Source organism: Gossypium arboreum, chromosome 1 (genome assembly GCF_025698485.1).
Source record: "Gossypium arboreum isolate Shixiya-1 chromosome 1, ASM2569848v2, whole genome shotgun sequence".
Taxonomy (NCBI): Eukaryota; Viridiplantae; Streptophyta; class Magnoliopsida; order Malvales; family Malvaceae; genus Gossypium; species Gossypium arboreum.
In genome coordinates, this window is record NC_069070.1 from 46119599 (window position 1) to 46191687 (window position 72089).

A 72089-nucleotide genomic window follows, 5' to 3' on the forward strand; every position below is an offset into this window, starting at 1 on the left:
TAGAATCAAAGCACGACTCACACGGGCGTGTCACACGGGTGTGTCACACGGGCGTGTCCCTGCCAAGCCCAAGTTCAGTCCAATTCGAAAAAGGCTAATTTTAAGGGTTCCTAGGCATTCCAAAGCCTATAAATACACCCTAGAGGAAGAGGAAGGGAGCCACAGAGAGGGAGGAAGGAATTACTCGAAGAAAGCGATTGTTGCATCTCAAAAGCCGGATTCATCATCAAGACTGAAGATCTCCCCTCAATTTCCCTTTAGGAGTTTTGGGTTTTCTTTATGTTTTGTATTTGTTATTCTTCTGAGATGTTTTTCTTTTTAGTTATGAACTAAATCCCCTAAATACCTAAAGGGAATGAAACTTAAGACGAATCTTGTTATTATTTTCTGAATTGTATGATAAATATTTAACTTGTTCTTAATTCTTGTTTTTATATCCCAGGATACTGATTCAAGATAAGCTCTTATTCAGAGGAGGAATAGACCCTGTCTAAGAGTACATTTGTCATAATTAAGCGGAGTTGATTGCGCGCCTAGAGATAGGGCGACAAGATTTTGCTGGATTAGGGTGAAACCTAATAAGGGGATCCATAAATCGAGTTAATGCAACCCTAGGGTGTTAATTAGAGAAAAGTCTCAATTATCAATCTAGGGATTAGAAGTTATTAGTTTTGAATAGGGATAATAACATAACTTAGGGATCTCTATGGAACAAGTTAAATGAATAAATCGTCCGATTTGGAGTCAGAATAACAAGTAAAATCTAAGTGGATTTTTCCTTAGGTATTGTCTTAATTCAATCGTTTTCCAAAAGTAATCCTCCAATTCTACTTTCTGTGAATTATTAGTTTAGATAATTAGTTAGTTAAAACAAAACCTCCCTATTTTTAGGCTAGATAATAAAAAGACAGTCATTACTAGTACTTTTAGTTCCTTAGGGTTCGACAATCTGGTCTTGCTAAAACTATACTACTGTTCGATAGGTACACTTGCCTACATCGTGATAATAGTTAGTTTCAAGAACGATTCATTATAGATATTTAAAACCTGTCACACGAAAATCACAATCAGTTAACTACAAGTGTATATCAAATACGTGCTCACTTCATTTAATTTTAATCCAACCAATCCAACCCTTTTGGAATTAGAATCAGTTTATAAGTATGCAAATAGTCTTCTATGTCTAGAGATCGTTTGCATTTTAATTAAGAAATAAGAATAATCAAATGAAATAGTAAAGTAAATTAGAGATATATTGTATCCAAAAACATAGATTAAGGTTTCATCAAAAGTAATCCTAACCCTATGAGATTTAGCTCATGGGCTGGGAAATAAAATTCCAAACCAAAATATTATTCGACATTCTATTACTTCAATTCAATCTTTCAAATGAACACTAATGGAAATAATGGAAGAACTTCAGGAAACAACTTTCGCTTACCCAATCCATACTTCGGTAGCAAAACGACCTATGATGGCTAAGAAGACCTACCTTCGACTTCCTTTCCTTTCTCCAGCCAAACCCTTATTCACGCCTAAGGATCTCTCCCACTTTTTTTGTTCACCATTTGTGAGGTCCCCTTCATCGGCTTTTATAGATAAATTAGGATAGGGTCGACTAATAGCTCATGATTATCTTCTCCTTTTTTAGGGGATTTATCTAGTACAAGTTTTAATTTGAGTTGGGACTGCTGCGCAAAAAAATGTTGACTTGGTCTTCCTGGCAATACCATGGCATCTGTGCTGGCAAACTATTTGCACTTTGCCTTGACAAAACTTCACTTCTTTATTTTCTCATTCCAAAACTTGTTCCTGCCATACTAGCAGACAAAAAACTCCACCGTAAGTGATTAAAAGCACCTAATTCCAACACAGTCCAAATCCTAATGCAATATTAAAAATTCTAACTAAAATGTCATAAAATGCAACAAAATGTACTTATGTACAAGCAATTAGTTAGGTCTAAAGGCATGAAATATAACTCTTTTCAAGAGTTATCACCTATATGTTCTGCAATGGTCAATGGTAATTGGTGTGGCTGCAATTACCAAAAAAGAGTCAAAAACATTGCCACGTTGTGACAAGAACCAACCCTACGTCACAATGGCTCAACATGATTCTTTCTCTATAGATTCTAAATCAACCAAACTCCCGTACATGCAAGTCAGTCATATAAGCGAGAAATGTATAATAACATTGTGTAAACAAGGTCTTTTTGGAGACACTGAAATTGGTAAGTTAGGTTTCTACGAACACTGCACTTACGGGAAGCACATGCGTGTAAGTTTTGATCTAGTAGTGCACAAAACAAAAGGGGCTCTTGACTACATCCATTCCAATTTATGGGGTCTGACTCTTGACATCTCAAAATTTTCTAACTTTTATTGATACCTATTCTAGAAAAGTTTGGGTTTATATCCTAACATAGAAAAAAAGAAGTTTTCTAAATCTTCAAGTAGTGGAAACACTATTAGAGAAAAATATCGAGAAGCCCGTGAAGCAGTTGAGAACGGACAATTAACTTGAGTTCTGTTCATCTGAGTTTAATGACTACTACAAATGGTAAGGGATAGAAAGACATTGCACCATTATAGGTACTCCACAACAGAATGGAGATGCAGAAAGAATGAACAAAACCTTATTCAAAAAGGTCCAATGCATGCTTTCAAATGTAGGTTTAGGGAAGAAGTTTTTGGCTGAAGTCATAAATTTGACGAGCTATTTGGTAAATCAATCTCCACATCGAGCATTGAACGATAAAGTTCCAAAGGATATATGGTCAGGTAATCCTCTCAATTATTCTAATATTAGAATTTTTTATTGTCCTACTTATGCTAAAGTTAACCAAAGAAAGTTCAATTCAAGGGTCGTGAAGTGCATTTATTTGGGTTACTCTGTCGGTACGAAAGGTTTCAAACTATGATGTCCAATAACCAACAAAATTTTTGTTAGCAAAGATGTTAAGTTCGACGAATCATTTTGAAAAAGGATAACTTATTTTTAAAAACAATAAATCAGAATGTCTTAAGCAAGGTAAAGTTAAAAGTTGAAACAATAAGTAATGTCATGATGAACAAGGTCCTCATCATGATGTGAAAGCAAGTGGTGTCTTGGCAAAGTAACAAAATCTTGGTTCTTGCGAAGCTGAAGCTATTTCAAATTAGTTTGGGATTTCATCTGACTCTCAAGTACCCTCACCATCTCAATTAACTAACTATAAGTTGGTTTGTGACATGAAAAGGCAAGAAATTAGACCACCATAGAAATACTATGAAGGAAACTTAGTGACATACGCTTTAAGTGTTGCAGAGAGCATTGAATCAATCGACACTTCGTGTTATTCTGAGGTAGTTGAGGCCTTCAATTAGCAAATGGCTTTTTGCTATGGAAGAAGAGATGGAATCACTTTAGAAAAACGAAACTTGGAAGCTAGTTAAACCCTTCATAGGTAAGAAAATAGTTGGTTGCAAATGGGTGTTAAAGAAAAAGGAAAGTTTGAGTTTGAACGATACTAGATACAAGGTAAGATTGGTTGCAAATGGATACAATCAAGTAGAGGGAGTTGGTTTTTATGATGTTTTCCCCCCGTTGTGAAACATATGTCCATTCGGGTACTTTTGACTATTGTTTCATCAAACAATCTATAGTTAGAATAGTTAGATGTGAACACTGCTTTCCTTCATAATGACCTTGAGGAGGACATCTACATGCAGCAATTGGAAGGCTTTAGAACTAAAGGTAAGGAAGATCATGTTTTCCTTCTTAAAAAATCATTGTACGGTCTAAAGTAGTCTCCTCAATAGTGGTGCAAAATATAACACCCTAAACTCGATCAAGTAGGTTCGACCTGAATTTGGCAACCGACATTAGCCACCGAAGTGACTCTCTATTATCTCCCAACCTAACCTCCAACACACTACTTACTTGTGACATATAAAATGCTAAATTATAAAACAACATCAGATAAATTCATACATGGATTATAGAACATGCCGGTTTAAAATAAACAGAAATAAGGTTCGTATGTCAACTAAATAGTAAAACTTAACGGTTCACATGAAATAAATAAACAGGGTATTTAGGGTACACACTTTTACAAGTACATAAAAGTCATTACTAAGGTTCACACCACAACTTAGGTTTGCATACATCATACAACATAGGTTCACCTAACAGAATAACATCCGAGTTCGTAGTACATCATAAAGTATGAGTTCGCATAGGATATTAATACATACTTTGGAAATTTTGGAACAAAACAACATGGTATGCATGCATGGAGAAATAAAGAAACATCAACTTTATTCATGCTAAGAAGAAGTTAAAAATAAAGGTTTTACTTCAAGGTTCACGGAATAATAAACTAAAACTTTAAGGAAAATTACTTCAATAATAGAATTATAATAAGTCTAAACCCACATTAATAAAACCCCATCGCCTATCTCCCATGTTTTCCAATATCTACTCAAAGATAAGCCTTGCCAAGTTATCTACCTCACCACTTGTAACACCCCTTACCCGTATCCAATACTGGATTAAGGTTCGAGGCGTTACCAGATTTAAACATACACAATCAATAAAAACCGGGCCATAAAATTTTCATTTAAACAAAATTCATCCATACATGTGCAAACCGTCCCTTATATGGGCTTACAAGGCCCAAAACATACATTGGGAGTAGTTCGAGACTAAACTGAGAACTTTGAGGATATTTGGAAGACTTAGATAATTTTCTTGTTTTGGAGAGTCACACACCCGTGTGGGTAGGCCGTGTGGTCACACACGCCCGTGTTCTCAGCCTATGTAACTCTCTAACTATGACGTCATTAGCAAAATAGGGTCACACGGCCAAGTCACACACCTGTGTGCTAGGCCGTGTGGTGAATTAAATTCCAAAATTAGGTGCAGACTTCACACGGCCTGGGTACACACCCATGTCCTAAGGCCGTGTCCTTTACACGGCTGAGACACATGGCTGTGTCTCTACCTGTATGTTTACTACTGGGCATTCTGTTTCGTATTAATTAGAGTGCAAGAGACACACAGCTGGACCAAACGCCCATGGGGTAAACCATGTGTCACACACGGCCTAGACACACGCCCGTGTGTCTACCTGTGTGGACAACTTTAAGGCTATTTGCCAACCTTATCTGTTCAAACACATATATGGTTTCAATGATGCTTAAACACTCATAAATGTAGCTTATGTATGACAATTTCTCCTCACATCCTATTTGTTTAAGACTCTCTATTATGACTAATCAAATCTTACCACCGCACATATATAAATAAGCAATATTTCTTAGACTTGCATGCATGCATTTTCATACCATCTATACACACACATGACATTCACCAACATTCAATCATCAATAACCATAGGCCACATCATAATGGAATTGGCACATACATACATATATGAATAGATTTACAACCCAATATTCATGATGAGCCATATCTTATCGCCATACACAAAATGAATCAACTATCATTATAAGCTAACACATTTGGCTAGACCAATATGACTATAACAAAAAGACCAAGTCCCTATACATGTCATACTCAAAATGTTGAGACTAACTATACCTAAAGTGTGAACGTGCCTCCGACGTACTTTGATCCTCGAGCTAGCTTGGCGATACTATAAAAAAATGGAAAAAAGAGAGAGTAAGCATAAAGCTTAATAAGCTTGCATGTAATTAATAAGCAATAAGAGTATGCACTTTCATACACATACATAACATGACTTAAATTATCTCATTCTCAATTATCATTGTAGCCATATCATATCTTATTCAATTTACATAATGTTCAATAGAGCTTAAGATCATAATTCCTTCATTTTCATCTTACCGAAGTCTTATAATTTCGTAATCTCAATAACTACAAGCTTAGCGTACATACCTCTACCCTTTCAATATGATTATACCACGTCATTTCCTTGACAAATCCTTAGACTACCCGTTGAACCACTTGGAATACTAAGGATACTCGGGATTATTATTGTGACAGCCCTAAATTGACCCTAGTCGGAAAGTGGTTTCGAGGCCACGAAATCGAGTCTTATAAATAATTAAAGGTTATATTCTGTGTTTATGATGTGCGTAAATGCTTGTGTGATAGTTCCATACTTTAATTTGGTCAGTGTATGTGAAATTTATTAGTAGGGACTTATGTGAGACAATTTAGAAATATGCTAGGCAAGTGTTCAAGTGGCCTATTAATATATGTGAGAAAGTGCTTGTCCTTGCATGTCAAATTAGCCAAATTAAAGCATAGTGGCCGGCCATGCTATGGGTGGAAACATGTCACAAACATGTTATGTTAGTGATGTATGTTAGGAAAAATAAAATAAGGAGCATGGTAATTAAATAATGAAAGGGAGGAGTGATGAAAAAAAAATAGTCTCATCCATGCCCCCCCTTTGCCGTGAATGGAAGAAAGAAAACAAAGAAAAGAAAAAAATGTGTTCATCCTTGAACATCTTTGGCCGAATAGAAGAAAGAAAGGAAGGGAATGAGCTTGGAGAAAAATCGGCTATGAAGGCTCACTAGATTAAGGTATGTTTAATGTTGCTTTGAAAGTTCATACATCCCTTGGATGATTAGTCTAAATTCTAACTATCTCATGGATGGATTTGGGATTATTAGAGAGTTAGTATTCGACTAAGAGGCTTCAAAAGTTTTAGTTGAAGCCTTGAGACTATTAGCATGTTAGCTATATGGATGTGTTATGAGGCTTGAGGTATCTTGAGCATCCGGCCATGGTAGGAAGTAGAAGGGAAAATATGGTTGTTGTTAGATGGAGTAGAGTCTAACAAATGAGCACATATGTGCATTAGTTGCTAGATGGAGAAGAATCGGCTAGCAAGTTGTGTGCTAAGGCCGAATATAATTTTGTATATTAATGAGTAATGCATGTGTTGAATTGATGGAAAGGGAGAGGATGCTTTACTAGTGTATATATGTGTATTGGCCAAGTTTTGAACTTGAAACAAAATGGTGTTTAGTCCATACAAGTGACCATACTTGTAGAATGTATTAAGTGTTGCAATCGGCCTCAACATAGACATGTATGTTCGGTCACATGAATGAGTACATAAGTTGATGTGTATGTTCGGCCAAAGGTAAGCATATTGATGGCTTTATCTTGACTTAGAAAATTCGGCTAAGGGGAATATTAGCTAATATGTTGAATTCGATTCGTGATTTCGTACATATGTGACTCTAATGTCTAATGTATATATGGACTAAGTACCTTGAGGTCCTCTTTTGATGTTCAAATGAATTGTGTTAAATTGCTTAATGTGATTAAAAATGCATGACCATTGTGTATTTGAGCTAAAAGGTGGCCATATGACCTATTAAACTCCTTGTCATATTCGCCATAAGCTAGCATAATGAGACTTTAATAAGTTAAATTTGTTTGAATTAGCTCAAGAGCTTAGAGGACCACAGTTGGATAAGGGGAAGGAAAAAGTTATCGAATAGCCGCCGAAATCGTTCGACCACATCCGAGGTAAGTTTTCGAGTAATGGAACTTAGATTATAATTTGATTAGATCATGTTTTAAGCAAATCAAAATCATGCTCTTTGTATGTGGCTATTGAGCCAAAATTGCAAGTGTGATAAGTGTCTTGTGTTTGAGCTTTGGTAATGAAAATGAAATACGGATGTGTCATGATTTATTGATAAATGTGCATGGTTATTCGAATGATGTCCGAGCTAAGTCCCGAAGGCTTTGTGCTAAGTGACTATATCCGGACTAAGATCTGAAGGCATTTGTGTGAGTTACTAATTTCGGGCTAAGCCCGAAGGCATTGGTGCGAGTTACTAAATCCGAGTTAAGTCCCGAAGGCATTTGTGCAAGTCACTAAATCCGGGTTAAGTCCCGAAGGCATTTGTGCGAGTTACTATAACCGGGCTATGTCCCGAAGGCATTTGAACGAGTAGCTATATCCGGTTAAATTCCGAAGGTACGTGATTCGGGAATGAGCGATCTTGCTGTAAAAATTTCAGTTAATACGCTTGTAAAATCCCAACAATGAGGTATGTTTCGTATGTGCATTGGAATAGTTGATTCCCTTCGAACAATATTCGCTCAGTCGAGTAATGAGCTTCAGGTATTTGGCTAAGATGATCCCTTATGTATGAATATAGGGGTTGGAATGTGAAGTAGGAATGATTTGAGAATATGTATATATGGAATTATCCGTTTAGTTATATGAATGCTATACTTCAGATGTGCTTAAATTCTTTGCTCAAAACTTACTAAGCATTTAATGCTTACTCCGTTTATTTAATTCCCTGTTTTATAGATTTTGGTTCTTCAGCTATCGGACTCGGGATTTTGAAGTCGAAGTCGCCCACAATATCAAAGCTCCTTTTGGTATACTTTTGGTTGAACTTTGAAATGGCATGTATAGGACTACCCTCTTGATGTTGGTCATGAACCCTTCGGTTTTGTGTAAATTTGGATAGCCATGCGAAAATGGCTTAAATATACTTTGATCATAGCATTATAATCGTTTTGTATGTTGTCCGTCGAGAGGTATGGAAATGTTGGTAACGGTTAGCCATGGGAATGGTTATTCATGATCACTTTTGGTATATGTATGACAAACTCTACTTGATCCATGGAGGATCATGAAATAGGTAAAGTTTACCTTAAAAAAATATATGTTGGTAGCAGCAGTGATGTGGATGTGAAAAATCACTAAAAATAGTAGGAATGGAATTAAATAGTGAATAAATTATGTAATCGAACCTTGATGAATCTATTTTCATAGCAAAGTAACGAAACGTTCATATGAACAGTATATTATGAGATGTTAAAGTTTTCGTGAGACAGGGCCAGAACGGTTTCTAGATCCCCTGATCTGACTTTGGAAATTCATTATAAATTAACCAGAGACATTTAGAAGTCATGCCATATATGTATAGATTCATTTTTGAGTCTAGTTTCTATAGAAACAAATGGCATCAGTATTGAAGCCCTGTACAGGGAGATATCCAAGGCGTAATGCATGAAGGTCAGTGTAGTCGCACCCTGTAACAGGGGAGACTTTAACTAATAAACTGTACTAATTGGCTTGACCAAAAATTCTAGAAAAAAATTTGTAGATGAACATATGAGTCTAGTTTCAGGAAAAATTTACGAAACTAGTTTTCGAGTTTTGAAACTCAAGATATGATTTTTAAGGCGACAGTGATGCAGTAACTAGCTTGTCTGGAAAATTTTCAAATGGACTGTGAAAATAAGTGGATTAAGCCCGTTAACCCCTCGTGTCCGACTCCGGCAACGGTCTCGGGTACGGGGTGTTACAATTATACACATATTAAGATGTCAATGCCATGTCTCAGACGTGGTTTTACATGGGATCTCACATTGATGCTATATCCCAAATATGGTCTTATACGAAATCTCATTTCGATGCCATGTCCTAGACGTAGTCTTACACGAAATCTCATATCAACGCCATATCCCACATATGGTCTTACATGATAACACCTAACAATGCCGATGCCATATCCTAGATATGGTCTTATACGAGATCTCATTAACCTAAATGTCATGATATTTGTACCTTAAGTATTCCTAAGGTTCAACTAGCTTTCATCACCTCAATTATTTGTCGGACAACATCAATTGTAACAGCCCGATTTTGGGCCTAGTCAGAATAGTGGTTCTGAAACCACTATTTTGGGGCTGGATAAATCATTTTTAATATTATTTTATGTGTTATAGCATGATTATATAAGTGTATGAAAATTTTGGTGAATTAATTTTAGCGTTTGTAAGCTTAATTTTGAAAAAGGACTAAATTGCATAAAGGGAAAAAGTTGTGATTTTCTAGCTAAATATGTTAAATTGATAGAGAACCATAATTAGGGGTGTTTAAATTGCAAATAGACCCCTTTCACAAGCTTGGCCGGCCATAGAGACAAATAGGAGTTGAAAAGTCAAAGTTAGGTGACTTTTTTTGGTAATAAATAAAACAAAAAGAAAAAAGTTGTAATCCTTTCATCTTTTTTTTCTTCTTCCACCAAAAATGGTAGCAAGGAGGGGGCTTGGAAAGCTCAAAATATTAGCCACTTATATTCTTTGCAAGTAAGTGATTTAGATGCCTATTTTTGATAATTTTTGTACTTTTGAAACCCTTATAGCATGAACTAGCTAATGGGAGGACTATTTTGTGAAATGGTTGATAGTCTAGGGATTTTTCATGAAAGGATTTATGTTTTTTGCTGAACTTTTATGGAAGAAAATGAGTATTGGGTGTCTTATAAACAACATTTGTGAAAGGTGTTAGCATGAAAACACCTAAAAAGACTATATTGCATAAGTTGTAAAATAGATGTTAAGTATGTGAAATAGTGGGAAATTGGAGTTGATATAAGAGTAAAAAGGGTTTGGCTAAGCTTAATATGTGAAGAAATTCGATAAAAATCGATTTTCGAACCTAGGGTAAAATGGTTATTTTGCAAAAGTCTAGGGGCAAAATGGTTATTTTGCCTAAATATAGGTTATTGAATACCTAAATCAATAAAGTGATTAAATTTGTGAAATTTTGTCATTTTAGATCAAGAAAATCAAGATTTGGGCTTAAATCGAGAAAGTGCGTGGTTAAAGACAAAAAGAGAATAATTAGCCGAAATTGCATTTGAGGTAAGTCCGTGTGATTAAATGACCATGATATTTATGCCATTGTTATTATACTTGAAAATCTATCTTGCCATGATTGTATTAAAGTTTAGGTTGATGATATTGTATATGAGAAAGTGATGTCAAATGTAAATAACATTTATGTGTTGATTGAATGCTGGGAGATTTGATGGAATATGATATTCCATTGAAATGAGTAAGTTGTATGTAAATAATACAACTACATTGTTATTATATGTGTTTAAATTGATATAGCATGAATTGCTTGGTTGTGGAAATGATTATGTTTGATGAATATTGAGATAGTAGAATTCCCGTTTGAACCTTAAGAAACAATTCGGATATTCATGCCATGACATTCGAGTTATTTGTGACCAGCGTAAGACCATGCCTGAGCATGGCATCGGCATTGAGACGAGAACTAGTATAAGACATGTCTAGGACATGCATCAGCCTCAATGTAAACCAGTGTAAGACATGCCTGGGACATGCATCTGCTACGAGATGTGTCAGTGTAAGACCATGTCTGGAACATGGCATCAGCACGGATATGTGAGAGCTAGTGTAAGACCATGTCTGGGACATGGCGTCGGCCTCTATTTCGATAGTCAATGTAAGACCATGTCTGGGACATGGCATTGAATTGATGGATGAGCCAGTGTAAGACCATGTCTGGGACATGACATCGGCATTATACCCTATGGTTAAAGCTTAGTGAATATCTGATAGCTTTTCGAATAGTTCAACAGTGAGAGTTATGGTTTAAGCTAAATGAGAAAGGTTATGACCATATTGTGAGTGGTACAGGTACTTACATAAAATTGATGAGATGTGCATTCAATTCATGTTATATGATTAGTAAGAAATGAAAATGAGCATGTTAAGTAACACAAGTATGTATGCCAAACTCATGAGAAATGATTTCAGTTTATGATGCACCTTTAGTGAAGATGTAAATAGGTAATTCATGCTTATGAGAATGATTTTATGATGACCTTGTGATTATAGGTCTATACTTATGATGTATGAATATGTAACCTTACCAATGTGGTGAAAGTGAATTAATATGGTGTGATAAACTTAGTATCATTAATTTACACTAAAACAGTTTTGGACAGCAGCCATAGTCCGAATTTTAAAATCCACCAAACATTGTGGAAATTGAGTTAGAGACTGAATAAAATATGAAATTAAAGCCTAATGAGTCTAATTTCACATAGAAGAAATGGTGTAAGAAAAAGCGTTTCATATTATGAAATATTTAAATTGTTGTGAGACAGAGTCAGAATGACTTCGAAATTCGCTGTTCTGATTTGAGAAAATCATTGAAAATTGTAAAAAAAAATATTTATGAGTTATAATTTATATGCTTAGAATTTTTAATGAGTCTATTTTCAAGAGAAACAGACAGGAACATCATTCGAGTCCCGTATTATGAGATAATTAATTTTTAGTGAAGAGGGGTCAGAACTGTCAGACAGTAAAAAAGGGTAACTTTAAGGAATAAACTGTACTAATTGGCTGAACCAAAAATCCTGAAAATTTTATGGTAAGAATATGTGAGTCTAGTTTCATAGAAAATTAGCAAAACTTAATTTGGAGTTTCGTAGCTCCAGATATAAATAATTTAGTGACTCTGACTCAAGAAAACAGCTTGACTGGAACATGAGTAAAAATGCAAATAGGGTTGTATTACCATGAGAAGCAAGTTGATAAATTGCTTATTATTTTCATACGGTCTTACTAAGCTATAAAGCTTACTCCCTTCCTTTCCTTTCCTTTAGTGTTTTCAGGTTAGCTCGGAGTTGGATACCGTCGAAGGCAGCATCACACTATCAAGTCGCTACCTTTGGAATAATGAAGTATATATTAGAAATTTCAAGTGAGTGGCATGTATAGAGATCTAGTTGATTGACATGTATTATTTTGCTTTGGCCAAATGTATTGGCTTAAATTGAGTTATATGTATATGGCCATGAGATGTGGCTCATATTGATTATGGCTTGTAAGCCTAGCTATTCATGTCATGTCTAATGTTTATAATGTGATTATGTTTGTTTGCCATGCCTGGTTAGTAATATGACATGTGTGTTGGATGTATGCTCTATGACCAATTGAGGTGGTCATAGCAATGTAGTAATTGCATGTTATATACACAACGTGATAATGATTGAACATGAGTGCTTGATGGATAAGTTGGTAACCATAGTATAATGGTAAAAGTGGTCATCAAAATGACAAGTCTTATGAATGTGAAATTAGGAATCTAGACTTGGTATTGCGTGAGTAGATGCATTACTTGTAAGAGGACATGTTAATGTTAAGGATATATCTTAATAAAGAGTGTTTAATCACTAAAATGATGTCATAATTTGCGATTTTGATGTGCATAAGGTTGTAAGAGATTATGGGTAACATGAAGGCTTGGAAAAGAGCCTAAGTGTTGGCCACACGGGTTGAGACACGGCCGTGTGTCTTAACCGTGTGAGGGACACGGCCTGGAGACACGGGCGTGTGGCCTGACCGTGTGGTTCTATGTACATGCTGATGTCATAAATAGAGAGTTACACGGTCTGAGGACATGGGCGTGCCAAAGGCACACGGGCATGTCTCTATGTCCACACGAGCATGTGACCCTGTTTCATGGGAAAATTTCCTATGTTTTTCTAAAACTTTTCAAAGTTCTCGGTTTAGTCCTGAATCAATTCCGATGAATGTTTTGGGCTTCATAGACCCAAATAAGGGACGACATGCATGTGTTTGAAAGGTTTTGAATTAAAAGAGATTTTATAGCCCGGTTTTTGCATGAATGTGTATGTTTAAGTCTGGTAATGTCTCGTACCCTGTTCTGACGTATGTTTAAGTCCGGTAATGTCTTGTACTCTGTTCCAGTGTCGGACATGGGTAAGGGGTGTTACATCAATAATATTCACGAAGACAATTATACAATTCATGCAACATTAAATGCTAAATACATAATAAAGCGTTGTATCAATTCCACACAAACTTACCCCGGTACAAAAATATGGACAATCAATTCAATTTAGTCCAAGATTTTGCTCTTTCCCCGGTCTAGGCCCAAACTCCGTTTTTCTTGATCTATAATAGAAAATTTCACTTATTTAGTTACCACATTATTCAAAACAGCCCATAAATCATATTTTGGCAAAATTACATTTTGCCCTTAAACTTTCACATAATTGTAATTTAGCCCTTAGGGTCGTAAAATGAAATGTGTCCATTTTCTTATTACCCAAGCCTAGCCGATTCACATTCCCTTTTATAGCTGCCCACATTTTTCATCAAATCACATTTTTAACACCTATTTTTACACGTTTTACAAACAAGCCCTTTTTGGTATTTTCATAAAAAATCACTTAGAAAAAGATGTTCATCTAACACCAAACTTCCATATTCCTCCATTAATCATCAAAATACATGTATGACACATATGGGTAAATTTTTGAACATAAACCCTAGCTCAACATAATGGTAAAAATATCTATATCATGCTTCAAAGATCTCAAAAACATAAAAAACTGATACCAAAATGACTTACATGTAGGGGGTTTCTCTTTGTCAAAATTTCAAGCTCCCAAATGGCTATTCTTGCTGTAATTTTTGGTGCATGAGAGAGTGAAGAAGATGACCATTTTATTTTTATTTTATTTAATCTATCTTAAGTCATCAAAATACCAAACCCTACCAATTTTGACTTTTCATTTATTACACTCCATGTGCATCCACTCACCCATATAGTGGTCTAATTACTTAATAATGACCTCAACTTTTAAGTTCTATAGCTATTTATCACATTTAGCTAATAGAACACAACTTTAGCACTTTATGTGATTTAGTCCTTTTTCACAAATTAAGCATTCAAACGATAAAGTTTCTTAACAAAATTTTTACACAATCCTATTATCATGTTGTAGACCTCAAAAGAATATTAAAATAAATTTTATGAACTCGGATTTGTGGTCCTGAAACCACTGTTCCGACTAGGCCCAAAATCGAGATGTTACACCACACCATCTGCGACCTATTTACCTACGAAGTAAAAGAGGGGTGGGTGAATAATTAGGAATTGTCAGAGTATGCTTGAAAATATAGAGTTTAAAACAAGAATAAGACTTAGTTTAAAAAATTGTATCGTGCGTTGGGTTCACGGTAGAGGTGCAAGAGATCCTGCTTGTTAGAAAACATATGTTTGTAAAAATAGTTTTGCAGGTTCTTTCTAAAAATCATACTTAAAAACTTAGCTTGTTCTTGTTTGAAAACAAATCTTGTATAGTATGAATCATGCTCACATACTTGTCTTATCGGAAAGGCTAAGGAACATAAAAATGTCATCGCACTTATCTTAACACACTTTTCTTATCTTGTCTTATCTATTGGATATGTGAATCTCTTTATAATGCCTCAGAATGACTCAAAAAGTCCTTAACATGTCCCATAAGTGTAGTATAAGCTTAACACTCTCCTGTATGCCAACATGTCCTATTGAATGGAGCATAGCTCAACATTCTCTTATCTCTTCACATGCCACAGGGCCTTAACGCCCAAATCACAGAACTTATTGGTGAGTACTCACAACCCTTTGTATACCAATATATCTAACGTAAGGGATCACAAAAGAGCTCACACAAACCCATAGAGCTCGCAAAATTATAGCTTATAAAACTATACTTTTAAAACATGCTTACAAACATAGGCTCACATAGGAGCACGTGTAAAACATATCTTTAAAACATATCTTGAAAACAGAGTATCAAAACTTTAAAAATAAGGTTTTAAGAAAAGCTTACTCATGGAACTTTAGTTTTAAAGCAAAGTTTTTGGAAAATATAATAGTTCGCACACAAGTTACGAAACTTGAGCATTCATACTGAAAAACATAATAATTAACACACTTATGGCAATTCTTAACCACTCACTGAAAATTTTGAGAATTAAACGAGATTAGCTTTGCCATTATCCTTGCTGGTATATGGTCAAACTGGTTCACAGCATACATAAACACACAAATTACTTAAATGGATAAAACTTACAAAATTCACACATGCAAGTGAACCTAGCTTTTTAGACAATCAACCCTAATAGGATAGAGGTTTACATTGGCTGTTACAAACTTAGCTCAAAATAGTGACTTGACAATAGAATATCGATGAGGGAATTTTTTATAGAATAAGCGTTGTATTTATAAGCACTAAGTATCTTAGTGATTGTAGGATAGCCTACTTGACTTAGGAACCTTAGTAGGTTTAAAAGAAGGTTACTTGCATAAAAAGTATTCTTAAATACTCAATATCTTTATTTCCTAATTTGAATCTAACTCGACTTTTTGATTAGTGAACCTCAGTTCACAACTGAATTAGCAAACCCTCAACTTTCCATACAAACTAGCGAACCTTAGCTTGCCAAACAAACTGGTGAACACAAGCGAGGCCAAAAATTCTAGGCTCTATCTCCGGATGTTACACAAAAAGTTTGACTCCATTTTAAGTATTGGTTTTTTACGAAGTAAATATGACAATTGTGTATATTTACAATGTATTGATGATGGTTTATTCATATATTTGCTGTTTTATGTTAATAATATATTGATTGCGGCTAAGGACCCATCCAAAATTGAAAGACTTAAAACCATGCTTAACTCTAAGTTTGAGATGAAGGATTTAGGTGCAGTAATGAAGATGGAAATTTCAAGGGATAAACATTCCAGAAATTTTTTTTATCATAACAAAGGTACATTAAAAAGATCCTTGAGTGATTTGAGATGCAAGACTCAAAACTAGTAAGTACTCCCATAGCTGCACATTTTAAATTGTCAATTTTAGATTCTCCCCAAAACGAAGAAGAAGAAAGGTACATGTTAAAAGTACCTTATTCAAGTGCAGTTAGAAGTTTGATGGAAGCAATGGTATGTACTCGTCCTAATATTTCACATACTATTAGTGTTATTAGTATATAAATGGCCAAACTGAGTAAGTTACACTAACATGTAGTTAAGTGGATATTTAGATATTTACGAGGTACTTCTAACATGTGCTTAGAGTTTGAAAGAAGAAAAACGGGTTTAGTCAAATATGTTGATTCAGATTATGCAGAAGGCTTAGATCGAAGGGGGTCTCTCACGGGTTATCTATTCGCTTTTGGAGATTGTGCCATCAGTTGGAAAGCTACATTTCAAGCTACAGTAGCCTTATCTACTATTGAAGTAGACTACATGGTAATTATCGAAGCTATAAAAGAAGCGATTTGGTTAAAATGCCTGTTCAGTAAATTGCTAAGTGAAAAAGGGGCAACAGTTATATATTGTGATAGTCAAAGTGCTATATATCTCACCAAATATCAAATGCACCTTGAAAGGACAAAGCATGTAGACATTCATTATCACTTTGTTTAAGAAATGATTATTCAAGGAGATGCTTAGATTCACAAAATTGACACAGAACACAATCCGTCTGACATGTTGATAAAGAGTCTTCTAGTTTCAAAGTTCAAGCATTACTTAGACCTGGTTAGTATCCGAAAAAGATCAAATTAGGCCGATTATAGGGCTTGGCAAAAAAGTTAAGTGAAATACAAGTCAATGTAGAGATTTGTGGAAGTATGTCTTGCATTTCGACCAAAACAATATATGACGTCGCAGTGAGAAGAAGCTCTTCGTCTTAACGAGCAGCCAACGTCACAACGAGAAGAAAGTCCTCGTCCTGATGACGCGATCCTCGCTTGTCTTGATGACCAAATGCCGTGTCACGACATGGCGACGCGTTCCTCAAGTATATCGACTTTCTTCTCTTAGTTAAACTCTCTTGTAGTTTCCCACTTAGATTCTGATCAACCTAGGGATATTGTAGTCATAAAAGCTATGAATTTAGATTGAGAGAATTCTAGTTTTTGAGTTTTGAAGGGTTTTTCTTTTGGGGTTTTGAGTTTTTTTTTAATTCTTTCATTCTCTTGTACTCTTCTATTATTATAATGAAATATCCTTTTACCCGTGACTTTTTATCCTCCTTTGAGGAATTTTTTCGTGTTAAATTTGTGTATTGGTCTTTTTAATCTCTTAATTATTTTTCTTATTTATTGCATACACAAGGTAATTTCCTACACAAAATCATCATTGCCAATTAAATTCGTAACGTTAAAGTAGCATATATGAAAATGAACAGAACATAACAAAAGGTAGATGCCAAAAATGAAATAAAATATAGGCATCAACCGTTTGTGATCTATTGTGAGAATGTAGTGACTAAATCAAATTCAAGTATAAAAGGTAATTAAAAAGGAAAAAAGGAAAAGGAAAAAATAATAGTTGAGTAAAAATCAACGCCCATATATATTGGATGCTAAAATTCTCTTGAGAAACTTTGAGATCTTTAAAAAAAGAATTGTCTTTGTTATTATTACAGTCCCTAGTGAATCAAAATCCTTCTCCATCACCAACATTTCTCTTAAAAATATTACTTTGGCTTTCACATCATATTGCTAATAATTCTTGAAATAAGCTTTTCTTTTTCGATTTCTGTTTTTAGTCAAATAGAAAAGAAATAAAACAATTCTTTTTATTGAGTTAGATTGTATCTAAAAAGTGAAATTGATCCTTTTCCTTCGACTATATTTTACGAAAGTTGGTACAAATCTTGTGTATGAAAAATATATAAACGGAAAGGTTGAAAATGGAGAAAGGAGATTAGAGGGCAGTGCACAATTTAGTGTCTTCTCTGGTTCGCTTGCAACAGGACTGTCCACGAAATATTGACCAAACGCCGCCGTTTCATGAAAAGTCCTCTTCCAATTGACCTTTACACTCTCACGTCACCTCTCCACGCGCCTGATTAAGTCGGAAACTAGCTAAGCCTCTTTTGATTGGCCGCAGTGAAGAGAGCCACGCGCAGAAACGTCTAAGCAAATAATAACGCGGTTCGAGATTAGTCATGTTTAAACAATCCAAATTCAAGGGAATCATTTGTTTAAGCAAACAAACAAAGAAAGAGAAAGGTAAATACTACAGTAAAAAAGTCGAAAAATCCTGAAGGGCAAAGAAAGAAAATAAAAGGAAATTGAATTGAAGGGGAGGCCTCTCTCTGTTTCATCGTTGCAAAGGAGACTTCGCCTTCAATCGAACTCTACCAAATCGAGAAGCCAACTGGCCTAGCAGAAGCAAAAGCAAGCGGGAGCCGACTTCTGAATCTGCGTTTCCCGATTTCTTTTGATTTTTCTTTTCTTTAATACTTTTGTTTTGGGATCTCTGAAAGAAAGGAAGGAAGATGAGTGGATGGGATAACATTAGGTCATCGACGAGATCGCAGCAGGGTCGTAGTCATAGCTTGAACCAGCGGGAGCCGTCTCGAACTGTCACGCTGGGTCGGGTTCAGCCCCAGGCGCCCGCCTTCCGCACCATCTACTGCAATGACCGCGACGCTAATTTCGCCCATCGATACAGGGTATTTATATATTTATATTTTAATTTGTGATCTTTTTAATGTTTTCCGCGTGCGATTCCTGTTTGGCGTTTTGATTTCCTCGAAAATACGAAGTGTTTTGAACTAGAATTTGTTTAAATGTTTACGAAACTAATGCTACCATCAGGAGAGGCATGCTTTAGGCTTCTAGTTTTCTTATTAATTTTCTTTTCAGTTTTTTGGCTTTAATTAAATGGAGGTTGTTGCGCGGTTTTCTCGCTTTTGTTTTTAATTTTCTGTAATATGTTAATTTGACCGGATCCTTTGGGATCAGAGATGTTATTGTTTATGTTATGCTGGTGACATCAGAACTTTGTCTGGGTAGTGCTAAAGTGAAGGAAGCGTAAAACCTGAGAAGAGTCATCTTACTCCTCGAGCAAGTGTAGCTAGGAGAATTATCCCTTGGTTCGAATGTTAGGAGTGAAGTTCACACATTAACTATAATAAAAAGTGAAGACCGCTACCTAAATGAGTATCAATGTGATATTTTAGTTAATCTTAAACGCCTGATTTGGGGTTTAATATCTTCATTGTTTTATAGATATCTTAGGACCGTATTGATCTTGTAAACATCTTAAAGAGAGTAAATTATTGGTGCTAACTCTTAAGTTTTAGAGAATGCAGTGATCTTTTGGATCTGAAAATTTTAAGCTAAAATCCTACAATATAGTTAAAAGATAAATGGCATATTGCTTAAACTTGTCTATTTTTGTTGATGTGTGCATGCAGTTTTATTGAACATTTTCTTTCAAAGTCAGAAAGGAATGCTGCACTATGAAGACAATACCTTTGTATATTGGACAAGGAGAAACCTTTGTTGAAATACAGATTTGTTTGTTTATGCTGTAGAAGTATCTATGTCCGTTTAGGGTTGAGCACTATTCGGTTTAAATCAATTAAACTAATCGGACTGATCAAATTTGGTTAATTCAGCTTGGGTTAGTCAGTTTTGAAATTAATTGGTTTTGTGAAATGGTTAATACTGTTACTTAGGCAATTATTGGTTCTTAAATTTGTTAAAATCAAATAAACCAAACTATTCAACCCTTTTAATTTTAGTTTTAAATGTATAGTAAAAATACATTTATATAATAATTTTAAATTATATAATATTTGATTTATATTATAATGTTGTACATTATATTATATACAATAAATTAAATATAATAAATAACCGATTAAACAGACTGAACCAACCGACTTGTTTTGGTTTCCTTTTTTTCAGCTAAAGTTGTTGATTTGGTTGATTTGGTTGGTTTTGTTGGTTTTTTATTTTAATTCAGTTTAAACGATTTTTGTAATTTATTGCAAAACCGACCAAATTGACTGAATGCTCACTCCAATGTCCTTCACCTTGTGGAGGTCATATCTTTTTCTCTTAATGTTTTTATCTTTTTCAAATTTGAGCCTATGCTAGTAGTCTACGAGAGTGTGTGCATGCGGAAAGTGGGTTTTGTATCATTTATGGCGCTTCTGGAGATTATTTAATCCTTTTCCAGGACTCTCAGCTGTAGCTTAAGATTCTTATTGTTGTGGGTTTTGTATTATTTAATCTGTTTCGAGATGAACAGTTGTACTGATCTTCTGTGCGCTCTTTTTCTGAGTGTGACATGTGCCATAGACGGCCAGTCACAGCAGAATTGTGATTCTTTTCCCCTTTATATGAAGTTGGATCCACTAATGAGAGGTGAAATATGTTGCGATGTCGGGATCAACTAGATAAGATCGTATTTTTTATTCATTATTTCTCTTTCTTCAGGTTCATCTTTTTTATTCATTGATTATCCAAAGACATACCTTTCCATTAGGAAATACCCAGAAATAGGAATTACCTTGTTTGGAGATTCATTTTGTTGAAAGTTTTGAAAAATTAGTTTTCCATAGTTATTTGATTTGATGTGATTCCAGGTATTGATATGTCCATGGATTAATCTTTTACAATGACTCTGCTTACAACTCAAGTGTTGAGTTAAGTTCTATGCCATATGGAGCAGTCAAACAAGCTATAAGTATTTGAGAAGTTCAATTAATGATATGCATGAGTAGCATTTAAATATGTACTTTTCATTGATAAATGCACTTGCACCAACAGAAGTGCTTGATGCTTATTTCGTATGCTCGTATGTATGCACTATGTTCTGTATAAATAGCATTATGATTGAATTTGCATTGATTGTGTAAGAACTTTTTGTTTTCCGGAAGTTTAGTTTGTTTTCATACTTTTGTTGATTGCATCTGATTCTGAAGTTGGATGTGGTTCTCATTAGTGCGGTATCTATTGTTTTAGGGGAATTCTGTATCAACTACCAAGTACAACTTTTTCACCTTTCTGCCAAAGGGGCTTTATGAACAGGTAAATTTATGGGAGTTCTCCAGCAGTGAAATGGGTAGGGTTGTATGATTTATGGTTCTAATAATAACCCTGACTGTAACTATGTAGGTAAGTATGGTGAATATGGAATCAAGAATAACATTTAAATACCTATATAAATATCCTTTTCTTCAGATCTAAATTTTGCAATCAAACTCAGGATATAAAACTTAGGAAAGGTTTTTCTAGAAAATTATTTTCTTCAATTGATATTACATTAATGAATAAATTTGTGATTCTGTTTTGGCTTCATATGATATGGTTATTGGTTTTGAGAAAGCTAACCGGATAAATGGTATAACATTAATCGTATGAATTTTGCGCAATGGATATGGTTCTGGTTATTCATTTCCATATCAGAATAGGCATGATTATGATAAAGTTTGGAAAATGGTTACGGTTATCCTTATAGACTTTTTAAAATTGCCTTTTGCATGTCAAACTAATTCTTGGCTTAGAAATTTGTGCCAAAAAGGTTAGGCAACTCCTGTGGGATGTATTGTTTCTATTCTTAACTAATATTGGTTGTTTTGAAGAAAAGAGTTTTAATTCTTTTCTTTGAGAATAATAAATAAAAATATTTTGGTTACCACCTTCTGTCGAAGATTCTCCTTTTCCATATCAAATCCTAGTATCATACAATCATTTCTAGCGACACTTTGAACACATAGAATCACAACTATAGGAGTCAGGAGGAGTGTATGATCTTTTATTTATAACTCCAGAAATTTTAATTATTGCTTTTTAGTATATTGATATATTTTTCTCTTAAGAGCTAAACATCTTAAAGTGGCTCAATTTAATTTGATTTCATTCTTGGTGGGCCATCCTAACTTAAGGAATACAAGTGGAACAATTAAATTTTTTACGGGTTTGCGTAAAAGGAGATACATTACCAGGTTTAAATCTGTTAAATTACCACATGGCTACCATTCCTTGTTCAGGGACTACTTTTTCCAATTCCTATTGGCAAATTTGAGGATGTTCAAACTTCAAACATGTATTAGATGATACTCTAAAACTGCCGCATTGACCTTTTTTGTAATAAGTTACTGCCTCACTGTATTAACCACTGCTTTTTTTTTTTTTTTTGCTTTGGAATATGAGTTAGAAGTCTAACTTGATTTACTTGTGTGTATTTGGTTAGAGTCAAGAGCTCCTAGATTCTGCTTACTTCCTATCCTGACAAATTGCTGTTTTAATCTGACAGTTCAGGCGGGTTGCTAACTTGTACTTTCTTATGGTTTCGATCCTATCAGCAACTCCATATAGGTATGTTTTTTCTACCATATAACTGAGTGTTGTTGCCTTTGGTAATTACAAATAGCGTTTCTCCTGGGGTACTGGAAGTATTATTACCTTAATTTGTTCAACTTTCCTGTTACTGGTCTTCACATGATGTAGGGTTTGTGGGTTGGTGCTTTGGTGAATTCCTTTTGCATGTGATAACTTATGTTTTGTCTCAGATCTATCAATCTTCAGCTTTGGGTGAAATATTTTTAAGGCTTAAGAGTGTAAAAAGCTTTCAAACTTCTTCAAAAAAAGCAATTAAGCCCTTGATTTTTTTTTTTTGGCACTCAATTGGGTACTTGAACTTTTTAAAATGTATTAAAAAGTCCCTCAAACTTTTTAAAAAAAAGCAATTAAGCCCCTGCATTTTTTTTTACACTTAATTGGATCTTTGAATTGTCAAAATGCATCAAAAAGGCCCTTTGACACATGTCACGCTGTGTTGTGACACATGGTGGCTTTAACTGAAAAAATTGGGGGTTAATGGTCAACTATTAAAGTTAATGGTTAAAGGGCCTTTTTGATTCATTTTATAAACTTTTTTACAATTTTTATAATTGTTTTCTAATTTTTAATATTCTTTATTAAAATTTAATAATTTTTATAACTTTTATTGATTTTAATTTTTTTGCCACATTTCACGCCATGGTTGTGACACTTTGTGGCTTTAATTGAAAAGGAATTAGGGGCCCTTAACATTAATGGTTAAAGGGTCTTTTTGATGCTTTTTGATAGTTCAAGTACCCAATTGAGTGCAGAAAAAAACAAGGGCTTAATTGCTTTTTTTGAAAAAGTTTGAGGGCCTTTTTAATGCATTTTGAAAGTTCAAGTACTCAATTGAGTGCAAAAAAAAGCAGGGGCTTAATTGTGTTTTTTGAAAAATTTTGAGGGCTTTTTACACCCTTAAGCCTATTTTTAACTTTTCATTGGTCTAATCTAATGTACTCCATTTTATTTATTTATATAAAATAGATGTCGGAACTGTGAGTGTTATCCATACAGAAGCTGACATAACTATTAATAGTGTTCTTTTTGATGTCCTGCTCATCTCATGTTTCCATTCCTTAAAATTTATAACCTTCAAATGGAACTTTTGGTATTGCTTCCAGTTTTACAAAGAGTTATTATGTTTCCTCATTCAGATTGTTTCTGTGAAGTTTTATAATGCTGTAATCATTTTTTTCAAAAGATAGTCTTCACTAGGAGCTGAATCAGCTGCTTTTAGTAGAAATTGGAAGTCAACCTTTTACATATTATTATGCATTCCCCTTATTCATCTTCTACTTTTCCCTTGTGCTCATGAATTGCATTTACTTCACATCTATTCTCTAGCATGTGAAACGCCTCTTTTTGCCCCCTTCCTCTTTCCTCCGGTGTGATATTTTTGGTAATAATGATTTGTAGTACTGATTTGTTATTGGTGACCTCTGTTATGTAACAACTTCGTTTTTTATCAATGCAGTCCTGTACATCCTGTAACAAATGTTGTTCCTCTGAGTCTGGTGCTATTAGTTTCTCTTATTAAGGAGGCATTTGAGGACTGGGTGAGTACTACAATTCATATTAGTCATAGCATAGATTTTTGTTTTTCTTTTCTTCGGCTTGGACCCATCTCAACTTCATTTTTTCTCATTTATTTTTGGTTTGGTAGGTTTTGGGGTGCCCAGGGTGTAAAGCTCTGGAAGGGATAGCTTGAGCTTTGACTTCTATAATTTGGATTTTATGCTGAACTCTTATTGTTCTTCCTTTCCCTTATTGTCTACAACAGAAACGTTTCCAGAACGATATGGCAATAAATAGCACTCCTGTAGATGTGTTGCAAGATCAAAGGTGGGAGTCTATTCCATGGAAGAAGTTGCAGGTTGGAGATATTATCAGGGTGAGTTTCCAGATACACTTTGCTGATTATTTTTTTCCAGTCTTACTGAGATCAAATGGATATTGAAGAAGAATTCTTCAAGATTCATTGTGTATGCATCGCTGAAGACTGTCTTTATTTACTGTGACACCGACTTCCCCTCTCCCCCCTTCATTCTGTTGATATCTAGAAAATATTTTCAAATGTCTCTCCTTTTCCCTTTGTTAACATTTTGTTGTTGGATTAATATGCTTCATTTTCTACCAGTTTCATGTTGTAAAAATTTTAATTGATTTGAGGTTAAGATGTCTTACAAAGAGATACTTTAGTGTATTAATTTGTCGTTAAATAAATTCTGTCCAAGGCATGTTATATGCATATCCAGTTCATGATTGTGTTTCCCCCATCGTAGTTCTCATGAAGTGTTGCTATGCTGCCATCGTTTATTATAGTAACTTGGTTCGTATCAACCAAATGACCTATAATTTGCCTTTTTCTTTTTCTAACCATCCATCTGGAGACTAAAAATATTAAATATATGTTGCTTGTCATTTTTCTTATATATGTTGCAATATAATATTATAATGATTGAGTCTTGTTAAGTTGATTTACATGAATATCACTGCCTGCATAAATATATGAGAATTTAGTGTGTAATCTTTCCCTTTTTTCAGGTTAAGCAAGACGGGTTTTTTCCTGCAGATATGCTTTTACTTGCTAGTACAAATGCTGATGGTGTTTGCTACATTGAGGTAATTTCCTTTTTCGGATCCTATTCGTAGTAATTTTATGTTTCTATTTTTATTCTATTTATGAAAATGAGTGCCCCCCTCATGTCATGTATCATTGAGTGCCTTATTTCCAAAAAAACAATTTGGCCATTTGATTGCAGACTGCAAATTTGGATGGGGAAACAAATCTAAAAATCAGGAAGGCGCTAGAAAGGACTTGGGATTATGTCACTCCTGAAAAAGCCTGTGAATTTAAAGGTTAAGCCTTTTAATTTTTTCAAAATTCCAATGTTGCATGATTGTTTAACATAAAAAAACTTGATGTTTATTCAGAGATATACTTGATGCTGTGTCTGTCACTGTTATGGGTCTTTGATACTATTTGCATTTGTATTAACAGCTAAACTAAAATAATGAATATGGTCAAAGTTGTGTATTATGAATTAATATTTATTCTATTTATATTTGTAATTAATATCAAATAAACCTAAACCTTAGATTTTAATACACCCTCTATGTGTTGTAAAAAGGAAAAAAAAAAAAAGAAAAAAAAAAAGAAAAGGAAAACAAAGTATACCTGATTAAAGAGTCAATTGATGAGTTGCGTGAATAATTCTTTTTAATGTGAAAAAAAAGACATAAAAATCTCTATTTACATATTTTTATCCAGTAGTTAGGTTTCAGTTATTAAGCTACAATGAGGATATTATAGACTGATCACCGTATTGGAGTTTAAGTTAGTGTTGGAGAATGGGGAACCAACTTTTGGCTCCTGTTGGGGTTTGTGAAAATTTTCTTTTACCATTTTCCCATGTTAAGGCCATAAGGTTGCTAATGCTTGATTTAGTTGATGCTTTTGCTACTTGCATTTTTTGGATGGAATGTAAAATAGATAGGAGAAATGACCAAAAGAGGAAAGACATAGCAAATAGCAAAGCATCTACCAAATGGAACCTAAATTTATTGGTATCTGTTGCTTCCCATATCTACCGCAGTTTTACCCTATCTTTTCCATTTAGTTTTAACTGCTCATTTGCCTTGATAGATATGGTGTCACTGTTTTTCATCTACAATTTAATCATAATAACTTTTACTTTCTAATTCTAACTTGTCATTATTGTACTTCTAATTGTTTTTACGTTTGGCTCTTTCCATTCCAACTTTAATGCATATCTTACCATTGTAAATACTTAAAATATCTACTTCATTTACATTCTATATAAACCTTTCATGATTTTTTTTCCTTAAAAACCTTATGAGAATAAAAGCCATTAGTTAAAGTACTATTAATTCTAGTATAAAAAGCCTAAAAGTTGATGCAATATCCAATATCATCAATGTTCTTAATATTGAGTACAATTTGAGACTCCTTTGTTGCACCACACATAGTTTGGGAGGAATTGGTTTTTATTTTCTATGTTATTAAAGTCAATATGATTGTGTGATACAGTGTTGTCAAAGGTGCAAGATGCTCTCTAAGCATTAGAACTTTTATATTGCCTGTGGCTCAAAGCGCTAAAAAATCATTTGCCTTAATGAAAGCTCAATTCATATGTTTATGTTTTTGTATGTCAATGTGTTTGTGTCTATTTATGTATTATGTTGCTTCAACTCCTCACTTTTATGGCATAACTACGAGGATATTGCCCACCAAGGATCCTCTATATACGTGGAAAGGTGTTTAGAATTTTGTCAGTCAACATTTTTTTTTTCCATTTGAGTTTGTTGATGGGCTTTGTCTGAAGTTGCTTTCAAAATCTATTTTTATCCATGTTTCTTCTTCTGATCTTATAAATAGCAGTACTCTTTGTTAACTGCAGGTGAAGTGCAGTGTGAGCAACCAAACAACTCTTTGTACACATTCACTGGCAATCTTGTAATCGATAATCAAACATTGCCTCTTTCTCCAAATCAGATTTTACTGAGGGTATATTCTGATTTTTTCCCTTCCATCATAAGCTCTTTACTTTTATGTGTTTCCATCTTTTTTTCATCAGAAATTGATCTTCTTATATAGCAAGTTATATCACTTTGAAGTTAATATTTTCTTTTGGCCTCTGGATTTTTCCAGGAGCATATGGAGGTTTTTATTGTACTTAAATATGATATGATACGTATTGGTAGGAATAGTGATATAATGTCACTGTATAACATTCTTTTAACTTTATGGGTCTCTTAATTGTGTTTTGCTAATCTTTAATTAATTAGCAACTGCTGTATTTGATGTTCTCTTTCCACTGATGAACTTAACTGCCTGTGGAATTGGCAATTTGATTTCAGGGTTGCAGTCTGAAAAACACTGAGTTTGTAGTTGGGGTTGTTATTTTTACCGGCCATGAAACGAAGGTTCGTTATAAAAGTTTAACACTGTCTCTTATAAGAAGTATGTTGGAACAAATAACATGCTGATATATATTGCTTTATAGGAAATTTGTAAATATGAACCAAAAATATTTTCTATCGTATTCAAATATTTTCAGCCTGACATTTGTGTCATTTTGTAACTGGCTGAGCTTAGAAGGTTTTGCGAATGTTTATCCACTCCAAGGCATCCAATTGTGTTATTTTCTTCCCTTTATCTTTTTGTTCTGCTCTTCTAAGTTGATGCCATTTTGTGGGAATTTGGGATGAGTTTGCAGGTTATGATGAATTCCATGAATGTTCCTTCAAAAAGAAGTACATTAGAGAGGAAACTTGACAAACTTATTCTCACTCTCTTTGGTACTCTGTTCACCATGTGTCTGGTTGGAGCAATAGGCAGGTCCGGGAAATTGCTAGTCTGTACTTAACAATACATGTCATTAAATGTTGGATTTCTTCCAATTGTTTTGTGCTTTTTTTATTTTTTGATAGTGATGTTCACTGCTTGAAATTTTGCAGCGGTGTATTCATTGACCGAAAGTACTACTTCTTAGGTCTCAGTAAAAGTGTGGAAGATCAGTTCAATCCAAACAGAAGATTTCTGGTAATATATGTTTGTTGGTTCTGGGTTTCTATCACATACCCATGCACACCCATAACAAACATGAAACTTTAACTTAATCCTCTTTGTCGGTTTTACAGGTTGTTCTTTTGACCATGTTGACCCTACTTACATTATACTCGACAATTATCCCGATATCTCTATATGTTTCTATTGAGGTTGGCCCCTTTTTTTCCTTTCATTTATTTGATTTCTTGCTTTATCAATGCAAATATATATATATCTTACTGGATTTTACATGCAATTTTAGATGGTCAAGTTTATTCAGTCCACTCAATTTATCAACAAGGATTTAAATATGTATCATGCTGAAACCGACACCCCCGCTTTGGCTAGGACATCTAATTTGAATGAGGAACTTGGACAGGTAAGGAGATGCAATATTTTCTGACTTGAATGATATGCAGGTACTTTTCTTTTTTTGTCTATCTCTGAGTCATTTTGAATTTCTGGTATTATAAGGTGGAATACATTTTTTCTGATAAAACTGGAACTTTGACAAGAAATTTAATGGAGTTCTTCAAGTGCACGATTGGAGGTGAAATCTATGGAACAGGTATGACTGAAATTGAGAGGGGTGTTGCAGAACGAAAAGGCATTAAGGTCCAAGAGGTATTGTCTTTTATATCTCTTTATGAAGAAATGAATATTTTCCTTAAGTAAATTTAGCTATATTGCTAGGGACTGGTGTTCTTGTTCTCATAACAGCTTTTATAGGTGCCAACATCAATCAATTCTGTGCGGGAAAAGGGTTTCAATTTTGATGATGTTAGGCTCATGCGAGGTGCTTGGAGAAATGAGCCTAATCCTGATGCTTGCAAGGTATTTTTACTAGTCTTTTACTATTAATCTGAAACATTAATAATGATTTATGGTGGTATTTCTCTATGGTCATTGGCAATATAAGCAATATATAGTTGCATTTTACTATTAATGTGAAACATTTGCTACCACAATGCTTTTATTTCTTACCATTATGGACTTATTTTGACTGTGAATCATTTTACTTAAGGGTTCTCATTGGTAAACGCTTGTTCAATCTCATTATGTTTAAAGTGTTGTTTTAAGGGGGTAAGAATAAGATGTAATTTTTAGGATTTTTTTTAAAAGGACTTTTGCTTGTTAGTCATGTTTGATACTTGGTGGTTGTAGGAGTTTATTTACGTTTTTCAGTACTTTCATTTCGATGTATAAGGTGTTTTATCTAGTTGGATATGTTTTTATTGCCATGCTTTTAGCTAATATAAATAAAATGCATGTATGGCATATTTATGACATCACTATCAATATTTTATGTTGCAATTATGGTATTTGAATTTAATGAAGTTGAAGATTAGAAGATCTACTTTTTTTTTTTGTTTTTTTGTTTTTTGCTTATATCATGATTTGGCCTTAGAATTATACTTGTTTCTCTATTTTGCTATCTAAATGTTTTTTTTAATCCCTTTTTGTGCTTAAAATATTCTTTCATTATAGTTTTTAGTCCAAAAAGTTTATAGTGTTAAAAAAAGTGGCATACCCAACCAATCAGAATACACCATGTGCCTGCTTCTTTTCCATGACAGCAATGATGTGGCCATTGATCGATAATGCGGTCATTGACTGTTGATTGACCACTGGTCGTTTGTTGATATTGACCGATCATTGACATGCTTTTGACTGACATTGATCAATTGTTGATCGTTGACCGTTTTAATATATTTTTAAATTTTAGAATTTTTTCCTTTATTTCTTTTTTGAATTATTTATATGTTAATTACTTTTTATAATATTTTATATTATAAATTAATATATTATAAAATTGAAAATTTTAATTTAATAAAATTTATAGTACTTATATGTTTTTTGAATTTTATATAATATTTGTGAATTTATATATATTTGATATTTTTATATTTTTATAATGTTTTAATAATTTTTCATTTTATATAATTTATATATTATAAAAATTTGAAATTTTTGAATTTAATAAATTAATGTATATTTGAATCTTGAATTTTTAATGGATGCCACATCTAGGGGTGAGCAAAACTCGATTTGAGTCAAAAAAATCGAATCGAGTTATTGGAGTAAACTCGAATAAGTAATACAAGTTTTGAGTTCGAGTCGAGTTGAATTTTACAATTCGAATAACAAATGATCTAAATACCTCTTTGGTCCTTGTCAATTTTGAAAATGAACAAATTGGTCTCTCAACAAAATTACAAAAAAAAAAATTCAAAATGTTTATAAAATTCCAAAATTTATATATTTTTTTAAAATTATAAAATTCTTTTAAAAAATTCTAAAGAATATATGAAATTAAAATTTAAATTTTTTAAAATAATAATTATGGGAACATAAATAAGTTAATTAATGATTCAAGTTATTTTTTTTGTTTTATTTTGCTTTGGAAAAGTTTTCAAATGTATATGATTTCAAATTTATGTGTCTTAACAAGATTTTAATTTGACATGTTTAAGTTAACTTAAACAATTTCACTCGATTTGACTTGATCCAAAAAATTTTCTAATCAAGTTAGGATGGTAAAATAGGACTCGTAAACTCGATTAATTCAAATTTTTTTATCTTGATTTGACTCAACTCGATCAAATGCTCATCCCTAGCCACATCAGCAATTGTCATGTGTAAAGGAATGTTGCTTGGCATGTTTTCATTGGTTGGTCACTTTTTTTAACATTGTTAAATTTTTAACTAAAAATTGTAGTGGAGTAATCGCTTAGGTATTGAAATAGGATAAAAAAGTTTAGGTACTAAAGTGAAAAAATAGGGGTACAAGCGGGGGTCAAACCGTGACATAAGCCTTCTTTTTTGAAATTTAGTTGAGAAAGTTCATTTAGAAGTAAAAATGATAGCAAGCTTTCAATTGTTTTTTCAACCATGATCTTGAACTTAGCCTAGTAATCAAGGTTGATATTTTATCAATTAATTGAGCTTCATCTCAATAGTTTCATATAGATTTGAAGTTGAGATCCATAAAGTTTTAAAAACAATTTTGAGTGCTCAGTTGTAGGGATTGACAGGTTTGCCTCCAGCCGCAGTACTTGGTATTTGTCAAACACAATTTTGTTTTGTTTTGTTTATATATGGCAATGTTGTCCATTGTCATGATCTTTCTTTGATGTTGGGTATTGGCTTTATTGTAAATTGTTGTTAAGCCATGCATAAGTGAACATTATGAATGATTTGTCTAATTCTATTTCACTGTTATCTTTAAATATGGTAAAGAGTAAATTGAAGAATCATATGTTGTATTGGATGACATGACATCTGAGTTGCCCGGTCATTAACAGATTATCTTTATTGTTGAATTTTTTAATAGATACAAACCAATAGTTTTAGATTCTAACATTACACTATTTTAAGTCTAAGGGGAAAATTTAGAGGTGTTCATGAGCCGGGCTGGGCCGAGTTCGGTCTAGGCTTAACTAAAAAATCATGCCCATTTATTGGGCTCGGGCCTGGCCCAAAAACAGGCCTAAAATTTTGTCCAAACCCGACCTGGATAAAAATACTAAAACTCTGGCCCAACCCGTATTAATTTTTTTATATTATTTTTATATATATAATACATTAAAAATACTAAAAACATCAAAATAAATATTTTTCAACAAATTGAAAATAAATTTTAAAATTATTTTCAAAAATATGTGGACTTAAATAACACTAAGATGCAATTTAACAAGAAAATGTCTCTAAAATAATAAAAAAATTAACAAATGCCTTTAAAATAATAACAAAATTAACAATAAAATAAGTTTTATACAATATCCAAATAATAACAAAATAGTAGTAATTTAATAGTAAAATGGTAGCAAAATACAGAGAAAACAATAAGAAAATAATATTCAAAAATAAAAAAAATGCAGATTTTTTTTGTCCTTTAGTGAATTCAGGTTGGGTCGGGCCGGGCTCGGGCTAAAAATACCTTACTCGAGGCTCGACTCATTTTTTAAATAGGCCTTATTTTTTTGTCCAAGCCTATTTTTCGAGTCTATATTTTTGTCCAAACCCTCTCACATTTCGGGCCGGGCCGGGTAGCACGGCCCATGAACACCTCTAGGAAAGTGGATATTTTCTACTGTAAATTCGAAATGGAAAATAATATACTGTTGATAATAGTAATCCTTTTTTCTTATATATTCCAACAGAAAAATTTACATAGCTATTTATACTAAAAGAATAGGCCTAACTAAGGAAACATAATTAATACATTAAATCAATAATCCTAATTTTAAGCTAATCTAATCTCTAAAAATCAGTAATGAGATTAGTTGAGATAAGCTATCGACACTCCCTCTCAAGTTGGTGTATAGACGTCACACATGTCTAATTTGCAAACCAAATTATGATAGCTTCTGCTATTAAGTCCTTTAGTGAACACATCAACTAATTACTTGTCAGAGGCTACATGACTTAAGCCCAAGATGCCGGTAATCAACTTTTTTGATAATAGTTTTTTGGAATTTGTCAAAACATGCTCTAGGAGATCGTTTCAATCCATACAAGGCTTTCTTCAATCTACATACTTTCCTCTGCGTTTTTGCATTATCAAATCCAAGAGGAATCTTTATATGTACTTCCTCATCTAAGTCTCCATGTAGGAATGCATTCTTCACATTAAGTTGTTGTAGATTCTAGTCAAGGTTGGTTGCACAATATAACATAATTCTGATGGTGTTCATTTTGGCAACAGGGGCAAACGTCTCTTGATAGTTTACTCTATAAGTTTGAGTGAAGCCTTTAGCAACCAATCTGGCTTTGTACCTTTCAATCGAACCGTCGCACTTCTGTTTCACAGTAAACACCCATTTGCATCCCGCCAAATTCTTGCCTACTAAAGGAGTTACTAGCTCCCAGTTCTCATTCTTTACTTGTGTCTTTGTTTCTTCAACCATGGTTTCTTTCCACTTGGGATCTTCAAGTGTTAACGTCAATCCTGTGGAATAGACATAGAGGACAAGGACATGACAAAGGCTTTATGGGGCGGGGACAATGAGTCATAAGAAATAAAGTTAGACATACGGTGTTTAGTACAGGGTTTAACACCTTTTCTTTGGGCAATAGGTTTATCTAAATCATTAGGGGGTAACTCACCAGAAGATGAAGAGTTTTAGCACATAGTAGGTTGCATGATGACTTTTTTTGTTCTAAGCCTTCTTGAATACTTCTTTAAATCTGGTTTGTCCAGACGCCCAACAATCTTCTTTTGAACAATAGTGTTTTCTAGAACAGTAGTTTCCCTTTGAACAATGGTGATTTTTGGAATAAGGTTTTTAATAGTTACTGAGTCAGGTATCACTTCTTTTTCATTGTTCTCCCCCTGAAGAGGTGACTGAGTTGTACCATAATAGGGCTCAGTTTCTCTGAATGTAACATCCATTCTAACGGAAGTTTTTCGTGAAGGAGGATGATAACAATTGTAACCTTTTTGTGTTGGAGAATACTTAATGAACACGCATTCAAGGGCTTGTGAATCTAATTTGCCTGCTTTCTGATCATGGACGTATCAGATACATCCAATTATCTTGGGAGGAACATTATAATTATTTTTACCTTGTAAAGTTTTTAAGGGACTTTTAAAATTAAGGGTTCTGAGTGGCATTTTATTAATAAGGTAGGCGACTACAAGAATTGTGTCTCTCCATAATGGTTTTGGAAGGTTCATGGAAAACATAAGAGATCGTGCAACTTCTAGCAAATGTTTGTTTTTCCTTTCAGCAACCCCATTTTGTGAACTAGTATCGGGACAAGTAGTTTGATGAATTATTCCATAAGGCTCCAAATAGGTATTAAAATTGTACTTTGTACCATTGTTAGTTCTAAAAAATTGTATCTTAGCATCAAATTAAGTACACTCCATTTTATGAAAAGATTGAAAGCATGTAAACATATCATTTTTCGATTTTAGCAAATACACCCAAGTCATCTTAGGGCAACAATCGATAAAAGTAACAAACCACCAATCACCAGATAATGATGTATGTCGAGTTGGTCCCCAAACATCAAAATGAATAGTCATAAAAGGAGTATTACTTCTATTATTTCTCAAAGGATAAGAATTTTTAGTGTGATTAGCAAACTCACAAGCTTCACAAAATAATGAATCAAACCAAGTTTTTGAAAATGATCTGGGATATAACTTTTACATAACAAAAAATGATGCGTGTCCTAACTGCTTATGCCATTGCATTATTTCTTGGTTGATAACCTTATTACCTCCAAAAAGGCTTGAACAGATTCACTACTACTCTCCAACATATAAGACATCATGCAATCTACCATTGTCAATCTTCTTCTCTGTTTGAAGGTCCTAGAATACACAATGATCAGAGAAGGTATTTGTGATGGCACTAACATATAAAAGGTCAACTAGAAAATGAAGAACATGTAGTACAGAGGATAGTTTAATATTGGGTGAACAGTTGATAGAACTTGATCCAATTACAAGAGTAACAGGCTCATGGACTATCATGGCACTTTCTTTTGTTTGACTTAGGAAGTAGTTTAAAGAACTTTTAGAGGAATCTGTCATGTGTTTATTTGCACCAGAATCAATAATTCATTAGTAAGTATTAATATGAATATTAAAAGCATTACCTTACTTTACAAAATTGGATGTTAGATTTAGGGGGTTATCATAAATAATATATATTTTTAATTTTGCCTTTTTTTTCTAAAAAAAAAAAAGCACCACAAGAGCCAATAACAAGGAAGACCTGAAAAACAACAACAAAGCCAATCGTGGTGGTTGGAGAATCAAACTCGATGGGTGTGACTTGATGCGTTGCCGTGTGAGCAAGTACGCCGAAGTTGTGGGTGGTGCGTGAGATCCACGTCCAGGGAGTTTGGTCATCGGGTTTTGAGGTTTCGTTGTAGATGAGACTACGCCTTTGTTGAAGGGGGCGGTGAGAAAAAAATAGGCCGAAAAATAGATATTACCAAATTGGATTTTCTACGGTTCGGGAATTTTGAAAAAATAGGCTCCATAAATCTGGATTCTCAAGCTCTTGATACCATGTTGATAATAGGAATCGTTCTCTTGTATATTCCAACAGAAATATTTTCATGGCTATTTATACTAAAAGAATAGACCTAACTAAGGAAATATAATCAATAAATTAAATTAATAATCCTAATTTTAAGTTAATCTAATCCTTAAAAATCGGTAATGAGATTAGCTGAGATAAGCTGTCAACATATACATTGTTCAATATTACATAAGTTACTTTGGACAGTCAATTAGATGCTTGATATCTTTGCCAATTTTAATAACCCTTAATTGTATATATGTGGCATCGCCAATGGATGTGTGTGCATAGTCATGTATTCATCAGATTTTTAAGCTATTTTCTTCTCAACTAGTTTTGAGTAGGCAAAATATGTCCTAGTGCATTATTGAGCTTAATTTATAATAGCGGGGCTCTTTCTTTATATGATATGATAATCAAAGCTAGTGTTTGTAAACAAATAGAGCCTATGATGGGCCCATCTTCTAGTGTTGATTATCAGGTTCCCTTTTTATATAATTGCATTATTCATTTGTTTATTGCACATAGTGTAATTTAGGAGTGCATAAAACATGATTGAAATTTAGCTTTCTTTCTATTCATTGGGATTTATTTTTGAACCTAGTTATACTTTTTGCTGGATACCTACCTAATTGAAATCATACGGTAGTCTAAGTTATTAACTACAAAGTTTTAAGGCATGTTTTGTTTCTTCATTGCAGGAATTTTTTAGGTGCCTTGCCATATGCCACACTGTGCTCCCTGAAGGTGATGAGTCCCCTGAGAAAATCAAATATCAAGCTGCATCCCCAGATGAGGCTGCATTGGTTTTGGCCGCAAAGCATTTTGGCTTCTTCTTTTACAGGTTAGGGTTTTCCAATGTCTCATTCGAAAGTGGAAAGATTTATTTTAGCGAGAATTCTAATTAAAAATTTAATTGAATTCAACTTGATTCTGATTTAGTTTTAATCTGTTTGTTTGAAACATTGGATTGCATGTTTTCCACTTAAGTAAAGTAAATTAGATTCATCCCTGGTCTTTATCTTGTTTGAGGCAGCTTTTGAAGTAAAGCATAACTATCTTGATGTCAATGTACCAAGTGAACCAAATGTTTTTATAAATCTGATAAATTTCTTTCAAGCTTTTATTGAATGGTTCAATTTTCTTTCCTAGATGATTCTGTTTCTCAAGGGAAGGAAAAATGTTAATGAAGCAACTTATTTTGGTGGTTCTTGATTATTAGTTGTTAATTTTCTTTCCAAGGGATAGTGCTACTATCGTGTTGCTTTTTCCTAAAGTTCATCAACTCAATGTCTTCTACAAATGAGATGATCCCTCAAATTTGGCAACTACTTACGACTTTTGATAGACAACTAGTAGAGGAAATGAGTATAGATTTGTCAAATCATATTTCTATTGATACGGTTTTGGGGAGAAAACAACAACAATAAAAAGAATTAGGGCTGAACAAACAAATAGGAAAGATGGAACTTTAGAAAACTTAGGGTTATAGAAGACCTCTAGTTTTTCTATTAATTCAAAGAAAATAATAAGAATAATAATAATGACTGTGAAGCCTATAACTTAATTAAATTGGTTTTCTTTTTTACAACATAATCAATACTTAGTTTGATGTAAAAAATTAATAGATTTTGATCGCCATTCTTTCAAAAGACAAGGATTATTCTTGAATGTGTTACCACTCCACAACAAAACGAACTTGCTGAGCAAAAGAATGGTATCTCCTATGGATCACTAGATCATTGTTGTTTCACAAGAATGTTCCAAAACAATACTTGTGTGAAGTTGTATTAACCACTGCCCTTCTAATTAATAGGTTCCCGACACGTGTCCTTCGGTTCAAAAGTCCATTGATATTAAAAAAAATTTCCCAAAATTTTCTATTGAAACAATTTTATTCCTCAAATCTTTGGGTGTTGCGTTTTCATTCTCACAATAGGAGTAAATTGTATCCACGTGCTTTTCGATGCATTTTTATTTGATTCTTACACACAAAAGGGTTATAAATGTTCTACCTACTAAAAAATTCTCTATCTTGTTGATGTTACTTTTGTCGAGGATGAATCCTTTTTTCAACAGGCTTATTTAGGGGGAGACCTTGAATGAAGATAAAGCAAAATATATGTTTCTTCTTGATGAGTCTATACCCATAACCGTCTCTGAGCCCACTTCATTACAATTAAAACCATTCATGGCATCTGAATTTGTTTTTTGTGAGTCCACTTCTCTTACTTCTCCATCAATCGAGTTACTCAAATCAGTTGAAATGATGAAAGATAAGGGAAACCAAGATAACATTCAACCATTGCAGGTTTATTCCTGGAGGAAAATACTAGTCTCTCGACCAGTACAAGTACAACCTTCTATTCGTGTTGTTGCCCAATTTCCCGAAACCACTTTCAAACTAACTGGTAGTGCACACCAAGTGTTGAGCCAATTGAACCAGCAGACAAACAAAAAAAATCGGGTACTGAAGACTAACTAATTTCACTTTAAGAAAGGAACAAGAACTTGCACAAAACATCCATTTTATCTTTTTCATATCCTATCCAAATCTATCCCAAAACCATAGAGCCTTAGGAGATAAGAGATGGGAGGATGCTATGAAAATCGAGATGAAAGCCCTAAAGAAGAATAGAACATGGGAGTTTAGTTGAATTGTCGAAAGGGAAGAAACTGGTCGGATGTAGGTGGCTTTTCACTATAAAATACAAGGCTGGCGGCTCAGTGGAAAGATACAAGGCAAGATTGGTGGCCAAAGGATACACTCAAACCTATGGCATTGATTATCTTGAGACATTTGCCCCTATTGCAAAAAATGAACACAATACTGATACGTTTATCGTTAGCTGGTAATTTTGAGTGGAATCTACAATAATTTGATATATGCGTTCCTCCATGGTGATCTAGAAGAGGAAATTTACATGGAAGTTTTTGGATTTGAATCTAAAGAGGGAATGGTGTGCAAACTGAAGAAAGCTCTTTATGGGCTCAAACAATCACCACGAGTTTGGTTTGGGAGGCTTACTAAGGTAATGATATCGTTGGGATACAAGCAATGTCAAGGAGACATATCTTGTTCGTGAGACACTCAGATTCTGGGAGAGTTACAACATTGTTAGTTTATGTAGATGATATCATCGTAACTGGTAATGATGTAGAATAGATGAACAATTTAAAGCAACGTCTAAAGGAGTTTGACATCAAAAAGCTAGGAAAATTAAAATACTTTCTCGGCATTGAAGTAGTGCATTCAAAGTAAGGAATTTTCGTCTCCCAACAAAAGTACATGCTCAACTTGTTGAAAGAAACAAGGAAGATGGGTTGTAAACCAATTGAGACCCAGTCGAATTTGATGCTCCAGAAGTTTCCATCATAGATAGAGGATCCTATCAGGGGCTTGTTGGGAGGTTGATATATCTAGCACACAAGACCAAATATAGGATTTGTAGTGAGCGTGGTCAACCAATTTATGCACAATCCTGAAGAGTCACACCTTAAAGCAATAAACAGGAGATTACAATAGTTGAAAGGCAGCCTAACAAGAGGAATTTTGTTTAAGTGATAAACATGCACATGTGTGACATTAAAAGCTTATACTGATGCAGATTATGCAGGATCTTTGGTCTACAAGAGATCAACGTCTGGTTACTGTACTTTATTAGGTGGGAATCTTGTAACATGGAAGTAAGAAACAAAACGAGATAGCAAGATCAAGCACAAAGGCAAAGTTCAGATCAATGGCGTTGGGAATATGTGAGTTACTCTAGTTGGAGATAATGTTAGATGATTTAAAAATAAAATAGGAAGGACCCATGAGGCTGTACTGTGATAATAAATCAGCCATTAGTATTGCTTACAATCCTTACTCTAACATTCCAATACTTGTATATTTGGCCCTTGCTTTTGCTTCTTGTGCAATTCTCCCAACAATTGATTAGTGTTCTTTTTGAAATTCTTTGACAGCCTTTGATAAAAATGCCGCACATGTGATAGGAGCTATAGTAAGATAAAATAATGATTGTAATTTGCATATTTGAGTGCAAGGATCTTAAACACCCAAGTAGGTTGTTTGTTTGGAGAGGAAAAAACTCCAATTAAAGAAATTAGAATATTTACCCCTTAATAACAACTTATACAATACAACAAAAATTTAAACTAATGAAAGCATAACAAATTCCTTAAATCTAGCAACGTAATGGAAGTGTTGAAGGTGCTAATGGTGGTTGTTAAGTTGAACATGTAGAAGGTGGAGAAGAGTCCATGGATTGTGTAACTTTGAAATAATTCAGTAAACAGTTGGTTTCTTCTTTGTTGACTTTTTCAAAGTCCATAAAATTACCACTTGCTGCCTTGTTTTTCTTTCAAACATATGTTTTCAAAGGTCGTGTTGTATCATGATGTTCAACATCCCATGGCCATGGGGTAGAGGATCAAACCTGATTTTTTGATGTTTGAAGGTTTGTAGATTTTGAGGGTGCGGTGTTATTGGGATAGCAATTGTTGGACTAGGTTTGGTATAACAATGCAAGTAAAGTTTTAAGATCCACTGGAAGTGTTCAACTTCTGTTTGAGCTCAAGTGCCAAACTCATGGCTTTATAGATGAATTGTGGTTTGTGGATTTTGACATTAACATTGAGATCGTTGCGTAATCCATTAAGAAAATCCCCAAAAGATAATGTGTTCAGGCCAATTTTTAACATGAGCAGAGTGTTTAGTAAGTTCTTGTTGGTATTGTTGTATGGTTCCTGTTTGCTTATTGTTGACCTAAGCAAAAAAAACCTAGTGCATCCGCTACCAATTACATAGTTGAAACATCAACCTTGAGATAATTGGGAGCTTGACAATACTAGTAATGCTTTTCAACTTTCAAAATCTAGCTGTTGGGATCCTTACCATTGAATCGGGAAAATCCAATTTTTGTAGGTGGCCGTTGAGAGGAATACCTGAACCACCAAGGGGAATCATTCTTATCTTCTGCCTCGTCTGTCCCAAAAGTTTAGCCTAGTGCATGTTGCCCCAGTGAGGTTTCCAATCCTTTTCACTTAGATTGGGCTTTCATGGAAGCGTCAATGGCCTTCACCTTAGATGTAATGTAAGCGAGCTGTTGTAAAACTTCATTGGATGTGTTAGCAGTTGCAGGATGGGCATCGATGGTGGTGGGGGTGGTGGTTGTTTCGATTAGAGGAATAACGAGTGGAGACCACCATCCTGGCTCTGAGACCAAAATAATTAAAATGTGTAATTTGCATATTTGAGTGCAAGGATCTTAAACACATTTTTAACTTCAGACTTATTTTTTAATAAAAATAGCCAACAAATGTGAGTATAATCATCAATAAATGTGACAAACTAATGTTTTCCTGAAAAAGTTGAGACTCTCGAAGGTCCTCAAACATCACTATGAATTAACGAAAAAGGTTTGGAAGCTTTATATTTTTTAGGTGGGAAGAATAACCAATGATGTTTAGGTAATTTATAAAATTAACAATGATATGAAGAAAGACTTATTTTTAAATAGATTAGGTAACAAATATCTTAGATAGTAAAAATTAGGATGTTCAAGCCTATAATGTCAAATCATAACCTTATCAAAACTAGAAGCAGAATTTAAACATAAAGTAGTTGGTTGACTTAGATGATCGTCGTCAAGAAAGTAAATTCCACCAGATTATTTAGCATTGTCAATCATCCTCCTCGAGATCATGTTTTGAAATTTAAACATAGAGAAGTCAAATATAACATGACAATTCGAGGACTGAGATAATTTACTAATCGATATGAGATTACAAGCTAGATTTGACATATGTAAAATATCATGTAAAACCAAGAAAGGCAAAATTTTAACACTGCCTTTCTCGGCTATTGCTGAGAACGACCCATCTGCTACTATGATCTTTTTGTTTCCTGCACAAGGTGTGTAAGTTGAGAAAAGAAAATGACTACTAGTCATGTGATAGTGTTTTAGAATCAATGATCCACGTGTTTGTTTTACAAGGCTTGGCGCTGAAAAAAAATAGAAAAATAAGCATTTGATTGGGTAAAGGAGGAAGAAGGATTATTGGATGAGTTAGGAATAGAAGAATTCATCCGAAACTGTGGTAATTGAAAAAGCTTGTGTAGATACTCTAATTGTTCCTTAGTGAATGGAGACCCTTCTAGAGAACTATGACCCACACAATTTTCTCGTTTGGAAAGCTCTGTTATCCTCTGATTGTGAACCACGACCATTGCCACTTTTTTTTTTTTTCATTTGCCGGTTTTCATGGAGCTTTCAACATGTTTTTCGAGTGTGCCAATATTTTTTTGCAGTGATAGCACCAATATTTTTCTTTTTTTCTTTTTTCACTATTATCATTATTTTTTAATAGTTACAAGAGTAAAATTATCATCATTAGTTAAAATTCTAGCCTTAACAATACTTTTTTCTTTGTCTCCTCTCTTCTAACCTTAGAAAAAATCTCACAGTCTTGGAAGTGGTTTTTTTCCTAAGATCCGAGATCTTATTTCATCAAATTCTTTATTTAAACTTGCCAGAAATAAATAAGCTTGTTCATTCTTTCTTTTTTCATAGCATTTATACCATCTTCGGGATTCTCATATTAACAGTAATCCAGTTCTTGCCAAAGAAATATCATCTCGTTATAATAAAAAGTAACTTCTGTTTCTCTTTGTCTAGCTTTCTAGAGTTTTATTTTTAACTCAAGATTTGTGAAATGTTTTCTAAATCTAAATAGGTGTCATTCACAGCGTCCTAAATTTAACAATTGGGAGAAAAAGAAAAGGTTTAAGCCACGCAATTATCATATAATTTTCTAACCTCTACTTGCTCATCTTTGGATCACACACCTGTGGTTGCTTGACTTCTCCAGTTAAATGACCTAGCTTGCCGCGCCCATCAATTGCTAACTTTACGGACTGCAACCATTTGAAATAATTCTTGTCATTAAGCTTGTGAGATGTCAGCTGAAAAGAGAGGTGAGATGCCTTTGTCCCTTGAGTCATTGCACTCTTGGTAGTTGTTTCAATGGCAAAACTTTCTTTCTCCGTTTGATTGTTGGATCTCTTATCTCTAGTGAAACTATTTTAACCATTATGTTACTAGAGATTTAACCTAGTTCAGATGCTATAAAAGTTTTCAAGAGAGTATTTAATAAAACTGTTCTGTTTTTTATTAACTGAAGAACTAAATTTAAATAGAGAAAAGAGTCCTAACCTAATTGGGAAAATAATTCATTTATTCTAATAAACTACTAAAAGATAAAATAAAATATTCCTAGAATATCTCAAATGAATTCTAAGATTTATCTACCTAAATAACTTTAAAGTATATCTCAAAATATATGGGTTTCATGTATTTCAACACCTAGGAGTTGATAAGGATGATGGTTGAGATTAGCAGTACAACTTTCAGTACCCGTACCCATCTTCCAGCATCAAGTTGAGCATCATTTGAGCAGATTTTCATTGGTTCAAAGCTGGAATTATTGGACCTTGGGAAACCCCTCAACAGTACATGAAGCGGAGCTGATATAGGAGCTTGAGAATCTGCAAATATGTCAGAGTATAACAACCTACATATCAAATTAATGGAAAAGTTGTACATTATTTATCAATCACACTCCCAGCAAACTTCCTTGAAAGATTTGGCAATGAACCCTGTTGGATTATAGCATCACAGTAATGCTTATATGAATGCAGCATCATTGCAAATCTATGAACTTACATGCAGTGCATTCTCCCATAGACAGTGACAGCATAGGCATCTTTCAGGTAAGGACAAGCTGACTTTTAATTTACCATCTCAAAACTTAGTAATTGAATGGGCCCAAAAGATGAAAGCTGAAATCATTGACTGTCTCATGCTACAGTCCTAAAGCCAAAAGAACTAATTCCCCGCCCCCCCCCCCCCCCAACACAATGCATGTAGAATACCAAGTAACATTCAATTCTCCAGCAAGATAAGAGACTTTGAGGCATGATCATAAGCAAAGAAGTCCAACCTACACATAAATGTTGTCTTAGAGCAAAACAAATTAGACCAAGAGGTTCAAACAAATAACTGTTGTTCAGATGCCAAGGCAAACATTCACGCGAAATTATTAACAATAAGTCCTCACTTCTACCCATTTCATGAATTTCATCCACTGACTTTCTCCAGAAACCATCGGAACTTGAATTTCAGCAACAACTTTCGTGTTGATTGCAGGTATTTTTTCTTCAAAAGACTGCATCGCCTTCACAATATGACTTGCGTTTAAACTTTCCAGCTTTTTCTTGAGTTCAACACTGAATTTTTTCATGGCAGAATTTTTTTCAATTATGGAAATTGAATCTATCCTTTTTACTCCAAAATTATCACATGATGTTGTATCCCTTGGGATATTCAAGAGATTTTTTACTTGCCTCCAATCCTCTCCTCCTGAGATTTTTGCTATCATTCCTTGGACAACCAAAAGTTTTTTCTTAACTGGATACACATCTTCATATTCTTCTGGATATTCATCATAGATTGGTTCTAATAGATCATAATCTTGATCTTCCACATACATCTTACAAAGAAAATCAGTAAGTTCAACTTTACTTTCATCTTTGTTTAATTCAGGGCCATGTGCCAACTGTTCCTTCAATCCACCTCAATCATGGAAAGGGTTTTCTTTCTCACTAGAATCAGATTTATCAGTGAGACTACCTTCCGTTATGTCAAACTAGTTCTGGGCACCTTTTGAAATCTCCATGAAGGTTCGTTTTAGTTGATGTCGCAACCAAGCATAAACTGCATCGGACAATTCTTTAATCGCACTTAGTAGCACAGCCAAATCTTTTTTTTAATCTTGATTTCCTTCTCAAACTCTACTTCCAACCATGGCTTAAAAGCAAACCCTAATATAAACCTAGGATCTAATTAGGCTCTGACACCAAAATTGATGTCGTTTAGTGGAGAAAACAGCAGCAATTAAAGAATTAGGACTGGACAAACAAATAGGAAACATGAAACTCTAGAAAACTTAGGGTTATAGAAGACCTCGTTTTTCTATTAATTTAAAGAAAATAATGAGAATAATAATGATGGTTGTGCAGCCTATAACTTAGTTATATAGGTTTCCTTTCTTGCAACTGAAGTTGCTAGGATTTCTTGCAAATAAAGTTTTATTCTTAGCCCTAGGTTTAAACCCTAAAGATAACTAGTAATCCTAGCCATCCATAATATAACTCAATAAATAAAACTGAAATAATAAAATATTAAAAAACAAATAAAAGCTCCCGCTTCATCTCTGACAAATTTTGAACCTTTTTTCTGGGCATTATGATTGTTGTTTCCTTTTTGGTGTGAGCTAGGTTGAGGAGATTACTGTTGCTGCATGATTTTGCAGCTTGATTTGAGGCTCTTTTTTTTTTTTCCCTTTTGTAGGCGTACACCTACAATGATATATGTTCGCGAATCTCATGTGGAGAGGATGGGTAAAATCCAAGATGTGTCTTATGAGATTTTAAATGTTCTCGAGTTCAATAGGTTTGGATGCATCTTTGCTCCTATCATTTTGTATGTGTTCTTTCTGGTTGGCACTAATGTGTACTCATTTTCTTTACGAAATAGTACGAGGAAGCGCCAATCTGTTGTATGCCGTTATCCAGATGGAAGGCTGGTACTATACTGTAAGGTAATGAATCTTCAGAAGTTTTTTATAGTATGAGCATTAAAAATGTTTTCTCGGGGAAAAAAAAAAAACAAGTATGACACTGGGCCAGAACCATGCTTTTCACAGGGAGCTGATACTGTCATTTATGAGAGGTTGGTGGGTGGAAGTGATGACTTAAAGAAAGTGACAAGAGAACATTTGGAAAATTTTGGCTCTGCTGGATTACGAACCCTTTGCCTAGCCTATAAAGATCTAGCTCCAGACGTTTATGAGAGCTGGAATGAGAAATTCATCCAAGCCAAGTCATCTCTACGAGATCGTGAAAGGAAGTTGGATGAGGTATGTTTATCTATGTGGTATCATTTTCTCCTTGAAGAAACTAAGTATATATTTTTTTCTTTTGTAATAATGATTTTTTTATCTTCTCTTCATTTAAAGAAGTATATTGATTCATGTATTATTTGCTTTGATTTTTATTTTTTATTTATTTACTATTTTCATAATAATGCTGTAATGATTTTGTTTACTGAAATCTTGGCGCTAATCTGTTATTCTTTACTAGGCTGGCTTTGCTGTTAATGTCACCTTATCTTTTGGATGATCCACTTTACTTAAATGATAGGAACATCTTGTGAAATGAAATGGCTTGGTCTTTGATCTTAATTTGGTCAAAACCAAATATAGTTATATACCCCTTAGTAAAAGGGACTAAGATCAAGCTGACTTCTGTGGCATTTCAGTCCTTTTGGGATGAAAGTTGTGGAGGTTTTTTTGCTTTTAATAGGAGGTTTTCTCAAGCCATAACATGGCTAATGGTGCAAAGTTAATCTGACAAGGTTGCAATAAGTGAATCTATAGGGAGAATATTTCTTCTGTTAGCAGGGAAGGGAAAGGCATTTTGAATCTGAATTAGATGTATGGTCAAGAAACTTAGATAATATTTCTTCTGTTAGCAGGGAAGGGAAAGGCATTTTGAATCTGAATTAGATGTATGGTCAAGAAACTTAGATTTATGAGATATTTGGAAAGGACTCTCTACTCGGTGATTCTGTAGCAGGGATCTTGGATCACTGAGAGTGATCAGATCATTGTCTTGGAGGGTTATCTAATTCCCATCTAAATTGTAGGAAACTTTTATGACCAAGATTATGTGATATGTAACATTGGATACAGTCAATATTACCCACTTAATATGTGAATCAAGATTCTCTCAAAATTATATTTATCTTGGAGGGTTATCTAATTCCCCTCTAAATTGTAGGAAACTTTTATGACCAAGATTATGTGATATGTAACATTGGATACAGTCAATATTACCCACTTAATATGTGAATCAAGATTCTCTCAAAATTATATTTATCTTATATTATAATTTTTAAACTTTCAAGCTAATGCCTTTTGCCAAGTTCGAATAAAATCTAGTGTTTTCTTTGAACCTTTTTTAATGTTATGTGAAATATATATTTTTGTTTTCTTTAATTATAATTTTAATATATATAATTTTATTTTCTAGTTCAAATTTTTCTACATAATTTATATCTTTAAACATTAGCTTAATTATAAATAAATGTATTTGTCGAAAGTGGTTCTTAATATTTCTACATATTTTTTATTATCCATGAAGCCAGGAATCATGGTTCCATTCTAGTTGTATCTGGTTTAGGAATTAATTCACTTGACATGTAAGATCAGATACAATCAATATGACCCACTAAATATGTGAATCAAGATTTCTATCAAAATTATATTTATCTTATATTATAATTTTATACTTTCAAGCTAATTCCTTTTGCCAAGTTCAAAACTAAATCTCGTGTTTTCTTTGAACCTTTCTTTAATGTTATGTGAAATATATATTTTTGTATTCTTTTATTATAATTTTGATAGATGTAATTTTATTTTCTAGTTCAAATGTTTTTACATGATTTTTATTTTTAAACATTAGCTTAGTTATAAATAAAATATATCTTTCAAAAGTGGTTTTAATATTTTTTTTACCAAGGGTGAGTTTTTTATTGTCCATGAAGCCAGGAATCATGATTTCATTGTAGTTGTATTAGGCTTAACTGGATTAGGGAATTACGGTTTTTTTAATCGGCTTTGAACTTTCAGGTTACTGTTACTGGAAAGATGAGTTACCTCTATAGAGATGTAATTTAATGATTATTATATCATGCACATTTTTGTAACTTATGCAGGTAGCTGAACTCATAGAGAAGGATCTCATTTTAATTGGTGCAACTGCGATAGAAGACAAGCTTCAAGAAGGAGTGCCAGATTGCATTGAGACTCTTTCCCGAGCTGGGATTAAGATGTGGGTGCTAACAGGGGACAAGATGGAAACTGCAATAAATATAGCTTATGGTAAGATTCAATTAGAGATTCTATTTTGCGTCAATTTTCCTTGGAATCAAATAATGTATTCAGTCCTTGTATGGTTAACAATCTTCATTTCTCTTTTGTTTCTAATAATGTCGCAGCATGCAACTTACTAAACAATGAGATGAAACAATTCATTATCAGCTCTGAAACAGATGCTATTAGAGAAGTTGAAGAAAGGGTAAGCATTTAAAACTAGTCTTTCTTTAGTTGCTTTGAGTTTAGGATTTACTGTAATACAAACTATTCTATATATTCATGTTCATTCTTTTACTTATCAGGGGGACCAAGTGGAAATTGCACGCTTTATCAAGGAGGAAGTTAAAAAACAACTGAAGAAGTGCCTTGATGAGGCACAGCAATATTTTCACAGTGTCTCTGGACCAAAATTAGCACTTATTATAGATGGAAAATGTCTGATGTATGCTTTAGACCCAAGTTTACGGATAATGCTTCTCAATTTGAGCTTGAATTGTTCTTCGGTTGTTTGCTGCCGAGTCTCCCCTCTACAGAAAGCTCAGGTAGGTTCCTGATGGTAACTGAAATGAAACATCATTAATTTAGCTTTCAGTGGTGTTGGTATGTATGGATAGAAGGTCAATTTAGTAAATTGATGACAATTTGCAAATGGCATGACATTTTTCTGAAGATACCTTGGTGAAGTGACTGGGTTCGCTATGGTCTATATTATTTTGAACAATGTTTTTCAATGTTGAAAGGTTTTGAGGATTGGCGCCATTACAAGCATTTTTAGAACTTTATCAAACTAACAGTGTTTGGTGTGTTACCTCTGTCCTAAACCAATTTTCTCTGTGATGACTAGGATTATTTTAATGAGCTCTCTTTGAGTGCTGAAGTTCATATGAAACAATGATCAAAATTTTGGTTTTTTTCTTTCAATGTAAGAAAAGAAAATGTAGTTCAAACTATGGATAGGAAAGAGGAAATATGGTTTAACTTCTGTTGTTTTGAAAGTAACATCTAAATTTACTTTTGCATTTGCAGGTAACAAGTCTAGTCAAGAAAGGTGCACGTAAAATTACACTTAGTATCGGTGATGGTGCCAATGATGTTAGCATGATTCAAGCTGCTCATATTGGTGTTGGGATTAGTGGGCTTGAGGGGATGCAAGCAGTTATGGCTAGTGATTTTGCAATTGCTCAGTTTCGTTTTCTTAAAGATTTGCTCCTTGTTCACGGGCGTTGGTCTTATATTAGATTATGCAAGGTTTGAGTTTCTTTTCAGAAACATTTAACATTTTTTGTTGGATGTATGAGCCTTGGTGTTATCTTTTATATCATGCAGGGTTTGACTTTTCTTTTCCCTTCAAAGCAATTTTTTCCTTTGCTCTCAAAAGCAATTTAAAACTGCTGCTTGGTGATTATATTCATGGTACCCTGTTTTGCAGGTTGTGACGTATTTCTTTTACAAGAATCTTACATTCACTTTGACTCAGTTTTGGTTCACCTTTTATACTGGATTTTCTGGTCAAAGATTCTATGATGATTGGTTCCAGTCGTTGTATAATGTCATATTCACTGCACTACCAGTGATTATTGTTGGCCTTTTTGATAAGGTACCTCAATTTTTTCCATCTATTTCTTAGAATTTTGTTCCCCTGTTATAAGCTTGATTTATTCAAGACTTTGCTTGATGTCCAGGATGTCAGTTCATCCCTTTCAAAGAGGTACCCTGAATTATACAAGGAGGGAATAAAAAATATGTTCTTCAAGTGGAGAGTTGTTGCAATATGGGCCTTTTTTGCTGTCTACCAATCTCTAGTCTTCTACTACTTTGTGACAGTTTCCAGTTCTACAAGTCAAGGTTCATCTGGTAAAATGTTTGGTCTATGGGATGTCAGCACAATGGCCTTCACGTGTGTTGTAGTAACTGTCAATTTGCGCCTTATTATGATCTGTAATTCAATCACAAGATGGCATTACATTAGTGTTGGAGGAAGCATTGTAGCGTGGTTCTTGTTTATTTTCTTATATTCTGGTATTATGACTCCATATGATCGACAGGTAAGTGGATAATCACATTTCATCAGCTTTCTCTCTCCATTTGGATTGAGGCATGCAACTTAATGGCTGTATTTGCTGCTGCAGGAGAATATCTTTTGGGTCATATACGTCTTGATGAGTACATTCTATTTCTACATCACTCTTCTTCTTGTTCCTGTTGCTGCACTTCTGGGAGATTTCCTTTACTTAGGGTAAGAATGAGAAATAACTGCAAGTTCTCTACTCTGAGACATAATTTGCTGCATGAAAATCATTTAACACTATAAGGCTGTTAGGTGCGCGATAGATTTCCAACTCATGAGTTTCAAGTTGGGTTTGTATTAGCTGCCAAAATTAAAGCCATACATAGCACATTCTTTTTCCTCGCTCTTATTTTCTATGCTGTATGATTTTTTCTTAACGTGTTTGCTTTTGTTGCCAGTGTGCAAAGATGGTTCTTCCCCTATGATTATCAGATTGTTCAGGAAATTCACAAGGATGAAGCTGATGATAGTGGTCGTACAGATTTACTGGGAATTGACAATCAGCTTACACCAGATGAGGCTAGAAGCTATGCTTTATCTCAATTACCAAGGGAATTATCCAAACACACGGGCTTTGCCTTTGACTCTCCTGGTTACGAGTCCTTTTTTGCTTCACAACTCGGTGTATATGCACCTCAGAAAGCATGGGATGTTGCTCGCAGAGCTAGCATGAGGTCGAAGCCAAAGCCAAAACCAAACAAAATAAATTGATTTGGAACAACATTGTTGTATAAATTTTTTCCCCAAACCCCTCATTTGATAGCCTAGCCCTAGAGATCTGTAAAATTATTCAATTTGTTGTAGTGCTGTTCTTATTTTTTTTTTTTGAAGTTCCATTATAAAGCTTTCTTTTAGGAACCAAATCGAGTGTGAGGGTGTCACGGATGTACAGCAATATCATGAACACTCTTAAAGTGCAATTATACAAATGATTTTTAATGATTTTTTTATTCTAGGATATTAACTCATCTATTGAACGGGCAAATAGTACTAGACGAAGGAAAATCTCGTAGTCAGTGCAGCCGTTTATAACTTGCTATCTTTCCGGAGTAGATCACAGATCCGGACAATCTAAAGTCAAAATTTGTTGTTATATTTGAAGAGTTAATTGTGATAATTTTTAGTTCAGATTGGTCGCCGAATTGTTTTGATTACTGGGTGTTTTATTTTATTATTTTTTTTTTTTTCAGTTTGATCGGTTCACTTCGATCAAATAAAATAGATTGTTAAAAGTTTATAAAAATTGAAAAAAAAAATTATCAAAGAGTATAGATCTTGTTTTAGTCGGTATGCAAAGGTTTGCCTGTCAATTGATTTTTGTCTTTGCCTGGGTTGATGTATTAATCGGTTTTTGATTCAATCAAATCCAATTGATTGGTTAGGTCTTGTTTTAGCAATCTTGGTTAAGTGTACCATTTGTTCCTATATTTGATATGTCAAAGTTATATTGATTAGAATTTTTTTGTTATTAAAATCATTAAATGTCTAAGTTTCAGGCAGAACTTAAAATGAATTTTTCTTTTTGGAAACAGAACTTCAAAATTAATCTATTGAAAAAAAGTTAAATAGAAAATTAAAAGAAATAAAAACAAAATAGAATAAAAATTAAAAAGAACCTTGAAACTTCTAACTTTTTACTGTTTGCTTTCCTTCTTTTATTTCTTTCCTTTTAAATTCATTATTTCGAAAAAATTATTTTTAATTGTAATTGACTTAACTTTAGCGTAGCAAATTGTGCAATTTAGGCTATAAATTTGCTTCAAGAAAGTTATGTGCCTATGCAGAACGAGCAAGAAAGAAAATAAAGCTCAAGAAAGCTATGTAGTAAGTCAATTGTATCAATTTGGTTAGTGAATTTTGAATGATACAAGTTACAAAATCAGGTGGAAAAGGTCTCTATTTATAGACGAGCTTTCCTACATCTAACAATACACATTGAATTACATCACTGGCTCTGTCTATTTACAAGATAAATTCCTGAGGAATTTGAACTCTCTACAATTTACTGGAGTGTTTACTAGGTCACTAGGCTTTCAAGTAAATGGGATTTCCATAATGTTCTAAGAATTGAGTCATTCCTAGTAGGTTAAGTAAGCCCAATTTACTCAAGCAATTGCCTTGGGTTGTTTTCGTAAGTTGGCCACAATCCTTTATGTAACACCCCTATAACCCGTATTCGTCACTGGAGAGGGTTATGAAGAGTTACCAATCCAAAACACTACATCCGTACCTTCACATTTACATAAGTTCATTAGCAATTATACGCATAGCCAAACATAATCAAAGATCGAAATTCAGACTTATACCGACATTCAAAAATTTCCATATTCACATGGCTTATATACAATAACATCTCAAAATATCATTCACTTAGTCTATTCTATACATGCCATACTAGCTCTAACACATAGTGGTACCAAAATGATAGTGTGACGAGTTGCTGACGATCCCTTTCCGAGCAGGTGATTGGAGTCAACAATCTATAAAATAGAGAAACGTAACAAACGGAGTAAGCTTTCATAAGCTTAGTATGTTTTAAGCAATGCAAACAAATAAACGCAAATATACTTCTATTATTCAATTTCTCAAGAGGCCATTTACTAGGTATATTGCCATTTGGCCAAACATACACAAGCACATAATGCACATTCAGCATTCTTATAACACTTAATCTGAATTCATATAACATAAATAAATCAAATACTTTCACATACTTTCACACCTTGACCGAATGTATCATGATCGTAGGTATAGTTATAACATATACACTTATGATTCAATTCAAATCAAACTCACATATGAGTACATAATGCGTACTTGGCCCACTTAATGTATTGAATGTATTCATTTGAAAATCTAACATGAGGTACCTTAGTCTTAAACTTTCATCAAATCACCGGCATTTAGCCTACTAGGTTTTAAAAACCCAAATTCATTCACCGGCATTTTGCCTGCTAGGCTCGAGGCCCGATATCCTTTCACCTGTATTATAGCCTGCTAGGCTCAAAAGCCCGAATAGTATCTCATCGGCATTGTAGCCTGCTAGGCTCAAAGGCCCGAATAGTGTCGTACAATAATCAAATCAATAAGTTCCTTATAACATAATCATATCAATTAGGTACTAGCATCATTCGAACATATATAATTGTACATCTCAAACACTTTTCTTTCATCTCATTTTCACACTTAGCATTTGATAGCTTATGCATAACATTTCACTCACATTCATTTCAAACTTATCATTCGATTATAAAAGCACATTGCATATTTACCAACATGTTATACTTGCCGTTAGGCCATATAAGCATGATACAACACACCATCATTTCATCTTTAACATTCGGCTAAATCCCTACCTTACAAGGAATGCCTAATTCACATAATATATCAGATTATAATCTATTGTTATTTACGTTGGATTACTTAAAACTTACCTCGAATATTTTTGAACAGTCTCGGATCGACTATTCAATTCAACTACTTTCTCTTTTCCCTTATCCGAATTTGCCCCTCTATGCTCTTGAGCTTAAATTCAACGATTTTAAACTAGTCATTATTCGACTATTTAAGCATTACTTTCAAAATATATATATATATATATATATATATATATATATATATATTCGACTTTCACACATACAGATCATAGTAAGTTTATAAGAAATCAATAAGCAACTCATTAACAAATTTTTATCAATGTTTACCACATAATCACAAATTCACTATAAGCTGTCTTCCTGAGCAATAGTCACTAAATTATTCATAACTGGAGCTACGGAACTCCAAATCAATTGCCGTAAATTTTACCTAAAAATAAAATCATATATATTTTAACCATAAAATTTTCATAATTTTTGGTTTGGCCAATCAATACCAGATTTTTCTTAAAGTTTCCCCTGTTTCACTAGTTGACTAATCTGACCACTCTTCACTACGAATCAAATTTCTCATTTTACAGAATTCAAAATATGTTATTGTTTATTTCATTTGAAACTAGACTCATTAAGGAGTCTAAGCATATAAATTTTATCTTATGACCATTTTTGTACAATTTATAATGATTTTCTAAAAACAGAATAGGGGATCTAGAAGTCATTTTGACTCTGTCCCACATCACTTCAAATATCTCATTATCGGCAATTCTTTTGCTTTCACAGTTTCTTTTATAAGAAACTAGACTCATTAAGATTTAATTACATAATTTATTCAGCTTCTAACTCAACTCCCACAATTTATGGTGATTTTCCAAAATCACATTACTGCTGCTGTCCCAAGCAGATTTATTACCAATTTACTCTTTCTCAACTCTTTGCATTCATATTATTTAAACATGTATATCACCAATCAATTTCATCACATATCTATAATTTCACTTAAGCAAATCTCAATACAATACATCATGCTCAAATCATTATTCAAGTTCAAATTCGGCTAACACACATATAAATACCAGCAACTAAATATTAACATTGCATTTCACCATAATAGCCAATTGCCATTAAACAGTTAAGCCATAATTATTCAATTTACCAAGCTTCAACTTAATTTATAACTATCTAAATCATTTAAAACATTCAAAATCAAAATTTCTTTGCATTTCATACTATAGTCGAATGTATAGCTCATCAAAAAGATATTTATTCATGTTCCCTTAACACATGTTGGTCAACTAGTTCATGCATTATACTTTGGCACATTTGGTCATTAAAGCAATAACCTATTTAACATTCAAGCATGTTATACTAACATTTCTCCCAAGGCCGAATTCATATACAACCTTTAATACTCATTCAAAGTTTATACTTTACATAATCTATATACACAACATTAACCTAATATCAATTTACTAAGCATTTTAACAAATTTTTCTTCAACTATCCACACATTCGGCAATGACAAAGACAATGTAATAAACCTTAAATTCAACTTATAACAATGTATAACTCATCCAAAGCATCCACTCTATTTCATCATTTTAAAGCACAAACATTACTCAATATTATCCAAGTTCACATTCGCCATAGTACACACAACCTGTTAGCCGATTTTCCCACTTAGCATCTAATGCACATATATGCTCATTTGTTTGGCTCAACTTCACCTATCTACCATTATTCATCAAAAGAACATGAAACAACAACCATTTCCTTCATTTCAATTCATGACCGAATGCTCACAACACAACCAAAAACCAAAATATACTTCATGGGTTAAGGTAGAATCAAGAAAGGAACTCATAAACATCAAGATAGAAGCAAACTACCATGAGCTTACCTTGGATTTTTCTTCCCCAAGTGACAGAAAATTCAAGAGCTTCCCTTCCCCTATTTGTTTTCTTAAGTTCGGCTATGAAGAACAAAGATGGACAAGCTTTGTCCTTTTCATCATTTTGTTATTTTATTTCTCTTTATTTTATGATAATAAAGCCATTAAATCTCATAGTGCTAATTTAAAATGCATATTCCATTTATTCCCATCATGATGGCCGGCCACTACACCTTAAGGTAGGAATTTTGACATGCAAATCCACCTATTTCATACTATAAGTTATTTGGCCACTACAAATTAGCCTATAGCATTTTCAAAAGTTTTCACATAAGTCCTATTTAATAATTTCACATACAATTGACAAGATTAAAGCATTAAATTTTCACACATGCACTGTCACATATAATAAACACAGAATATAACATCTAATTATTTTTATGACTCGGTTTTGTGGTCCCGAAACCACTTTTCGACTAGGGCCAAATTTGGGTTGTCACACTTTATGTGCTAGCGGTGTCATTCTCCTTCACCTATTCTAACGATGTCCTCATCGTGTCCTTGGAATGATATTGGTATATCTTGTAATGATTTGATTTTTAGTTGTTGTCGGAAAACACGGTTCCACAACAAAATCTAATAAATTGAGTTAGTGAATTTATGAATAGAAGAATATTCGTATTTAATTGGAAAATATACTAATGGATGGTTGAATAATTGAATTGAGAAAGCGATTAATTACAGTATAGGGACTAAATTGTAAAAGTGTAATCGATATTGAATTTTAATTTAGAAAATACATGAAGCTTGATTAGCGATAAAAATGGACTTAATGATTATTTTAACCACTATTACTCCACAAGTTATTGTAACATTATGATTAAATCCGTTCATCATTATCATTATAATTTATTATGTAACACCTCGGATTTTAGGGTTAAAAGTTTTGAGCGTTGAGGTTAGGGGCAGTAAGTAGGTTGATCTATTGTGTTTATCTTCAAGTTCTAATATTAGAATGAGCCTGCTAGTTTGGTGGTTGGATGTGTGTTAGTTTGCCTTTGGGTTTTGGGTTTGAATTTTCGTGTGTGTTTAATGGAGTAATTTTATTTTAGATTTTTTTTAGTTGCTAAAATATTTATTAGTTTTAGCTATTTTAATTTATTTTATTTTGAAAATAGAAAAAAAATCCCAAAAAGAAAAAAATAAAGTTGCACGTTCTTCGCCTCTTCTCCATTTTGTTCTCTGTGGCTTTTCAGTTTTTCTTTCTTTCTCAAAAGAAAATATTCAGTTTTTTTTTTATTCTTTGCTTCTTCCATTTTATCATTGTTGTCAGGTTGTCAAGGGAGTTTTGTTCTCGGGTGTTCGGTAAATTAGAAGAGAAGAAGGTAGGTTTTGCTTTTAAAGGTTTTGATAATGTCTCTTTCGTTTTCTTTTAGGGGTATTTTAGATTTGTTTTTTTTAGTTGCTAAAATATTTATTACTTTTAGCTATTTTAATGTATTTTTATTTTGAGAATAGAAAAAAAAAACCAAAAAGAAAAAATAGAGTTGCACTGTAACACCCCATACCCGAGACCGTTGCCGGAGTCGAACACGAGGTGTTAACGGACTTAATTCATTAATTAAACAGCTCATACAATTCATTTTAAAATTTCCAGACAAGCTGGCTAACTGCATCACAGTCGCTTTAAAAATCATATCTCGAGTTACGAAACTCGAAATCCAATTCCGTAAATTTTTCCTGAAACTAGACTCATATATATATCTACTAATTTTTTCTAGAATTTTGGTTGGGCCAATTAGTACAGTTTATTAGTTAAAGTCTCCCCTGTTTCAGGGTTCAACTACTCTGACCTCAGTGTATTACGAATCAGATATCTCCCTGTACAGAGCTTCAATGACTATTCCGTTTATCTCTAATAAAACTAGACTCAATAAGAAATCTGTACATATAAAGCATGACTTCTAATTATCTTTGTAAAATTTATGGTGAATTTCCAAAGTCAGAACAGGGGATCCAGAAATCGCTCTGGCCCTGTTTCACAAAAATTTAGACATCTCATAAAATATAGCTCATATACCTGTTTTTCTTATTCCATATGAAAATAGACTCATCAAAATTCAATTCCATAACTTATTCATTATTTAATTCCATTTCTACTATTTTTAGTGATTTTTTAAACTCACGTCACTGCGGCTGTCTGAATCTATTTTATGGTAAATTTTACCTATTTCATGGTTTCCATGGATTAGCTAGCAATTTGACATACATAATACCAAATATGATCATGATTAGCCATTCCAATGGCTAATCATTACCAAGCATTTCTATTTCCATACCACTCAATAACCATATCATAAGACCATATATACAAAATGATTATAATGCTATACATGCCATACTCAAAATATACAAGCCATTATGCCAAGATGGTATACGGATAGTGTGAGCGTGCCTCCGACCGTTTCCGATTTCGAGCTGGCTTGTCAACACTACAAGGAATGAAAAGGAGGAGTAAGCATAAATGCTTAGTAAGCTCACATGCAAATAGCAAGTAGCATAACCATATAAGCAAACATAAAACATCATTTGCATAATCATCACCAAGACATTCATATCACCTTTTCATTTATCATCTTACCATATTGTTGTTATATCGAGTTTTCAACCCGAGGGTTAAGTACATACCTGTTCAAATTATCCATTTCACGACACTTACCAATACGTCCCTTTCATCTTGAGTATTCCTCCATTTGAGTAGAACTTTACCCGTTGAACACATCGAATATAATTCGGATACATGGAAAGTTTGCACATAAGTGCCACATATGTAGCCAAGCTACCATGTAACCCGCCCATAAGTGAACTCGGACTCAACTCAACGAGCTCGGGCGTTCGCATCCATAAGTGAACTCGGACTCAACTCAACGAGTTCGGATGCCTAGTTACATCTCACGAACTCGGACTCAACTCAACGAGTTTGGACGCTCGCATCCATAAGTGAACTCGGACTCAACTCAACGAGTTCGGATGCTCAACCATCCTAGTGACATGTCACTTGTATCCTAATCTATTCCTAAGGTTCAAACGGGCGTTTTCCTTGATCACACATCTTTGCCATCTTCCACAGAATATCGAAATTGATACTTCGGTGATAGTTCATGCTCATCAAGTAATTCACATAATTACATATTATTCAACAATAACCACAAAGCATAATATTTCATGATAATAATCAGCATCATATCATATAAACAACATTAAATTGCTTAAAATGACAATTATGTTACTACATTTACACATGAACTTACCTCGTATGCGAAAATGGCTATTTTACCATTTCGTCCACAACTTGGTATTTTCCCCATTTTAGCCTCAATTTCAGTTTTCCTTGCTCTATCATTTAAAATATAGTCTAATTAGGACTCACATTATTCAAATTGACCCAAAATCATATTTTGGAAAAATTACAATTTTGCCCCTAAACTTTTGCATATTTACACTTTTGCCCCAAAGCTCGTAAATTAAAATTCAGCCTATTTTCTTATGTTTTATAACATGCTGATCATTTTTCCCTTCTATGGCAACATCAAATTCTCACTCTAACATGTACTTATGACTATTAGGTATTTTTACCGATTAAGCCCTTTTGCTCGTTTTCACTTAAAACCGAGTAGCACAAGTTGTCTAACATAATTTAAAACCTCATATTCTATCATAAAACACCAAAATACACAAATTTCACCTATGGGTATTTTTCCAAATATAAACCCTAGGTTAAATTATTGCTAGCATAAGCTAAATCGAGCTCTTGGGACTCCAAAAACGTAAAAATCATTAAAAACGAGGCTAGAACGGACTTACAATCGAGCTTGGAAGCTTGAAAACCCTAGCCATGGTTTCTCCTTGCTATATTCGGCCATGGGGTTGAAGATGAGCAAAATTGGCTTTAATTTTGTATTTTAATTCATTTTACCCTAAATGACCAAAATGCCCTTACTACTAAACTTTCCAAAATTCCATCCATGTCCAATTTTGTCCATAGACTTAGAAATTGGTAAAATTACTCTTTAAGGACCTCTAATTAATAATCTAATTCAATTTTATGCAAAATACTTCTAGAACACAAGTTTTGCAATTTATTCAATTTAGTCCCAAATTTCAAATTAAGCACTTTATGCATAAAATTTCTTCACGAAATTTTCACACAATCATGCAATCATATCATAGACCTTAAAATAATCATAAAATAATTATTTATATCTCGGATTTTGTGGTCACGAAACCACTATTCCGACTAGGCCCAAAATCGGGATATTACAACTCTCCCCTTCAGGATTTTCGTCCCGAAAATCTTACCGAAAAGTGGTCTTCACTTTTAATCTCATATTTGGTGCCGAAGAACTTGCACTTAGACTGTACCTCCAATACATCTCTTCAATTTCTCATATGATCTAAAAGCTTACAGTCTCAACTCTCAACTGTTCTTAAATTTTCAACCCTTCTCAATTTCCCATGATATCATTACATAAAACCTGGATCTCAACTTGATTTAATGGAGACCGGAATTCCAAGAAATCCGACAATCAAAGAGACCTGAAATTCCATGAATCTGATGAGTAGGAATTCATTCAATACAGATGTGATTTATAGATCTCGCCAAACATTTAACAATAGGATACATCCCATTTTCCTTTTTCCGCCATAGAAATAATTCTGATATGGCCTCAAGAATAATCCTTCTCATTTCCATCCCAATATCAACATTGACAAGGATAATTTTGATAGATCCCAATGCTCGGCTTTAACCCCTTTAACAACTCCGATTTTATGTAACATCGGATGCTCTAAACTATCACATTACCTCACTGTCTTGAAACACATCACAATTCATACAACAATACATTACTGAAAGTCAGGAAGTCATTGCTCAATGTAGACTAGTCTAGTTCAGACGCTTCGGTTACCAATATTCTCATCTATCCGAACTCTGTCAACATGTAATAAACTTTTCAGCTTTCACAAGATGGAAACCTTATCATTCGTAGTGACTTAAACTAATATTCAACTCTTTCTATTAAATATACACTTCTCGTTCAAACTATTTACTCTTTTATCCGTACAAAATGAAATTCTATTATCAGACTTGGGAAAAATAATCCTGACATAATTGTCACATGAAATCTTTCAAATAAATAATTTACCATACCGACTAAAACTCGCGCTTTTATCACCTATGCCTTTACTGATGTCAAATCCTTACACAGAAATTAGAAAAAATCCCAATACTAAAATCACCACATTACCAAGATCAAATTAGAAGTATAGTCATATTTGACATGATTATCACGAGTGAAGAACGACTTGAACATGAGTCATAATTGACAAATTATGGAACAAAGATAACAAGAAAACCGAATAAAGAAATCCAAGATAGAGAAACCGGAATAAAGAAATCCGAATAAAGAGATCCGGATAAAGAAACCCAAGATACGATACTATGCCGGAGAATCGAAAACCAAATTCATAGAGAAAATACAGAATACCCTGATAATTCTTCAAAGAAAGAAAGTCCAAAAGAAAACATTATTTAATCCCACTGAAATCAAATATAACAAGATCAATATATCTTCCCATACATATATATCAGATGAAGCATCAAGTAGAAGAAACAGAATCATAATATCATATGAATTCTCTCATCAATTCTTATCAGATGAAATGAAATAGAATACCCGATGAAATAGAGCAATATAAATTATAAACTAGTCAGACTACCAATGCTTTCATCCAACACCAAATTAGAAGACATTCCCATATAACAAGAATTTCTTCAGAAGATCAATAGCCATAGAAATATTTCTGAGAACGGGTGAACACATAGAACATCTCAAAAGAGACTGCTAAATCTGTCCGGTCATAACTGTCACACTCAGATAATTCACATTTGAAATATCATTTCCCCAACTAGTTCTGCCGTCACAAATTTCATATTAAATCATTCACTAAAGAATGTCGGATTCTGAATAAATTTCGATTTACACTTTTCTCGACCTTGCACTTGAGTAATTCGATTTACCAAAGAGAATTCCTTCTAATCGGGACAAATGCATAATTCCAATAATCTTTATATCAATCCGATACTTTCGGCTCGACTTTACTTATCAGCTCATTTTCAATCTTGGATCATACTTATAATTATTCTATCATTGAACTCTTTGGGTTCTCAACAGGAAACTTATTCAATACAAATCTCATGAAATTCCATTATAAGTACCACTTTGGTAAGGGGGAGGGGTTGTAGGACCTCTGACTCGACTTTCTTATACATACACATATGACACAACTTCCATCATCATAGTAACATCATCAAAATCATGTCATTCATTCGTGTTGGCTTACACCAATTTTCCTATTGTCCCATTTAGACAATATACTTATCCATACATTCTATGTTTTCTAGATAGCTTTACTTATCCATTCATTTAATTAAATTAATTCATGCTCATGACATTATATAAGGCCAAACAAACATAAATATTTGCATCACAATCACAACTTTCATTTCGTGCATCATCATGTACATATCATTACAATCATACAATTCAGTCCAACAATTTAACATAGATAAGTTCATTTCATTATAATCCTTTATCTCATAAAAAATTGTATATCATTAACATTCATCAACATTCAACGTCCAATCAAGACAAGGACATTTTCATCCGTATTATGATATTATGACCTTTATTCATACCTCTACTACTTTCTATTTATTCCGTTCATCTTATCAAGTAAGCCACATACACTACATCGTATGAGTATTAAGCAAATATGGATATTTATCACAACATGAACTTTCATCTCACATATTATCACATATGTATCATAAACTTTTATTCATACTTTTCTGAACCGAGACTTATCATAATCATAATTTTACTCAAATATCTTCACATAACATTGAACATGGTCGGCACGACTTGGTTGGAGAGTACCTGCCTAAATAAGACGGTACTTATACGCGTCGGAAGACATCACACTATCACAGATCAGTGGCATGTATAGCTAAACTTTTACACATGCTAGGTTAGTCCGAGAACCGACTAAACCTGCTCTGATACCACTAAATGTAACACCCCGTACCCGAGACCGTTGCCGGAGTCGAACACGAGGTGTTAACGGACTTAATTCATTAATTAAACAGCTCATACAATTCATTTTAAAATTTCCAGACAAGCTGGCTAACTGCATCACAGTCGCTTTAAAATCATATCTCGAGTTACGAAACTCGAAATCCAATTCCGTAAATTTTTCCTGAAACTAGACTCATATATATATCTACTAATTTTTTTCTAGAATTTTTGGTTGGGCCAATTAGTACAGTTTATTAGTTAAAGTCTCCCCTGTTTCAGGGTTCAACTACTCTGACCTCAGTGTATTACGAATCAGATATCTCCCTGTACAGAGCTTCAATGACTATGCCGTTTATCTCTAATAAAACTAGACTCAATAAGGAATCTGTACATATAAAGCATGACTTCTAATTATCTTTGTAAAATTTATGGTGAATTTCCAAAGTCAGAACAGGGGATCCAGAAATCGCTCTGGCCCTGTTTCACAAAAATTTAGACATCTCATAAAATATAGCTCATATACCTGTTTTTCTTATTCCATATGAAAATAGACTCATCAAAATTCAATTCCATAACTTATTCATTATTTAATTCCATTTCTACTATTTTTAGTGATTTTTAAACTCACGTCACTCATGGCTGTCTGAATCTATTTTATGGTAAATTTTACCTATTTCATGGTTTCCATGGATTAGCTAGCAATTTGACATACATAATACCAAATATGATCATGATTAGCCATTCCAATGGCTAATCATTACCAAGCATTTCTATTTCCATACCACTCAATAACCATATCATAAGACCATATATACAAAATGATTATAATGCTATACATGCCATACTCAAAATATACAAGCCATTATGCCAAGATGGTATACGGATAGTGTGGCGTGCCTCCGACCGCTTCCGATTTCCGAGCTGGCTTGTCAACACTACAAGGAATGAAAAGGAGGAGTAAGCATAAATGCTTAGTAAGCTCACATGCAAATAGCAAGTAGCATAACCATATAAGCAAACATAAAACATCATTTGCATAATCATCACCAAGACATTCATATCACCTTTTCATTTATCATCTTACCATATTGTTGTTATATCGAGTTTTCAACCCGAGGGTTAAGTACATACCTGTTCAAATTATCCATTTCACGACACTTACCAATACGTCCCTTTCATCTTGAGTATTCCTCCATTTGAGTAGAACTTTACCCGTTGAACACATCGAATATAATTCGGATACATGGAAAGTTTGCACATAAGTGCCACATATGTAGCCAAGCTACCATGTAACCCGCCCATAAGTGAACTCGGACTCAACTCAACGAGCTCGGGCGTTCGCATCCATAAGTGAACTCGGACTCAACTCAACGAGTTCGGATGCCTAGTTACATCTCACGAACTCGGACTCAACTCAACGAGTTCGGACTCGCATCCATAAGTGAACTCGGACTCAACTCAACGAGTTCGGATGCTCAACCATCCTAGTGACATGTCACTTGTATCCTAATCTATTCCTAAGGTTCAAAAGGCGTTTTCCTTGATCACACATCTTTGCCATCTTCCACGAATATCGAAATTGATACTTCGGTGATAGTTCATGCTCGTCAAGTAATTCACATAATTACATATTATTCAACAATAACCACAAAGCATAATATTTCATGATAATAATCAGCATCATATCATATAAACAACATTAAATTGCTTAAAATGACAATTATGTTACTACATTTACACATGAACTTACCTCGTATGCGAAAATGGCTATTTTTACCATTTCGTCCACAACTTGGTATTTTCCCCATTTTAGCCTGAATTTCAGTTTTCCTTGCTCTATCATTTAAAATATAGTCTAATTAGGACTCACATTATTCAAATTGACCCAAAATCATATTTTGGAAATATTACAATTTTGCCCCTAAACTTTTGCATATTTACACTTTTGCCCCAAAGCTCGTAAATTAAAATTCAGCCTATTTTCTTATGTTTTATAACATGCTGATCATTTTTCCCTTCTATGGCAACATCAAATTCTCACTCTAACATGTACTTATGACTATTAGGTATTTTTACCGATTAAGCCCTTTTGCTCGTTTTCACTTAAAACCGAGTAGCACAAGTTGTCTAACATAATTTAAAACCTCATATTCTATCATAAAACACCAAAATACACAAATTTCACCTATGGGTATTTTTCCAAATATAAACCCTAGGTTAAATTATTGCTAGCATAAGCTAAATCGAGCTAGGGACTCCAAAAACGTAAAATCATTAAAAACGAGGCTAGAACGGACTTACAATCGAGCTTGGAAGCTTGAAAACCCTAGCCATGGTTTCTCCTTGCTATATTCGGCCATGGGGTTGAAGATGAGCAAAATTGGCTTTAATTTTGTATTTTAATTCATTTTACCCCTAAATGACCAAAATGCCCTTACTACTAAACTTTCCAAAATTCCATCCATGTCCAATTTTTGTCCATAGACTTAGAAATTGGTAAAATTACTCTTTAAGGACCTCTAATTAATAATCTAATTCAATTTTATGCAAAATACTTCTAGAACACAAGTTTTGCAATTTATTCAATTTAGTCCCAAATTTCAAATTAAGCACTTTATGCATAAAATTTCTTCACGAAATTTTCACACAATCATGCAATCATATCATAGACCTTAAAATAATCATAAAATAATTATTTATATCTCGGATTTTGTGGTCACGAAACCACTATTCCGACTAGGCCCAAAATCAGGATATTACATGCACGTTCTTCCCCTCTTCTCCATTTTGTTCTTTATGACTTTTCAATTTTTCTTTCTTCCTCAAAAGAAAATATTCGGTTTCTTTTAATTCTTTACTTCTTCCATTTTATTGTTTTTGTCGGTTGTCAAAGGAGTTTTGTTCTCGGGTGTTCAACGAATTAGAAGAGAAGAAAGTAGGTTTTGCTTTTGGGGGTTTTGATAATGTCTCTTACGTTTTCCATTTTGTTATTTAATTGAAAATTTCGTTAATTTGTATGCTCATTGAGGTTTTTTGTAACACCCCTAACCCGTATCCGTCGTCAGAACAGGGTTTTAGAGAATTACCGAAACTTTCAGAACATTTTACAATTAATTTATGTAAATTACTATTCAAATGCCGAATTCATTCATAACGTCCCTTCAATGGACCCTTGAGGTCTAATACCAAACTTAATCAAGACTTCTAAAAATATTTCGCAAAATTTCAAAAATTTTCCAAGGTGCAGGGCTCACACGCCCGTGTGGTCCAAGGGACACGCTCGTGCTATAGGCCCTGTTCGACCTCGTGTAACTCTCTGGCTTGAGCACATGGCCATGCCACACACTAGTGTGCTAGGCCGTGTGGTTAATTAATTCAATTCGAAATTAGGTGCAGGTTTCATGTGACAGCCCAAAATTGACCCTAGTCGGGATGTGGTTTCGGGACCACAAAACCGAGTCACAAAAATAATTAGGTGTTATATTCTGTGCTTATTGTATGTGGAATTTGTATGTGTAAATATTTCGTGCCTTGATTTTATTAATTAGGTGCTAATTTATAAGAAAGGACCCATGTGATAGGACTTGAAAATGCGATAGGTGAAATTTTAAGTGGCCAAATAATGCATGAAGTAAAGACATGAGGGATTTGCATGTCAATTTAGCCAAACTATAGGAAGTGGCCGCCATGGTAATGAAGATAGACAAAATGTGATGGGTAAAGAATATAATAAACATGTTGTGATAACATGTTGTGGGAGGAACAATAAAATATGAGGGAGTGGGAAGAGAAACCAAGGTTGTTTCATCCTTGCCCCCCCATTGTGCCGTAACTAGAAAAAAAAAAAAAGAAGAAAAGTGTTCATCCTCCTTAGCTTGGCGAAACTCAAAGGAAGAAGGGAGATAGCCAATCGGTCACCCTTAAGCTTGGAACAAGGTAAGTGATTTCATGTTAGTTCTTGAAATATTAGCATACATTAAGCTAGTTACTAAGTTTCCTACTTAGCCTTGTCAAAATCTTGATTGTGTGGTGATAGTGGGTAATCGGCCATAGAAGAAATGGAGGAAAATGATTGTTGTCTTGTGTTTTAAGGAGAAATGGTGGATGGGTGAAAGAAACAAGTTTTTGTTCTTGTTTCTTCTTGGCGATTCTAAGGAGCAACCATTCGGTTTCTAAGCTATAAATAAAGTGAGAAATTCATGTGAATTCTTGAAACGTTAGATGAAATTGAGCTAGTTACCAAGTTCTCTAGGTAACCCATGCTAGAAATTGTGATTTTGGGTTGACTAGGATTTTCGCCATAGTGGTCATTGAGGATTAAGGTTTATGTTTCATGCTAAACTTGATGAATCTTGGTGTATGGGTGTTTGAACTAAACTAATGATCAAATAGATGCACAAATACAAAGTAAGAAGAATCGGCTATTGTATGTAATACTATTGCCGAATGTGAAAATACTATACTTGAGTAATGAATGTGGTTGGAGTTGATAATACGAAAGGAATGCTTAAATGTGTTTGTTTAAAGAAGAAATTGATGAAGAATGTATGTGAACCTAGCAAGTGTATTCGGCTTAGTACCTTATAATGTGAAAACCTTGGAATTTATTTTTGATTTCGTGTATGTATGACCAAGAACAATCGGCCTTATAATGGCGTTTTGGTTTAAAAGTCGATTGATAGTTTATAATAAAATGAGTTGATATGAGATGCTGAATGTGATTAACAAGTAAACATTATTGAGAAAAATATTGAATACTTCTACTTGCATTCGTTAAGCTCAAGAGCAAAGGGGAGCTAAATCCGATAAAGGGAAGGAAAAAGTGATCGAATAGCCGTTGAAGTTGTTCGACAAAGATCCGAGGTAAGTCCTCAAGAAATGACCCTACTCGAATTATGTGAAATGAAATATGGATGTGTAATGATTATTGATTTATGTGTGTATGAGTATTTGAATGATACCCGGGCTAAGTCCCGAAGGCGATTATGCTAGTGATATGTTTGTGTTTGAGCCTTAGTAACGAAAATGAAACATGGATGTGTAATGATTATTGATGTATGTGTGTGCATGAGCAATTGAATGATATCCGGGCTAAGTCCCGAAGACATTTATGCTAGTAATTATATCCGGGTTAAGACCCGAAGGCAATTGTGCTAGTGACTACATCCGGGCTAAGACCCGAAGGCATTCGTGCAAGTTGTTAAATCCGGGCTAATACCCGAAGGCATTTGTGCAAGTCGTTCTATCCGGGCTAAGACCCGAAGGCATTCGTGCATGTGGTTATATCCGGTTGTATTCCGAAGAAGCTTGGGCTGGAGGTGAGCATTGGTTGCTGTAATAAATTTAATTAGTACGCTCGAAAAGTCCAAAGGATAAGGTATGTTTATATGTGCATTGGAAAAGTCGATATGTTTGAGTAACATTCGCTCAATCGACTAACGAGTTTTCAGCTATTGAATTGGTTGATATCTTGTGAAAGTATATAATGATGAAGTGTGAAGTAAGCATGATTATGTGAATGTGTATTAATGAAATGATTCATTTGGCTATGTGAATGTAATGCTTTAGTTAAAACTGATTTTATTGCTTGAGACTTACTAAGCATAAAAAGTGCTTACCCCGTTGCTTTGGCTCTCTGTTTTATAGATTTTGCTCGTTAGCGATCGGATTCGGGATCATTAAAGTCGAAGTCATCTACACTATCAAAGCCTCCATTTTGGGTATAATTTTGGTTGAACTTTGAAATGGCATGTATAGGACTACCCTATTGTAGAAGGTCATGTACCTTTCGGTTTTATGTAAGCTTGGATAGCCATGCGAAAATGGCTTATATACGTTGTTAGTATGATTCTATAATCGTTTGTATGATGATCATTATGGGGTATGGAATGGTTTTGAAAAGATTAGCCATTGGAATGGTTAATCATGATCACACTTGTGCTATGTATGCAAAAAGGGCCAATTGAATCGTGGAAATCATGAAATAGGTAAAGGTTACCTTGAAAACAGATGCTGGCAGCAGCAGTGGTGTGGTTTTGAAAAATCACCAAAATTTGTAGTAATGGTATTAAATAGTGAATAAGTTATTTAAATGAACCTTGATGAGTCTACTTTCATATGGAAGAAACGAAACGGTCATAGGAGTTACATGTTAAGAGATATTAAAGTTATTGTGAGACAGGGCCAGAACGGTTTCTGGGTCCTCTGTCGCGACTTTAAAAATTTTATATAAATTATCCAGAAAGAATTAGAAGTCATACCTTATATGTGCAGATTCCATTTTGAGTCTACTTTCATTAGAAACAAACAGCACCAGTATTAAAGCCCTGTACAGAGAGATATTCAAGTTGTAACGCACGAAGGTCAGAGCAGTCGATCCCTGTAACATGGGTGACTTTAACTAATAAACTGTACCAATTGGACCGACCAAAAATTTTAGAAATAAATCCATGGAAGGATATATGAGTCTAAATTCAGGGAAAATTTACGGAATCAGTTTCCGAGTTTTGAAACTCGAGATATGATTTTTAAGGAGACAGTGACGCAGTTTTCCAGCCTGTCTGGAAATGCCAAATTGGTCGGTGCTTTAAGAGGATTTAGCTCGTTAACCCCTCGGTCCGACACCGGCGATGGTCTCGGGTTCGGGGTGTTACATTTCACACGGCTAAGACACACGCCTGTGTTCTAGGCCGTGTAGCACACACGGCTGAGACACACGCCCATGTCTTTGCCTGTGTGCTCAATTCTGAGCATTTTGTTTCTCAGAATTAAGGTGCAAGGGACACACGGCCTAACTCCACACCCATGTACTCGACCGTGTGTCACATACAGTTTAGACACACGCCTGTGTGTTTGCCCGTGTGGACAAAATAAAGCCATTTCCTAGCCTCATTTGTCACCCAAATTTACCATTTTCCTGCACTAAAACATACCAAACACATTCCAATCTTTTCAAGCATTCAAATTAAGTAATTTCCATTATTCAACATGGCATGTCATTACATGCATACATGCTTACAATCTTACCTTGGTTCAATCTATATGTTAGACATAATTTGATCAACTACTTAACATATAATTAGCTACCATAACATGACATTACAAGTATATCAAAACAACCACTACTAGCCATTCTATTGGCTAGATTACAAACATCATTTTCAAGCCACTAATGGTCAAGTTATCCTATACATGCCATTATACCAAAATGATTTTGCTATATATATATATACCCAAAATAACTAGTTGATAGTGTGACGATGCTCCAATGATCTCCAACCGTTGCGAGCTTCCGAGCACTATAAAACAAGGAAAATAAAACAGAGTAACCATTACATGCTTAGTAAGTTGATATAACGAAAAACTAAACTTACCAATCCCGTTTATTAAATCTAAGCATACAATATCATGTTTTTCCATCCATTAGTAAAATTGCCTAAACACATGCATTCAATCAACATGTTAGTCACCAAAATCTTCATATCAATCAAGTAAACATAGATGAGCTCATCATGCAATATTCTTTCAAGTCGTTATCATTTCATCTCATAAAATTCTCATACCATGTCAAGAGTTGTGTCCGTTGAATCATTCAAATTTCGATGGATGCTCAAGTAGTACACTCAAGGTGTACGATTCAATAATCTGTCAATTTCTTATTCAAGGGTACCCATTAGGGCTCTTAATCAATGAGCACACTCTCGAGCCACATATCGTATAACAGGATTACCAGCCCAAGCAAAATCCTTTATATAATGTATGCTCAAAAGAGCTCAATTAGGATTACCAGTCCAGGCTAAACCTAATCATAACGTATACTCGAGAGGTATTATATCAGGATTACCAGTCTGGGCTAAATCCTTTCTATAATGAGGTCAGTAGAATTACTCGTCCAAGCTAAATCCCATCCGTAACAAATGCAGGACCTCATCCATTTCAGGAAAGCACATATATTCATCGGACTTTAATATTCAATCGGGACTTAATCCCTTTTTTCACCATCTCAAGCGTGTATTAATTTCTCATATTGTAACATCCAAGTAAATCACATAAATGATAACCACATTTCATACAATCACAATATTTAATTTAACATAATTACATGCTTGATTAAGTTACACGAACTTACCTTGACATTTGTTCGCGTATAAAATCTACTAATCCGAAACCTTTTCTTTTCCTCGATCTAACCTTGAATTTGTGTTGTCCAGAGCTATATAAATTGCTTTAATCATCAATTTCTCATATTTCATACTCATTTTGACTCAGTTTAAGTTCTAGGAAAATTACCATTTTGCCCTTAACTTTTCCATAAATTTCAATTTTGTCCCTATGCTAAGAAAATGGAATTCGTGCAATTTACTCCCTATTCCAAGCCTAACCAAAACCCCATTACAAAATTTATAGCACATGTATTCATAAAAATTCAAAATTTTTCGTCAAATTTCACAACTTTACATTTTAGTCCCTAAATCATGTTTTCATCAAAATTCACTTCGTAAAAGTTGTTTATCTATCAACAACCTTTCATTTTCTACCATAAATTTCTAATTATCAGCATATTCATCCATTACCAAATTTCATACCTTGACAACTTTCCAAATTAATCCCCCAAATAGATAGATTAAGTTATGCCGGTTTTAAAAATATCAAAATTACTAAAAACAGGACAAGAAAACTTACCCAATTAAGCCTTAAAAGTTTCTTCTGTCTCTCCTAGGGTTTCCATACAATTTTGGGGTTGAAGATGACAAAATAAGATGATATTTCTTTTTATCATCCGTTAATTAATTAAATTATTTTAATTTCCAATTTAGTCCTTACTCTTTTCTAATTTTTCCATGGATGAGTCACTAAAAATCTACCTACTTTTCTTTAATGGTCTAATTACAATATAAGGACCTCTACTTTTGAATTCTATAGCTATTTAATCCTTATAGCTACTAGAATTCAACTTTCGTATTTTATGCGATTTTGTCCTTCTTGTAATTAAACACTTCATCGATAAAATTTTTGTATAAAAAATTTCACACGACATGTCTGTCATAATACAAACCATATAATAAAATAAAAATAAGCTTCATTTTTGGGTCGAATTTGTGGTCCCGAAACCACTGTTCCGATTTCATTGAAAAATGTGTTCTTACATTTTTTAATCAGTTTGGAGGAGCAAATCGAATGATTTTGGTGTTTGCTATCGCGTCTAAGGTGTGTGGTCGGAAACTCTCCCTTTTCGTTATCGAATTTCTAATTTGTTTCCGTGAAATTCGACATATTTCATGTGTTTTTGAAATTGACCAATAGAAGTTTGATTACTGTAGAATTGCTTGAAATTCTGAGCCTTTTTTTGTGTATTTCTAAGTTATTGAGGGTTGGGGATCATTTTGATATCAAAGGCACATTTTTTAGCCTGTTTTGGTGTGGTTTCATGACCATACGGGTAGCTACATGAGCGTGTGTTGTACACGGGTGGTTCACACGGCCGCGTGAAATTGGGAATTAGGGTTTTTGGGCGATTTTTGGTGCCACACGACCGTGTGGATACTATTTGGAGATTTTTTTGATTGCACATGGGCGTGTGAGATTTCTACATGGCCGTATCTACTCTGCACTTAATTTAGCACTTTTGGATAGTGAGTTACACGGGCTGCTCACACGGGTGTGTGTCTCCTCCACACGAACATGTGTCCCCTCTATACAGGCATGTGTAGCCTTCACATAGTCGTGTAGACCCCCACACGGCCTAGGCACTTCCACACAGATGGGGTACACAACCGTGTGGCACTATTTTGCAAAACTTCATTCTGTGTCAGATTTTGACTTGTTTGTGTTCCTGTGTGTTCCGACCTCAGTTAGGCCTTAGTAAGAGTGGTTGGGGCTCTGTTTTGGCTTGGACTTATGAGTTATTTGTAATTATTGCACTAATTTAATGCTTTGTTTAAATGTAAAGTGATGTTACCTTGTAATTAAGTACCTTTATATCTTATTCTGAATTTTTCAATTGAACATGTGTACCTCTAATCTTGTTTGACTGATGTATGACTGCTTGTAAATTGTGTACATTTTTTCTGTAAGTCTGTTATTGATCTATTTGCATACATACACATTCACATAAAATTTTGGGTTTGATTACGAAGAGAAGGAAGTCTAATTTGATTTGGCAGTTTTAATTGCAACTTATTTGTACAGCGGTTTACCATAATGTACTGTACATATGCTAGCTC

The 72089-nt window shown here is 33.9% G+C and overlaps 1 protein-coding gene across 2 annotated transcripts; it reads left to right on the forward strand.

Annotated features, from left to right (window-relative positions):
• The first annotated feature begins 18291 nt into the window (after positions 1–18291).
• On the forward strand, positions 18292–50415 carry LOC108482875 (phospholipid-transporting ATPase 3-like). 2 transcript variants are annotated; one of them, XM_017785962.2, is made up of 27 exons: positions 18292–19115; positions 21421–21486; positions 22715–22776; positions 24257–24338; positions 24563–24673; positions 25327–25404; positions 25545–25641; positions 27204–27310; positions 27664–27729; positions 28023–28144; positions 28264–28348; positions 28447–28524; positions 28617–28733; positions 28829–28978; positions 29084–29188; positions 36099–36241; positions 44811–44912; positions 44997–45060; positions 45166–45378; positions 47238–47403; positions 47520–47599; positions 47700–47939; positions 48424–48645; positions 48827–48994; positions 49080–49442; positions 49527–49633; positions 49864–50415. In XM_017785962.2, the coding sequence occupies exons 1-27, from the start codon at positions 18939–18941 to the stop codon at positions 50174–50176; spliced, it is 3684 nt and encodes a 1227-aa protein (XP_017641451.2). In that variant the 5' UTR covers positions 18292–18938; the 3' UTR covers positions 50177–50415. The 2 variants fall into 2 exon arrangements, with proteins under 2 accessions (XP_017641451.2, XP_052884635.1); XM_053028675.1 differs by lacking the exon at positions 21421–21486.
• The last annotated feature ends 21674 nt before the right edge of the window (positions 50416–72089 follow it).

Coding starts and splice junctions, on each gene's coding strand:
- LOC108482875 (XM_017785962.2), top strand. CDS start 18,939: ATGAGTGGATGGGATAACATTAGGTCATCGACGAGATCGCAGCAGGGT. Junction 25,405..25,544: donor ATGGTGTTTGCTACATTGAG/GTAATTTCCTTT, acceptor ATTTGATTGCAG/ACTGCAAATTTGGATGGGGA. Junction 44,913..44,996: donor AATGTTCTCGAGTTCAATAG/GTTTGGATGCAT, acceptor TTTACGAAATAG/TACGAGGAAGCGCCAATCTG.